The 62,325-nt window shown below is 54.1% G+C and overlaps 3 protein-coding genes across 12 annotated transcripts in view; all 3 read right to left on the bottom strand.

Annotated features, from left to right (window-relative positions):
- The window catches only part of CARD19 (caspase recruitment domain family member 19), an 18,301-nt gene extending 13,175 nt beyond the window's left edge, over window positions 1–5,126 (bottom strand). For 4 of the 6 annotated variants that reach the window (XR_004265487.1, XM_032268513.1, XM_032268514.1 and 1 more), the window contains exon 1: window positions 4,904–5,126. Coding sequence is in view for 3 of the 6 variants with exons in the window: in XM_032268513.1 (XP_032124404.1) it covers window positions 4,904–4,910 (7 nt within the window). In the remaining 3 variants the exon portion in view is untranslated. The remainder of the gene's footprint in view (window positions 1–4,903) is intronic. The other 2 variants (XR_004265488.1, XR_004265489.1) reach the window with 2 other exon arrangements.
- A 10,319-nt stretch (window positions 5,127–15,445) lies between these two features.
- Window positions 15,446–40,140, bottom strand: SUSD3 (sushi domain containing 3). 2 transcript variants are annotated; one of them, XM_032268484.1, is made up of 5 exons: window positions 39,996–40,140; window positions 24,196–24,384; window positions 22,165–22,312; window positions 20,891–21,022; window positions 15,446–16,033 (listed from the first exon to the last, which is right to left on the bottom strand). In XM_032268484.1, exons 1-5 carry the CDS (start codon window positions 40,081–40,083, stop codon window positions 15,823–15,825), a joined length of 768 nt encoding a protein of 255 aa, XP_032124375.1. In that variant the 5' UTR covers window positions 40,084–40,140; the 3' UTR covers window positions 15,446–15,822. The 2 variants fall into 2 exon arrangements, with proteins under 2 accessions (XP_032124375.1, XP_032124376.1); XM_032268485.1 differs by lacking the exon at window positions 24,196–24,384 and having other exon boundaries at window positions 39,996–40,133.
- Window positions 40,141–59,177: 19,037 nt separating this feature from the next.
- The window catches only part of FGD3 (FYVE, RhoGEF and PH domain containing 3), a 70,244-nt gene continuing 67,096 nt past the window's right edge, over window positions 59,178–62,325 (bottom strand). For 3 of the 4 annotated variants that reach the window (XM_032268510.1, XM_032268509.1, XM_032268512.1), the window contains 2 exons: window positions 60,720–60,860; window positions 59,178–60,062 (listed from right to left, as the gene is read on the bottom strand). In XM_032268510.1, coding sequence (XP_032124401.1) covers window positions 59,811–60,062; window positions 60,720–60,860 — 393 coding nt within the window. In that variant the 3' untranslated portion in view covers window positions 59,178–59,810. The remainder of the gene's footprint in view (window positions 60,063–60,719; window positions 60,861–62,325) is intronic. The other variant, XM_032268511.1, reaches the window with a different exon arrangement.

The raw sequence follows: 62,325 nt of genomic DNA, 5'->3' as shown, positions 1-62,325 counted from the left end.
GAGGTGGAGGTTGCAGTGAGCCGAGATCAGGCCACTGCATTCCAGCCTGGGTGGTAGAGCGAGACTCCGTCTAAATAAATAAATAAAATAAAATAAAAATACAAAAAACTAGCCAGGTGTGGTGGCACTCGCCTGTGATGCCAGCTACTGGGGAGGCTGAGGCATGCGAATCACTTGAATCCGGGAGGCAGGGGTTGCAGTGAGCCAGCATCACACCACTGCACTCCAGCCTGGGCAACAAAGTGAGACTGTGTCATAAATAAATAAATAAATGCAGGAACTCAGTGAATGCTTGCACACTGGTTTTCATAGCAGCATTATTCAAAATAGCCAAAAGATGGAAATAGTGCAAATGTTCACCAAAAAGATGAAATTATCAAAATGTAGTATATATATGCACAATGGAATATTATTCAGCCCTGAAAAGAAAGGAAATTCTGATACATGGATGTTACAACATGGATGAATAAACAAGGCACAAAAGGACAGATATTATATGATTCCACTTATATGAAGTACTTAGAGCAGTCAAATTCATAGAGACAGGAAATAGAATAGAGATTATCAGAAGGTGTGGGCAGAAGGAGAAAGGGGAGTTATTGTTTAATGGGTACAAAATTTCTGTTTGGGATGGTAAAGAAGCTCTGGCGGATGAGTATATTTAAATCACTGAAGTGTACACTGAAAAATGGATAAGAAGGTAAATTTTATGTTTCTGTATATTTTCTCACAAAAAAATGTAAATGGAAAAGAAACTCTGGTTTGTCCATACAACGAATATTATTCAGTGCTAAAAAGAAATGAAGGCTGAGGCCGGGCACAGTGGTTTACGCCTGTAATCCCAACACTTTGGGAGGCCAAGGCCGGTAGATCACTTGAGGTCGGGAGTTCGAGACCAGCTAGACTAACATGGAGAAATCCCATCTCTACAAAAAATACAAAATTAGCCAGGCGTGGTGGCACATGCCTGTAATCCCAGCTACTTGGGAGGCTGAGGCAGGAGAATCGCTTGAACCCGGGAGGCAGAGGTTGCAGTGAGCCAAGATCATGCCATTGCATTCTAGCCGGGGCAACGAGCAAAACTCTGTGTCAACAAAGAAAAAAGAAAGAAAGAAAAAAGAAATGAAGGCTGGGCACAGTGGCTCACGCCTGTAATCCCAGCACTTTGGGAGGCCGAGGCAGGAGAATCGTTTAACCTGGGAGTTGGAGGTTGCAGTGAGCCGAGAGTGTGCCACTGCACTCCAGCCCAGGCGACAGAGTGAGACTGTCTCAAAACAAAAACAGTCATCATGTTGGACATAGTGGGGCCCCTCTTGGGTTTCCTCCTTGAGGCACAGACTCAAGAGACTGTTTTACTTCCTCATGTCTCTTTCCAGTTGCCACTGCCTCCTGTCTGGTCTTTCTGCACCACAGAACATGGATCTGCCCCAAAAGCAGCCATGCTCCATGGTGCCCTGTGCAGACCCCGCAGACCGAGGCCCAGGTGAGAACAGCCCATCTTAGCATGCCTGCCCTGCACCAGGTTCAGGACCATGGTGATGGGCAGATCCGTCCACATCCTCCAGGGGCTCACAGGGTATGGGTGCGGGCTGGCATTCACCAAGCAACCCCACAAACATGTCCTTACCCCACAGATACCTGCCCTCAAGAGAGTAACAGGGGGGCCATCCTGGTTCACAGTGGCTACCCCCAACGATGCCCACTTGAGGCCATCAGCCACCCCATCATCTGGCTGAAGCCACTCGCCATGGGCCGCACAGGGAGGCAGTGTCTGGGGCTGGGTAGTCTGGCTCAGCCCTCACCTGCACTGAGTCCCCCAGCAGCCTATGCAGATTCGCCAGCAGCCCCATCATGGTGAGGAAGCCAAGCACAGGGATGCCAAGTGACCTGCCAAGGCCACATGGACAGGCTCCAGCACCTGCAGCCCTCTAGTTCAAGAACTAAAATGAATTAGCCAAAATCCACAGAACAATCCCATATGTCTGGCATTCTGTGAGTCCTACATCTACCTACAAACTTCATCCTTCCAACAGCTCTGCAACATAAAGATGACCACAAGCCCCATTTTCAGACAGGGAAACTAAGGCACAGTGAGAAGATAAGGCACCTGCCCGAGACTGCAGCCAGATATGAAGTGACTGATCAAGATCCGGGCCTAGGCATAGCCGTGTTGAGGACCACCTGTTGACATCCAGACATTCCGCAACTCTGAGGAACATGCGAATTCACTGTCATCAGCTACAGCAGTCTACTCCCTGCCAGACCAAGAGCAGGCCCAAGGCTGTCCTCTCCAGCGCTGCCCACGTGGCTGGGCACACAGTTGGTGCTCACTAAAGAGTTCTGCAATGAATGGTCCAAGGCCCAAGGGCAAGGGCTGTAGGTGGACCATGGCCAGCATCCCGTAGAGGCCTCCTCCTGCTCTGCAAGCCGCTAGCCAGGCGGAGCCTCCGCGGCTGCAGAGCCATGAGTCACCGTGAGCCATGAGTCAGCTGGCATAGGCAGCACGGTCCAGGTTCCGAATCCGGGCTCTGCGGCTTGGGCGCTCTGTGCTTCCTGTGGTTGCCTGTGAGCTGTGCATGCAAACTACACACAGGCAGCACTTGGAAGCCAGAAAAGGCACAAGAAAGGAAACCGTCTCGGTGCCAGCTCCCCATAAACAAGTCTCTGAACTGTTTACAGGACAAAGGAAGATGGCTCGCTCTGGCACACACCCGCCAAGGCTTCACCACACCCACATCCCACATCCCCTGCCTTCTTGCCAAGCTGGCACCAGAACCATGGACCCACACTCTATCACCCCAACATGAACCTTCTTACCAGCCCAGACTGATGCCCTCAGCCTGGCATTTGAGGCCCTGTGGGAGCTGGCCCCACCTACGCTCACCCAGCCCTCTAGGCCCATGAGACTTTCCTGCCTGGCAGCCCCCAACAGCACCATTCCGTCTGCGACCCCCACCCTGGGCTGAGAATACCTATTCCTTAGGTTTCTACCTGGTTAACTCATGTTCAGCTTCCTGTCCTACCTATAAGAGACCTTCCTGAGTTCCTCCAGCCCCGAACCAATTGGAGTCTAGACACTTGGGCATCGACCTCCCCTCCTGAATTTCTTCTAGAAGTCCCCTTGTTCCAGTGCTCAGCCCAACTAAGACTGCTCACTCCCCGGCACAGCCCAGGAGGTAACTTGTCAAGCACCTGCCCCACGCAGACGCCTCCTCAGTGTTCTGCAGCCACTGGCTCACATGCGATACTCATAGAGAGGGCTGGCACGAGGTAGGCCCCCAGTTGGTGCACAGAGGCAATGAGACTGGGATTACAGGTCTGCAGCCTCAGATGGCTGTCCATATGACCCTCCCAGAGCTGTGCTCCATGGGCCTTGGTTCCCCATCCCAAAAACTAAGGGTGGTAAGGGAATGTCTCCAGGCCCAGAGGGTAGACACAGGAGGTGGGAAACGTACACAGTTCCCACTCTCTCGAAAAGGTGAAGCTGACAGTCAGAGCCTTCGGGAACCCCTGCCTGATGTGCTCTCCCAGCTCCATGGTCCCTTTGTGCAAGAAGGCTTCTCTGACGGACAGCAAGGGACAGGGTCCCTTTGTGCAAGAAGGCTCCTCAATGGACAGCAAGGCCTCAGGCTCTGCCAACACCCAGTCCCTGGGGCAGGCCTCCTTGAAGACCAACACAGCTCTGAATTGTGCCCCACACATTTTGATGAACTCGCTAAGGGAGCTAGGGAATCCCACCCTGGGCAGGGCACAGTTTAAGACTTTGTTTCCCATCTGTACACAGACAAGATATTCCACGTGTCCCCATCTGATCATTTTGGACAGGAATCACCCAACATAAGGTCCAGTGCACAGTAAGTGCTCAGAAATGGTAGTCACAAATAAGAAGGGGTCTCTTCTGGCCTGGTGTCCTGGAAGTCATCGGTTTCCAGCCCATGAGATCCTATTTGTGTGCAGGGCCTAGGCTGAGACTCAAGTGAGGAAGCACGGAGAGAGAGGACTAGGGACTTCTGGGGCCACCCTGACCCCTGAGCCAATTCTGCTCCATGAAGCAGAACATTGAGAATCAAGTGTGGCTTCTGGGAACCCCCATATTCCCTGACCGGGCTACCATGGGGTTCTTTAACAGCTTATCACCCTCATGGGGCTTCTCCAACAGGGGAGAAGGGTCCACAGAGCAGGGTCATCTTGTTTGTCTGAGACCAGGAGGACGGTGGGCAGGTCCTCAGACCAGAGAGGCCCTGGGGAGGATGGCTGGGCTGGGGCCACCAGCGTGGAGCACAACAACTTTGGAGGGTCCACTTGCTGTTCCCGATTCCCTTAGGCCTAAACAGGGGCAAGGGGGTCGTGGACCCTCGAGGGAGTCTGGGAGGCTGCACAGAGTCCCACAGAAACCACACGCCTCCGAGGAACGCATCTCCAGTCCCGCCACCTCGTTTGGGTGGTGGCAAGGATGGAGCGTTGTTTCCATGGCCAGAATCACAGCAGGACCCTTGTGAATGCTCCCTGGTGTCATTTCTATCACCGCCTACTATTTCAGGCCAAACTCCCCACCGCGGGACACCTCCCAACACAGATTTGCAGTGGCCGAACCCAGATCTTGGCCGTGCAGCCCCACCCCGGAGCTGCCCTGTAACCTCCGCCCTCTTCGGCCCCGCGCCTGGCCACCGCCCATCGCCGGGCACCGCCTCGGCAGACATGGCCCCGCCGGGCAGAAGCCCCGGGACACCCACCACCTCTCAAGGGTGCACCCGCGCACCACCGCCAGCTGATGGGCCAAGGTCACTCGGCCCCTGCAGCCCAGGCGCGGCCTGCAAGGCGACTCACAAAGCAGCCGGACCCTTGGGCCGGGCCACCCATCCAGGGCGCCCGCACCCCTGCGCCCAGCCAGCCCCGCGCCCACCTGTCATGGCGATGGACACGGCGCCGCCTGCAGTCCCCAGACGTCTGCCGCGCCGTGCGTCCGCCCCTCGGTCGGCCGCCCGGTCCACTCGCTCCGGTGACTGCCGCCAGCGGGCCGTGATCTCCCGCCCCTTTTCACTAGGCCCGTCCCCGGCTGCTGCACCGTAGCCTCGGGGAGTCTAAACCCCGCCCCCGATGAGCCCCTCCCCATTCCGGTAGATCCCGCCCCTGCCGCGCCCTCCACGGCGCATCCAGGGCTCTAAACTCCACCCCTCACTCGAGTTCCGCCCCCTTGCCGTCCTGGGTTAGGCCGCTGCGAGGATCCTTGATCCCTGCCTCTCACTCGAGCCCCGCCCCCTCCGGCGGTGGCTTCCGCGCCTCCGGGAGTCCCGAGCCCCGCCCCCTCGCGAGCCCCGCCCCCTCCTTCGGCTTCCGCGCCTCCTGGAGCCCTGGGCCCCGCCCCTCACTCGAACCCCGCCCCTTCGGCGTCGGCCTCCGCGCCTCCAGAGACCCTGAGCCCCGCCCCTTCCTGCTCGACCCTGCCGCGGCGTACGTGGGCGGGCACCACCGGGCTCCCGCCTCTCCCAGCGTCCGTTAAGACGCCGTGAGGGGCCCAGAGTCCCTCCCCTCGCCGGGCGCGGGTCCCGCGGGCGTTGACCAGGGGCCTTAAGCCCCGCCTCTCACTCGAGCCCTGCCCGCATTCAAGTCCCGCCCTCGGCGCGGCCTCACCTACTGCGGCCGCGCGCCTCCCTGGCTCCGCCCGCTCCTGCCGGGGGCCCCGTCCGTCTTGGGCCTGCCCTTCCGGGCCCTGCCGCGCTGGGTGGCGGAGTCGGGACCCAGGTGGCACGGGCGGTGGCCCACTCCGTCCGCCGCCCGCCCTCGGCCTCGCGCCCCACCCCTGGCATGAGGAAACTGAGACTCTGAGAGGGGACGTGACTGATCCAAGGTCATGCAGGAAGTCAGGCCCTTGGTGGTACAGGGCCAGGCCTGGGGCAAGAGGCCGGTGGGCGTCCAGGACCGCACAGGGACCAGCCGAAGCAGGCAGTGCCCAGATCCAGGGGAGAAGTTGGACTCAACGGTGTGACCTCGCCGGGGGTGGGCATCGCCTTCTTGGGGGACCCCCGTCCCCCACCTTCAAAAGAAGACGCTAGCTTGGCAGTGTGACCCTAACTATGGAGGTCACTTAACCTGCCCGAGCCTCAGTTTCTTGGACTGTAAAATGAGTGACCTCGGGCAAACTCCCCACCTTCCCGTCCGCTTTCCCGCTTCCCGTAGGCCTGGCCTTTCCAGCTCCTGCGCCCACCGCAAGAATCCCCAGCCCCACTTGATGCGATTGGGCCCCAGCCAGGAAATGGGAGACCCGAGAAGGAAGAGCAGCGCCCTCCCAGCCAGCAGCAGCAGCTTCCCTTCCCGTTTCCCTCTCTGCCTGTGTTGGCCGTTCCTCCATAGCAGCTCTAATTTGAGATGCCGGAGCCTGACCCGGAATGGGGGTGCCCAACGCAGTGTTCACTTCTGGGACAGCACAGTGGTCCCTGCAGTCCATGTGCTGTCTGTCGCTGTGCCTCAGTTCTCCACTGTGCCATGACCTGCCATCAGGGCCTGCATCCAAGGCATCTGGAGAATGGGTGCAGTTGTCACCTGGTAACCTCAAAACTCTTGGGGCCCAGTCATGGTCATTGCACAGCAGCCACCGTTGTCCCCAAACACGGAAGGTGAGCCCCTGCCCGGGTTCCCCGGGAGGCCAGGCTGCCATCAGATCCAACCTGCCCCAGGCCCATGGACAGGACCAGCCCCAGGGCAGGAGGGCAGTGGCCCAGCCTGTGGATCCCTCCAGGCCTTTCATCTGCATGTGTGCCTGAGTGAGTCCAGGCTGGCTCTGGGTTCCAGGTGCTCCCTGGGGGGATCTGGAGGGGGATTCCCCAGATGGCCTCTTGTGTCCCAGTGGGATGCAGCCTGACCCCAATTCTTCTGCATCCATCACACTGTTATGGTGTCTAGTACTTAACTTTCTGGGTTTATTTTGCACATACTCTTGCCACTGAGATTTCAGAGCCATAAGGGTGGGGACTGAGTGGAAGGGGGACACAGTGGGGACCTCAGGGGCTTCAGGCACTGCCCACCTTCAGGGAGCCCCCACCCCAGCCCCTTCAGGATTGCCCCTGGCCATGTGACGGACAGGGAACCTGAGGCTTGGAGCATGAAGCCCCTTGCCCAAAGTCTAGCAGCCAGACATGGCCTCCCAGGTACAGGTCACTGCTCCTTGTCCACCCAAGGGTTTGAAGAGGATTTACTTCAAGGAACCCAAGTTTACATGCAGGGCCTCAAAGCCCTGTGCCCTCTGGGATATGCCCTCCAAGCCTATGGGATGGAAGGCCTTGGCCGAAAGCAGGACAGCTGCTGGTGCAGCCAGGGGTCTACAGCCAGGATGCCCCTGCAGGAGCTGCAAGCAGGCACAGGCACCCCACAGTCAAAGGGCAGGTCCTGGGTGTTCCCCTGCACACGCATCCTCCCTCCTGGCCAGCCCTGGCTGCCTGGACCCCAAATGGAAAGTGAGGTACTAGGAAGGTGGGGGACCCTTAGAAAGTGTGAACCAAGGCGAAGCATGAACAGGAAGCCCTGCCCTTGGTTAGTCAAAAACCAGAGCTGGACTGTGGTTATAGATGTAGAAACACATTTTATTCAGGACTCTTGTGATAGGAGAAGAGAGATGTCAGAAGAGAACTGGGCTCAACTCCAAATACAGCAAGGACAAGTGGGACAGGAGGGGGCTCCGAGGATGGAAAATAGGAAGAGGAAACATTGGGGTGAGGGGGATTCCGGCTGACAGAATTCTTGCAAAGATAGGCTGGACTGACGAGACCTCACCCAGGGATGGTGGGGCGAGGACCCTGATTGGGTATCGGGGTGATCAGGTATCCAGGGTGGGGAGTTCTTGCTAAACTCACTAGGAGGGCTTTTTGTTGAAACTGGATTTTTACAAGGAAGTTCATGGATGGGCCAAGGAGAAAGTTGAGGGTCCTGACTAAAGTTTGGTCAAGGAAAGAATCTTTGTTGATGTCACAGATGCCCTGGCCCTGACACCCACTCCTCTGAACGGCCCCCACCTTGCTATTGGCTTCTCTCAGATTTTCTTGCCATCACATGCTTGATCTCATGAGAAAGCAAGCACAATTTTACACGCAGACAAAGCTCATTTCCACGGGAGTTCTTTGCACTGGGTGGGGTGGAGGCAGTTCCCCCTGGTTTTCATAGGGCTAGCCTTTCCTCACTCAGGCCTCTGCTCACCTGCACCCTGTCCTCGTGAGCTGTCTCTTCCAAGCCCAGCCCTGCTCCCACTTCGGTGGCCACCATCCCTGTTATCTCTTGCCTGGAAGGTGGCAGCTGCCTTCTCACGTCTTACTGGTTCCCTGCCCCATCCTTGACTCCACAGCCCAGAAACCACATGGTGGCCACAGGGGCCATAACACTGAATCTGACCATCCTCCTCCCCCACCCCAGGCTCATAGCTTTCCTATTCCTCCAGCAGCCAGCTCTGCCATTTACAAATCTTCATGTGTGCTGTGACCTCCACCCAGAATGCTCTTCCCAGCTCCCTACCTAGCATCCTTGCCCACCTTGGACTCTGGCCCTTCCAGACCACATCACTCACCACCACACCCCACTGTGCCCAATGACGGTTTCCCTGCTGACCATCCTCTATGCTGCAGTGTTCATTTCATAAGGGCTGGCATGCAGGAGGCACTTAATAAATGCACATGGCTAGCTATGTTGACAATTAGGGTTAAGAATAGAAGGGTGAGGACAGATACTGTAAAAATGACAGGGTAGCCTCCCCGAGAGACTGAGGCTGAAGATGGGGTATTCCTAGGCCAGGGGTAGGAGGGATGCAACCCCCATGGGCTGTGGGAGACCTGCATGGCTGGAGCTGACTGTGACCAGGCCAAGAGGTGATGGTGGGTAATGAGGGGCCTGAACACTGAGGAGCGAGGACATTGTCCTCCCACATTCTCACATGGCCAGGGGCCATCATTTATCCTGTCACTCATTAATTCATCCAAAAAATGTCCCCTAAACATATGCCCAACCCAGAGCTAGATCACAGGGAAGACAGGAAGCTCTACTCACCATGGAGCTTCCCTGTTACCAGAGGACACAAATACACATTGGCATGTTGATCTGTTAAGAGCTAGGGAGGTGAGTCAGGCAAAGAAAGAGGTGGAAGATGCCTGTCAGGCTGCCAGCCTCCAAGGTGGCCCCAGCAATCCTCACATCCCAGGTCATGCCCTTGTGTAGTCTCCTCCCACAGTCAATCAGGCTGGTCTGTGTGGCCAGTGAAGAGTGGCAAGAGTGGCTGGGTCACAGAGGGCATCATGGTTTCAGCCTTGCATCTTCAGATAGCTTGTTCTGGGGCAAATCAGCCACCGTGTTGTAAGGCTGTCAGCCTGACCTGTAGAGAGCCCTGTGTGGGGAGGAACTAGGCCTCCAGTCAACAACCAGTACTGATTCACTGTGTGAGAGTGAATCATCTTGGAAGTGGAGCCCAAGCCCCAATAGAGCCTTCAGATGAGACTGCAACCCTGGTTGACATCTGACTGCAGTGGCATAAGAAACCCTGAGTCAGAACCACCCTGAAAAACCCCAATTTTTGCCACACCAAGTGAAAGAGAATAAATGATGATTGTGTCGGAGCTCCAGGTTTTGAGGTAATCAGTTCCACAGCAATAAATAACTGATGTATTAGACATCTGAGCAGAGGCCTGGCTGCACTAAGGAAGCTAGATGATAGCTGAAGACGTGCTCAGATGAAACAGGGCACGCAGGAGCCCTGAGGCAGAAATGAACTTGCTGTGCTTGAGGGACAGCCAATGCGATATTGTGGCTAGAGTGGAGTCAGGGGACCAATAACAGGGAGTGACTGGGCATATTAGGCAGAATCACACAGGTCAGGCAGTTGGGAACCCATGGTTTGGGGGCTGTAAGCTGGGGGAAGACCTTGCATGGTGATTTGCTCTGATTTATATATTTTAACAACCCTCTGTATACACAAAAGAACTGAAAGCAAGGTCTCAAAAGAGCTATCTGTACACTGATTCACAGTAGCCAAAAGGTGGATACAACCCACGTGTCTATCAAGACATAAATGGATAGGCTGGGTGTGGTGGCTCACCTCTGTAATCCCAGTACTTTGGGAGGTAGAGATGAGTGGATCACTTGAGGTCAGGAGTTCGAGACCAGCCTGGCCAACATGGTGAAACCTCATCTCTACTAAAAATACAAAAAGTAGCTGGGTGTGGTGGTGGGCGCCTGTAGCCCCAGCTACTCAGGAAGCTGAGGCAGGAGAATCACTTGAGCCCAGGAGGCAGAGGTTGCAGTGAGCTGAGGTTGTGCCATAGCACTCAAGCCTGGGTGATGGAGTGAGACTCTGTCCCACCCCCTCCCCCCAAAAAAAACAAAAAACAAAACAAAACAGGTGAATGGATAAACAAAATGTGGCCTTATTCAGCCTTGAAAAGGAAGGAAATTCTACAACAAGGGTGAACCTTGAGGCCATGATACAAAGTGAAATAATCCAGTTAGAAAAAGACAAATGCTGCGGGACTCCACCTATGTGAGGTATCTAAAGTAGTCAAATTCATAGAAACAGAAGACTGGATGGTGGCTGCCAGGCATTGTGGGGAGGGGAATGGAGAATTAGTGTCTCATGGGGACAGAGTTTCAGTCTGGGAAGATGAAAGAGTTCCAGCGATTAACGGTGGTGACAGTCGCACAGCAACGCGATGCACTTAATGCCTTGCGTCTGAACTGCCACTGAACTGTTTACCTGTAATGATTAAAATGGTAATCACACCTGTAATCTCAGCGCTGTGCAAGGCCGAAGCAGCAGGATCACTTGAGGCCAGGAGTTCAAGACCAGCCTGGGCAACATAGTGTGACCCTGTCTGTACAAAAAAAAGTTAAAATGTTAGCTGGGCGTGGGGCATGTATCTGTAGTCCTAGATACTTGGGAGGCTGAGGTGGGATCCCTTGAGCCACAGAGGTCGAGGTGGCAGTGAGCTATGATCATGCCACTGTACTCCAGCCTGAGTGACAGAGCAAGACTGTCTCAAAAAAAAAAAAAAAAGGTAAACCTTATGTGTATTTTGCCGTAATTTCCAAAACCAACCTGCTGGTAGCTGTGTGTAAGTTGACTCTGGTGGGGAGCTTGCCTGGACGCAGGGAGACCATGAGGCAGCTACTGTCATGGTCCAGGTGAGAGGCGGCCTGAACCGGGGTGGTGGCGCTTTTCGCTCCCACAGCGGTGAGGTGGGGAGAAGGGGTAGATTCTGGATGACGTCTGAGGATGCATCAAAGGATTGGCTGTGGGGCCTGAGAGAAAGGGAAGGGCTCTGGCCTGGGGGCGGGGAAGGAGGGAGGAAAACTGAGTTCTCTGTCCATCCTGAGCTTGGGGTGTCTGGAGGCATCCAAATCTGGGCTCTGGGACCGCCTGACCAATACAGCATCGTGCTAGGCCCGGGCCTTAAGGAGCTGGTAGCTCCCACTTGCTGTCTCTGCTTACTCTTGAAACCCAGTGAGTGAATCTGGGAGATTCTGCCCCGGCCACTGTCTGACTGCAGCCACACGTGAGGGGCACAAGCCACAACCACCTCGCTGAGCCCAGCAAGCTCACAGAACCAGGAGCAAGCAGGATAACATGGCGGCTGCTGCTGTGAGCCACTGAGTTTTGGAGTGATTCACTATACAGCAGGAGAGAAATGAAACACATAGGTAACCACGTTGTTGAGGAATTAGTTCAGGAGACATGATATTTTTTCCCCGATCACTTACATTCTGCTGAGTAAAGATGTCTCCTTTTGACACCTTAAGCCAATTCTCTAACTGTTCAGCCACTTCTGGTTATCAGAGTGGCACCATTCCTATATTTAAGACTGACTCATGCTTCTTTGATAACTTGGCTTTCATCTCAACTGAAAACCATCGGTCTCAGCAACAGTAAATCTGAAAGACAGCTGAACCAGGCCCCAGGGGTCCTGAGGTGACAAGAAGGACGACATGGCAGCCTGGACATTGCTCATGGCTGTTTCCCCACTCCTTTGCAGAGTGATCCCCTGGTGACTTTGTGGTGTGGCTTAGTCTGATCAACACATTATGAACAGAAGTGACGTGTGCTCCCTCCTACCCTTGTATCCTCTTCCCCTGCCACGAGACTGGACCCTCAAGCTGGAATGGGGGCTCCTCCATCAGCCGGGGTCCCTGGTGACTCTACTGAGCAGAGCCCGCCCCTGCCAATCCAGCCTGGACGCACAGTGCAAGCAGGAAATCAACTTGGTGGTTTGATCCCTGAGATTCAGCGGATTGCTCATTTTAGTAGCATAACCTCACCAGTCCTAATGGACACAGTAACGACAGAAGTTACTGTTTTTTTTTTTTTTTTTGAGATGGAGTCTCACTCTGTTGCCCAGGCTGGGGTGCAGTGGCACAATCTCGGCTCACTGCAACCTCCGCCTCCCAGGTTCAAGAGATTCTCCTGCCTCCGCCTCCCAAGTAGCTGGGAACTACAGGCGCGTGCCACCACGCCCAGCTATTTTTGTATTTTTAGTAGAGAAGGGGTTTCACCATGTTGGCCAGGATGGTCTCAATCTCCTGACCTCGTGATCCACCCGTCTCCGCCTCCCAAAGTGCTGGGATTACAGATGTGAGCCACCGCCCCCTGCCGTTACTGGTTTTTGAGCTGAGAAGGTGAGTATGGGAATGAGCCATGTGGCCAGCAAGGGCCAAGTGGTCCAGGCAGAGAGAACAGCGTGTGCCAAGGCCTTCAATGGGAGTGAGCTGGGTGTGTCCAAAAAAATCAGAGCGGTAGGTGGTCCCTTTTCTTTGTTCCCCATACTCGTGAGTATTGGGGCTCTAGGGTTTTTTGAGGAGATTTGGGGCCAGCTCCTTGCCTCGGGGGCAAGATGAAGGGGAAGTTGGCCCCAAATCTCCCCAGACAAACCCTAGAGGTCCCAGATAGCCGAGTCCTCCTACAGATTCTCAGACCATGCCTGTGGGAGGACTCGGCTCTCTGCTCCCCCGCTGTACCATCTCTCGGTCTAGCCGAGACCCCCAGGCCGTGGTGCAGACTTGGGGGGATCCAGCATGCTGCACTGTCAGGGGCTCATGCCCCACAGCTCTCCTGGGCAATGGCTTGGCCCTGCCATGCCTCATGTCATTTCCTCCCCTCTGGACCCTCTGCCCCCTCTGTCCAGTGCAGCCCCTCCATGGCCATCTGGACACCCATTTCTGTAACTGTCAGCTACTGGGAGCTGGAGCCCTTCACCCCGGTTCTCCTGTTTGCTGCTCCAGTAGCCCAGCATCAGCCACCTGGGTGCAAAACACTCATCTCCCTTTGCAGGCCCCTCGCCCCCTTAGCTCCAGCCACCCGGCCTGGCCTGTTCCGCATGGTGGTGATCTACAGCCTCCACCTACCTGGTCCCACCTCACAACGGGGTTAGCAGTGGAAAGGGCTGAATAGGGACGAGAACTCAGAACAGGAGAGCCCAGAGCCTTTTGTCAATGGCGCCAAACCTTGGCGCTGCTTAAGTCCCATAGGAACTAGAAGTTTCTGACCCTGATGTGACTCAATATCCCCTGGTATCCAGATCAGCGGTGGCAGGCTGGGCGTGTGGGCTGGCGTCCCACCACCAGGCCTGGACCCAGACTGACCGCTTAGCCCGTGGGTCCCCTGAGGCACGCAGCTGAGGGGCACCACTTCCCACTCCCATAAAAGCCAAGGAGAGCTCAGGAGTCCCAGCAGAAGAGAGCTGCACCGGCCTGGTGAGGGCTGGATCTGCCCCTCCCCTGCCTCAGTGTCCCCGTGTGCCCTGAGATGCTCCAGTGCTTGACAGGAAACCACCAGGCACACTCTGGCCTCACAATCCCACTCCAGGAATCTGCCCGAAGGAAACAGCATCCCAGTATCAAGGTGCCTAAAAATGTGATGGCCAGAAATGTGAAACCACCCAAGCATCCCTTGGCTGGGGATGTGTCGCATAAATCATGGGACACCTGTCAGATGGATGACGCTGTGTAGCGCGAATCAGGAAAGTATCTGGGCCTAAGGGACATGACACGTGTGGCTTCAGTCCACGAGGAGCCACGAAGAATAAGGGCTTCTTCCTCCTGACCTTCAGCTCCTCCTCCTCATGGCCCCAACGTGGCTGCTGAGCTCCAGGCAGGAAGCAGGGGAAGGTCAAAGGGCAAACCCAGTGGCTTTTCTCAATGGCCAGAGACAGGTCACACCCCAAATTATGGGAGGCTGAGGTATAGTTTTAATTGGCCCAGGACAAATGTGGGGTTCGGAGGTAAGAGAGAGGGTAGGACCAAGAGCTACCGAAAGAGCTCTGAGTTCATTTTAAGTAGAAGCAAACAAGAGGCGCAGCAGCAGGCAGAAACATCTAAAATTATGCCTGCAGCAGGTGTGGCTATGTACACACAGGCCTGCGGTACAGACTGTCCCTTCTGGGAGTGAAGCTGGGAGGGTAGGAAATTAGTCACCCTTTGTTCGTTTGTTTTTTTTTTTTGAAACGGAGTCTCGCTCTGTTGCCCAGGCTGGAGTGAGTACAGCGGTGTGACCTCGGCTCACTGCAACCTTCGACTCCTGTGTTCAAGCAATTCTCCTGCCTCAGTCTCCCGAGTAGCTGGGATGACAGGCGCCTGCCACCACGCCTGGCTATGTTTTTGTATTTTTGGTAGATACAGGGTTTCACCATTTTGACTAGGCTGGTTTTGAACTCCTGATTTCGTGATCTACCACCTCGGCCTTCCAAAGTGCTGGGATTACTGGCATGAACCACCACACCCAGTTGAAATCGGTCACCTTTTATAAAATTGCTTTGACAAGTGATTGGGTTAAAGGTGACTATGATGGTTGTAAATATGTCTGCCAGTTTTCTTCTCACCAGTCAGCACTCTGCCCTGCCTAGCAATGGAGTCCAACTCTCCTCCCTGTGTTAGAAGGCAGCCTTGACTCCCAACGGACCGACACAGCATGATTTCCAAGGCCAGGACCTGAAAGGCAAAATGGCCTCCACCTGGTACTCACATTGCAACTCTCACATTGGAAACCAAACGCCATGTTGCAAGGAAGCCCAGGCCACATGAGGCAGCCATGTGGAGGTGTCACGGCTGTGAAATAGAAATAAAACCTTACGCCCCACTGACTGACTGACTGAATGTTTGTCTTGGCCAAGGAGACCTGGCCGTGACAGGACAGGTGAGTCACACCTCAGTACACCCCTTCCTCACTAACCAATACCAGATTATTTTTCTTCAGAGTTAAACAGAAACTAGCCCTGAAAACAAACAAACAAAAAAACGGGAAGTCTCCTCTGCTGACTCTAACATCAGCCAACCACCGTTACCTTTGTATTTTTTGGTATTAGAAGTAATTATTTTGTTTTACTTAACACCCCTCATCTGCACTTTGACAGACAACAGCTGCAGACCTCTCCATGGGTCCCTGCTTGGAGCAGCACATCCTGTGGAGGAAGGTGCTGAGGTAGCCATCTGTAGGTGCTGAAAAGAAGTTTATTGCTATTTTCTTATTTTATGATACAAAATTAGATTTGCTTAAAACATCTACCAGTCTCTTTAAAGGAATGCTAGTTAGTGGGAGGCCACAGCCGGTATCTTACCCTCAGTAGTGGTTTCAAGTAAGCCATAACTATAAAAATCATTATGGCCAGGCCGTGTCGGAAAAGAACACTCCCCCTGCTGGGGTCCTCAGCCTTGGATGTCAGCTTGGCCCCCTGAGGGGTCCCTACACCTGGAAGCTGATTCCACTGAAGAGTCTCAAGCTGGGCGCACGTGGAGTTGCAGCTGACTGGCTGGTGGGGTCAGCCTGGCCTCCCGGTGTGGAGTGTGGGCATCGGCCTCACTCCTGGGTCACCCTAGTGCATATGCTGTGGGCTGTCGTTGCATCCCTGTGGTCAGACCAGAGGCAGGCAGGGGCTGCCTGCAGTTCGCCATATGCACCATCACCTGGGCTTGGGGTGAGCTGGAGGAGGCCCTGAGGCCCAGAGGCCTGGGGATCCCGGGGTCCTTGTCCACGCCGCAGGTCATGCTGGCCGGCTTGCTGGTGCTCTCGCCATAGTCTCTGTGGAGAGAAGAGGCGTGAGCTGGCAAAAGAGTGAGGATAGCGTTTAACCCCCAGCTCTACACCTTCCCAGGTACCCAGGCCCTGGGGCTTCAGTAGGCCTGGGGCAACTGCTGCTCTGAGCATTGGGGAGCCTGTTTCCTCTTGCCGGGAGCTGCCCTGCACCCTACGGTGCACAGAGGCCGCTCCATCTCCCTGCTGGGCCCTTCATCCATACAACCAAGGCATGGCCCAGGAGCCAGACACTTGTCCAGCTACGGTGTGGGAAGGGACTTCCTAGGGCTCAGACTATGCAAAAACTACTGGGAGCCCAGCTGCCTGGGCAGGGGCTGGGACATCCCAGGCAGAGAAGGGACGCTGGGGAGCAGGAGTGTCAAGGGGAGGACAACTTCTCTCCTGCTAGGGCTGTCCTCTTTGGCGGCCAGGAGCTAGATGGCCCACCTGCTCCACCCGCAGTACTCCTGTGGCTCTCCCACCCACGGCCGAGACAAACCAAGCCATTTCCCAGGCTGACCAGACCCTGGCCCTGCCCTGTCTCTGCCCTTCACACACATTAGCCTCGGCTCCAAGCGGGCTGCCTGGTGGCTCCCATCTCCAGCCCTTTGCATGTTATTTCCCCCCCTCAAAGGCTGTCTCTCTACCCTCCCAAAGCAAGCTCTCTTAGTCCTTTCACTTCTGGCATCACCTCTTCCAGGAAGCTTTCCTGGATTACTGTTCCTACCCACAGCTAATTCTCAGAAAAACTTTAGGAAGTAGTAGGAATTAAGAAATGATCTGCTGGTGCAATGAGTAAGTGAATGCATCAATCATTAGTGGAGAGGAAAGGCAGCTTCATGGAGCTGGGAGCCAGACCAACTTCACCTAGCCTGACTCTTACTGGTAGTGTGGGAGTCTACACAAGTTTCTTAACCTGCCTGGTTCTTCACCTGGAAAATGGAATAAAAGTAGTACCCACCTCCAGGTGAAAAGGGTTAATAGTTGAAAGAGTTCAGAACAGTGTCTGGCACACTGCAAGTGCTGAGAAGTATTTATGAAATAAAGACAAGGTCAAGAGGCAAACCCCACCTTGCCAAAGGCAATTTACCACCTGTGGAGGCAGCCTGGGCCCTGCCTGGGGGTGGGCAGTACCAGCACAGGCATATCCCAAGGACCCTGCTGGGAGCCCGGGGTCCAGGACTCAGGGAACTCTGCCTGCATTGGCTGGGTAGCCCTGGGCAGGACCAGCCTTCTCTGAGTCCCCACGAAGCTGGACTGAGTGCTTGATGTCCCCATGTATGACAGCTCCAGGAAGGGGCTCTGCCCTAAGGGTCCTCCCCCTCCCAATCAGCACTCAGCCTCACCACCACTTCCTGCCTCTTGAGCTGACTATCACAGTGGCCCCCAAGATGGCTCTCTCACTCCCTGGGGGAGGTAAGCACAGCTCCCTACACAGATCTGTGGCCGCCCTTGGATGGGGCACACACGTCTGACCACACACTGCAAGTCCCTGCAGTGTAAGAGCTGGTGTCTGTGGCGCTGGGACCAGGCAGACGTGTAGCCCCAGGCAGCACCCCTGGGAGCCCCTTGGCCTCATGCTCTGGCCAGCAAAGCCCCTGCAGCAGCAGCAGCAGCCATGGCCGCCCGCATCCTGGACACCATGTTGCCTTGAGAGGCAATTGTTCCTTCCCCCAGTCCATGGGCACTTTTCCCAGTTATGACACAGGACGATCTGGCCCCGGTGCTGTAACGGGGAGCAGGGATCACAGGCGGGGCAATGGAGGAGCTCTGAACCTGCCTTTGGATATCTTACTCCCCAGAAGGAAATGCATTAGCCACCAGGGCCCCAACAAAACTAAAATGAAAGGGAAAGGAGGCCGGGCATGGTGGCTCACACCTGTAGTCCCAGCACTTTGGGAGGCTGAGATGGGTGGACTGCTTGAGAGCAGGAGTTTGAGACCTGCCTGGCCAACATGGTGAAACCCCGTCTCCACTGAAAATACAAGATGAGCCAGGTGTGGTAGCGGGTGTCTGTAATGCCAACTACTCGGGAGGCTGAGGCGGGAAAATTGCTTGAACCCAGGAAGAGGAGGTTGCAGTGAGCTGAGACTGTGCTGTGGCACTCCACCCTGGGCAACATAGCAAGACTCGGTCTTAAAAATAAAAAAAGGAAAGAGCCCTGATAAACTTGTAGCCAATCAGCGATCCAGGTGCCCTCCCGTAACACATGAGTAAAACATTAGGAGGTAATTCAGCAGAGAAAACAGAAAATGAGCAATGCTAGCAATGCCACTGGTGAGCCAAGGCTGGAGGAAACATTCTTCCTCGACACTCATCAACGAAATGCTGACGGAAATTACCCGTGCAACTTACAGCCACTATAAGAATCATGATGAGCAAATGATCCGCACTCAGTGATGGTACAGTCCCCAGAAAACTATGGCCGAAGTCACTTATACCAGAGCTCCCAGAGAAAGGATCTGGTCGTAACACATTCAGAACGTCAGGCCTAAACAATGGATTCCCAGGATCGCCCCAAAGAGTGTGGTCTTGAAAAAGAAAAACAGCACTAAGCAAAAAGACGCTGACCATGCCTGACCGCTCAGCAGGCAGGGTCTCGCAGATGTTGGAAACTTTGGGACAACGGGCTACCATAAGGAATGACAGCCTGAAGGCCTCACACCACCGCGGTGACCTGGAACGTGCTACTAAGTGCAGAAGTCTCATGGCAGCATTTCTGCTGCATCCTTGGTGATGCAGTGCACACCTGAAGTGCCAGGAAAGGAGATGGAAAGGTGAATTCCCTCCCTGCAGGTGTTGGCCAGACCCAACACGATGTGTGCAACCCAGGGCCACACAGATCACCCCCCTCCCGTGCCTCAGTTTCCCCATCTGCATAAGGTCATAAGAGTGGCAATGACAGTATTCACCAAGCTCTCCCCCTGGGCCTGGCAAGAGAGGCACACACCTGGACTCAGGTAGCCTCAACAACCTGAGAATGTGAGCACCACTGCCATCGCACTTTACAGGGGAGAAAGCCGACGCGCTGTTACAGTCACCCAGTGAGGCCATGAGGGATGGGACCAAGCGCACTGCAGCCTCGAAAGGCTCCAGTGGGAGGGCCTGAAGAAAGGGAAGCCAAGCTCAATGATGTCGTCTCGGTGCCTGCCTGCACTGCAGTGGCCAACCCCAGGGCCGGGCACAGAAAGCTCAAGATGGGGCTGGAACATCTTGTGCAAGGCAGGAAGCACTCACAGACTGACGGCGAAGGATCAGAAGGACACAGGCCACAGCTTGGCGGAGCTCCCACTGCCAAGAACAACGGGAGCCCACAAAAAGTGTGCTTGAAAATAATGTGGGGGGCGGGCTCGAATGGGGTGGCCTGGCTGAGCTGGTGACCATGAGAATGGGAGGCGGGAGCAGGAGATCCAGGACAATATTTTACTTTTGTGCATTTCTGAACTTTTCCCAAAATAAATTTCAGGAAAGAATACTCACGAGTTCACCTGATGCTAAAAGAACAAAACAAAATTGAAAGAAAGAAAGGAAAGAAAAAACCAGCTTATCCTCATTCCTGATAGAAGGAACGTCAGAACTGCAACAGAATGAACAAAGTCACCATTCCGTAATGCCCAAGGCAAGAACGGATCTGGAGGATCGCCCTTCCATGCTGAGACCATGAGTAGGAGGCCGCTGAGGCAGCAGAGGGACCCTTAAGAGCCCCTCCCTCATGCTCTGACAGTGAAGGGACCTGGGGCGCTTTGCCTCAGCCAAGAGACCCCATTCCATGTGGCCTGTGGGGGCAGCCTGGCCCGTGGCTATGATCTGCGCACTCAGCCCTGCAGCAGGAATGCACAGCGGGGCCTGGTGATGCAGAAACACCGCACAGATCCAGACAGGAGCTCCGTATGCGAACACTGACCTGGAACCCTCAGAAGACTATGCCACAAAAAACTGAAGGCCCATTCCAGTTTAAGGAGCTCAGAGACCTGGCGGCTGAGCACCGCGTGTGATTATGGACCAAAGGGTGGGCACGCTCAACGCTGCTGCTCATCAGCTGAGATGTTCTCCACTCGACAGGCCACGTGCATCAATATTAGATTTCTGTTCAGGTTTTTTTGCTGTTGTTGTTGGTTTTCTTTTAGTTTTGTTTTTTTATGAGACGGAGTCTGGCTCTGTCACCCAGGCTGGAGTGCAGTGGTGCCATCTTGGCTCACTGCAACCTCCGCCTCCCGGGCTCAAGCGATTCTCCTGCCTCAGCCTCCCAGGTAGCTGGGATGACAGGTGTCTGCCGCCACGCCAGGCTAATTTTTTGTTTGGGTGAAACCCCGTTGGGTTTTCACCATGTAGGCCAGGCTGATCTCAAACTCCTGACCTCAGGTGATCCTCCCACCTCAGCCCACAAACTGCTGGGATTAAGGCATGAGCTATCGCACCTGGCCAATCAATATTAGATTTCTGGACTCAGAAAAAGAATGTCTTTCTATTGGTTCAGGGCAAAAAAAATGTATGTGTATATTAAGAGAGAAAGAGAAAGGAGAGGGAGAGGGGACAGGAGGGAGAACAAGTGATTGCGGCTCAGTGCAGAGCCCTGCTGGGTGTGGGTGGAGCGAACACGGGTGTGTGGAAGCTTCAGCCTCCCTGGAGGATGGATCTTCTAGATGAAAACACTGCTGGGGGCAGCTCTGAGTCCTAGAATGTCACAGTCAGGAAGAGTACTACAAAGACCACCAGCCTCTTGTTTTAGAGACGAGAGTGAAGGTTCTGGGTGAGCCAGGTGTGCCCCGGCTCTCAGCATGTGGGAGCAGCAGGTGCCCCAGGGCCTGACCAAGCTGGACCCCTTGTCCCCCAGCATGCCCCCCCACCCAGACCCAGGCTCACGTGGTGAAGCTGTGGTTGTCGTGTGCCTGGCTGGGCCCGCTCATGGGTTTGTTGAAGTGCTTGAGGCCCAGGTATGCGGCCTGCACGGTCTCCAAGTCCTCATCTCTCAGCTGGGACCACAGCTGGGCTGACCTGGAGGAGAGTTTGGGAGGAAGGACTCTGAGCATGCACACGTGACCCTGATAGCAGCGGAAATGGGCTCCATGTAGGCCCAGGGCACCCTGTGCAGTACCAGGGCAGGCTGGCAAACCTCTCAAAGAGTGGATGTTGTAGGTGCGGTGAGGCACACGATTTCTCCCACAGCTAAACTCTGCCACTGCAGCCCAAAAGCAGCCACACACCAGTAGACAATGAACGTGGCTGTGTTCCAATAAAACTTTACTTACAAATACGGGTGGTGCAAAGTCCTAGGGCTGGATGGTGCTGATGGCTGCACTACATCGTGAACATACTTAATGCCACTGAACCGTAGACATTAAAAAGGTAGGTTTTATGTATTGGTATTTTACCACAATAAAAAATAAAAACAATAAATACGTAAATAAATAAATTACCATGGGGAAAATCCTGACAGAAAGCCAGACTTAGCTGGTGGGCTGTAGTTGAGCAGCCCTCTGTCTGCAGTGACAGTCACACCCCCTCAAGGTTTAAGGGGCGTGTGTGGCAGCCCTGCAGTCCATTAACACAGCAGAGTGCTGGGCGCAGTGGCTCACGCCTGTAATCCCAGCACTTTGGGAGGACAAGGTGGGCAGATCACCTGAGGTCACGAGTTCAAGACCAGCCTGGCCAATACGGTGAGACCCCATCTTCACTAAAAATACAAAAAATCTGTCAGGTGTGGTGGTACCTGCCTGTAATGCCAGCTTCTAGGGAGGCTGAGGCAGGAGAACTGATTGAACCTTGGAGGTGGAGGTTGTAGTGAGCTGAGATGACACCCCTGCACTCCAGCCTAGGCAACAAAGCGAGACCCCATCTCAAAAAAAAAAAAAAAAAAAAAAAAAGAATAAAACAATCCCACGTGAACCCATGGCCTGGCCTAAAAGCAGGGCCTTGGGGGCCCATGTGTCCCCCAGCTGTGATGCTGCCCGTGGCCGCTGTGTGGGCCAGAAGCAGCACTTGGTATGATGGTGAGACGCAGGCCCAGAGCAGTGGTGGCAGGAATGGGTGCCCTGAGGGCAGTGCCGGGGTTCCTATGAAACACTCTGCCCACTCCTCCTCTGATGGTGCCAAGAGGTGCCTCCTGGAAGGACCCCGAGACCACGAGGCCACCGTACCTGTTGGAACGCCGTTGCTCACCCTTCTTCATGCACTTGAGGAGGCAGCAGGTGAGGAAGGCCATGGACATGAGCAGGATGATGGCGCAGCTCACGATGGAGGCGACCACGGCCACCTTGAAGCCAAAGGTCTCATGCGGTGGCACCACTGTGTGGAGACAGCCGCCAGCTCCTGGGCAAGGTTCGTCCAGGTCTGCCTGGCCCCAGGTTCGCCCAGATCTGCCTGGCCCCAGGTTCGCCCAGGTCTGCCTGGCCCCAGGTTCGCCCAGATCTGCCTGGCCCCAGGTTCGCCCAGGTCTGCCTGGCCCAAGGGCTGGGGGCCTCAGAGGTGGTAGGGGCAGGTCCTGGGTGTGGACAGGGCCTGGCTGACCCTCAGTGAGCTGTGATGCATGGTAAGGGGGCAGTAAGGTGTTGTGGGCTGAGGCAAAGATCTGTGCAAACTGTATCTGGAGGTGGCGCTATCAGAGAAGACTCTCCCCAAGAAATAGATATTTGAGCAGGGTGTGCAGGAGTATGCAGAGTGGCTAATTGAAGGGGTTACTTGAGCTGGTTTTTGTAGGGTGTGTAGGAGTTTGCAGAGTGACTTGGACATTGGAGAAGCTCTGGCAGGGAGTTCAGAATGAGGGCCTCCCTGGCTCCTACCCACTGGGGTCCTGCTTGAGGAATGGAGGAAGGGCAAGGCACAGAGAGGAGGTGACAACAGTGCTGAGGAGGCCTTGCCCAGCCCATGTGAGTTTTCACAATGTTGCCCCAAGCTGGCAACATTCTTCAGGGGCTTACATGTCTTCTCAGGTCACTTTCCAGGAAGTCCCAAAATACTATGTATCTGCCGTGTGACCTCAGCTATGCTCCAAAAACTAGTTCCATCAGATTCTACAGATGTTCTGAGGAAAAAAGGCCCTGGAATCCTAATTTGAGCAACACCATGTACTCCCCTGTAGGGGACATGGCCCTGTCTCCTGGTCCCCATTTCTTATGCTCCCTAGTAGACGCTGACCACCCAGAATGGAGACTACATTTCCCAGTGGTCACAGGGCCATGTTCTGGCCAATGGAGGATAAGAAGTGATGTGGAGAAACTACCAAGCACCTTTCCTGAGACACTGGGGCCTGCCCTTTGGCCCTGAGGCCTCTTACCCCATAACAGCTGCCTGGAACACAGCTGCTGCCACCTTGGATCATGACGCTGAGGCCGTGTCCAGCAGAGCCATGACAGGGAAGGGGCCTGGCTCCCTCCACCTGGAGCCCACACAGGCCTGCCTGCCCACCCTGAAGGTTGGGCTCCATCATGGCTGATCATAGTATTTTGGGTTTTCTGCCTCTCAGAATCTAATCCTAACACTTGCATTCTCAATCAATCACCTATCCAGTGAACATTTTAAAGGCTCTGAGAAGTCCTGCAGCATAAAAGCCCAGAGTCTGCCAAACTATTTTGACTCTGAGCCCTTTTAATGCATAAAACACATTAACATAACACACGGCTTCATTTTGGAAATGTCATGCTGGGCATTGAAAAGGGACTATCTTGTGGACCCTTCAACGCCTGTACAACAAATACAACCAGAAAACCAGCTCCTCCCACAGACTGGGAGCTCCAGGGCCAGGCAGGTCATGGCCTTCTAGGTGGCCAGTACTTAGGATTCTTGATACATGCAATATCCTATTAAAGTTCGCCATATGCACATGTATGTGAATGAATGAATGAATGGTTTCCTGCTTAACAGAGAAAAAGTGCTGGCTCAGAGAGCATGAGCAGCCTCTTGGCAGTGAGGGGCTAAGTTGGTAGCAGAGCCAGGATTGGAGGCCCACTGCGAGGCTTTGGGTCCACACTGCTGATGTGGCACTCGGAGGGCTGAGGGCTGACAGCCGGCTGCTGACTTGTAAGCAAGCTGTCAGTGTTGGGAATGGGACCCTACTGGCCTAGCTGCTTGTGAGTGGACACCCACGCCATCCCCACCCACACCATCCTCCTGACAGGATTTGGGACCATCCCCCACCCCCAGAGCCATCAAGCTGACAGAATGGTCCTTACGTTTGCACACTGGGGACCCTGAAGACCACTCAGCGATGCTCCCCTTCCAGGTGCAGGTGAGGAGCCCAGACCCCACCATCTGGTGGTTGGAGGGGCAACGGAACATGAGCACGGTCCCCACGGAAGCACCATCACCACGAAGGACTTGGAAGGTGGCTTGCGGGGACAGCTGCAGCTGAGCGCAGGTGCCTGGGGAGAGAGGTAGGTGTGAGGCATGGGGGCTGGGCATGCAGGGCAGGGTGGGACCCTGGACGGTGAAGCCGGCACAGCATTGGGGAGCAAAGGGGCGGGGTGTAGCTCCGAAGGCCACCGGATACTCTGGAGGTCACAGGGGCCATCCAGACCCTGGGACAAAGCAGCTGGATCCCTCCATGAAGTAAACTCTAGATGTTGAGGATTGGAGTGTTAAAAAAAGAAGAAAGTATCAGAAGACAATAAAAGCAAATATTGAGGCATGCCCTCTGATTATGATCTAAGCACAGCTCCAAAGGCAGAAATCAGTGGGAAAAAAAAGAGAGGGAGAGAGATCAACAGATTTGACTGCATACAAAGCAGAAAGCAAAAGCTTCTGCAGCTCCCTAATAATGGAAAACAACCAACTCGGGTGAAAAATTGGGGAAAAGATATTTGGAAAACACAGGACAAAGGTTGGTTCAATAGCCTTCATTTATGAAGAGGTCTTACACATCAATAAAAATGGAATATTCCGTTAAAAAAACCCAACAAGTTCTAATTGTGAACAAGCAATTCACAAGGACACCAATGGCCCACAGACATGAAAAATATAGACTCACAGCAATTAAGGAAATGCTGATTCAAGGAAGAGCTCATTTTTCCTACGTCAATGAGGTGAAGGCGCAAAGAAAATAGACAATGTACAAATTGGCAGGGCCTGGGAAGCCCTGTTCCTGAGTTGGGGTACAGATCCAACTTTTCTGCAGAGCGTTTGGTAAATGCAGTAAGGGCCCTATGTTGCATATGCACCTTTAGCCACAGGAAATAAGGATGTGCTGCCAAGATTTCTCTATGGGAAGCCCACCTCAGAGCCATACAGAATAGTGAAAGGCTGAAACAACCCACGTCTCCAGCAGGAGGGAATGATTCCCTCACCCAAGTCCATCCAGACAGTAAAACACTAGAGAGCAGTTACAGCGATGTTCTTAAGTAAGGACACAGAGATGCTTTGGATACAGCAGCAATCAAGAATTTTTATAAAATTATAGCAATGACAACAGCTGGGGCTGAGAAGCTCACTGTGGCTGGACACCGTAGCACCTGCCTTGCATGTGCTATCATCTATCGGCACAGCAGCCTAGCCATGGAGAACCGTCATTAACCCCATCGACAGATGAGCAAACTGGGCAGAGGATCTTACAACACCTTCTGCAGTTACACAGCTCTTATGCTGCAGGGAAGACTCAGAACCAGACAAGGAGGCTCTGGTCTAACTTCACACACATTCATACACACAGACACACACACACAATGCACATGAGTCATCATGCTCTGCATGTGTCAGCAGCTGGTTACTTTTCACAGCAGTGAAGTGTTCCATTGTGCGGATGGGCCTCAGTGTGTGTCCCTGTTCCCTGGATCTGAGTTGCCTCTGGGGTTTAGGACGTTCAGTGAAGCTGCTAAGGACATCCTCGGTCAGGTCTCCTAGTGTCCAAGTGCAAGAGGCTCTTACTCCTGTGTATCTAGTATTTCCCGATTTTGGGGCATTGAGAGTGGACTGCTGGTGCATCACAGGCAAAGAACAGGGAGAGCTGTTCTTTGAGAGAACAGGCCGGGCTGGTGCATGGTGTGTGCAGAGGCAGAGACTGGCTGGAGTCAGCAGCAGTGAAGGGGCACGTGAGCATCTCCGTGCCTGTCTCCCTCTGCACCGGCAGGGACCAACACCCAGAGATTGGGGTGATGGTGGGGACAAAAACTGAAGCATGTAGAGTCTGATGGACCCCATTACTCCACACTGACCTGCTACGACCTTCTTCTGTCCTCTGTGCACTGTATTGGGGACCATGCCCTGGGTGCTAGGCATGGAAGTCCTACTACCCACTGAGCCTGACGATGTGACCTAGCCAAGCTTCTGAGCTCCCCCAACCTGCTGACCATGTGGCTTCTCCTATTATAACTTTAATTTAAATCAGCAGTCCCGCCATCCTTCAGTTGCTTGGGCCCCAAACCTTGAAACCTACTTTCTCAATTTATAACCAATTCGCCAGCAAACTTTGTGGACGCTAATTTAAAATGTTTACCAAAGACATACCATCCCCCAGATTTGTTCATGTCTGCCCAGGAGCAGTCATATGGGCTGGCTGTATGCCCAGGCAAGGTCTTCATCTCTGGGATGTTATCACTCTATTTCGTTTTTTTTTTTTTTTTTTTTTTGACATGGGGTCTCGCTTTGTCACCAGGCTGGAGTGCAGTGGCATGATCTCAGCTCACTGCAACCTCCAACTCCCTGGTTCAAGTCATCCTCCTGCCTCAGCCTCCTGAGTAGCTGGGATTACAGGTACGCACCACCACACCCAGCTAATTTTTGTATTTTTAGTAGATACGGGGTTTCACCATGTTGGGCAGGATGGTCTCGATCTCCTGACCTCGTGATCCACCCGCCTCGGCCTCCCAAAGTGTTAGGATTACAGGCGTGAGCCACTGCGTCCGGCCATCACTCCTTTTCTTACCCCACATCTGAATTCACAAGCCCATCTAGGATGGAAATTGAAGGTGGTAGGGATGGAATGGGGACTCAGCACGCTGTGTCAGGAGCCCCACAAGCCCAGCGGAGAGAATCTGCCCCATGTCAGCTCATCCTGGGCAGCCTCAACTCTAATCCCCACCCCTGGCTGCTGTTGCCTCTAGTATCCCTTTCTCCCCACTCCAGAGTTGCAGCTGGAAATGTGATCACCAACGAAAACTACATTTCCCAACCTGCCTGGCACCTGGGAGCAGTTGTGTGACTGAACCTGGCCAATGGGGCGTGAGCACAGATGCTGTGCCACTTCTGCATTGGGGAGTGTGATGGTTAATATTGAGTGTTAACTTGATTGGACGGAAGGATGCAAAGTATAGTCCCTGGGTGTGTCTGTAAGGGTGTTGCCAAAGGAGATTAACATTTGATTTGGTGGACTGGGAGAAGCAGGCCCACCCTAAATCTGATGGGCACCATCTAATCAGCTGCCAGTGAGGCTAGAATAAAAGCAGTTAGAGGAACATGGAAGGACTAGTCTGGCTGAGTCTTCTGGTCTCCATCTTTCTCCCGTGCTAGATGCTTCCTGCCCTTGAACATCAGACTCCAATTCTTCAGCTATTGGATTCTTGGACTTACATCAGTGGTTTGCCAAGCGCTCGTGGGCCTTTAGCCACAGACTGAAGGCTGCACTGTCTTCCCTACTTTTGAGGTTTGGGGACTTGGACTGGCTTCCTCGCTCCTCAGCTTGCAGACAACCTATTGTGGGACTTCACCTTGTGATCGTGTGAGTCGATCTTCCTTAATAAACTCCACTTTATATATACATCTGTCCTATTAGTCCTGTCCCTCTAGAGAATCCTGACTAACACAGGGAGCAAAGATGGTAGACGTGTGAAAGGGCAGGCCAACCTCTCAGATCCTAAGAAGAGACAGAAATAAACTCCAGCTGGAATTAGGCCACTGTTTTTTTATGGATTTGTTAAGTGGACTGGCTCAAATCTGATACAAAACTTCAGTCAAACACATCTCAGCCCAGTGTGCTATTTAGTGCTTGGGATTCTTCCCAGGGCCGAAAGGTGACAATAACCAAAGCAGAAATATCAGCAACAATAATAATAGAGGAAGAAAAATGCCCAGGCCCTACTCTGTGCTGAGCGCTGCAGCAGCTGCTGGGCAACAGCACAGAAATGAACGCATGGGCTCAAGCCTGCAGAGCGCCCAGTCCACCTCTGCCACGCACATTTGGAGACCCAGGGAAGGGAGCCTGCCCTGGCCTCAACGTCAGCACAGCTATTGTGCCCACCTTGGACTGGTGTACAGAGGAAACATGTGCAATGCCAAGGCATCTGGAAGGTGGCTATGCCTGGTACACACAAGGACAGGAGCCATGGTGTCCTTGGAAGAACGGCTTCCCCCATTCTGCAGCTCCAGAAACCATGGCTCAGGGACACTGAGGTCACACAGCCAGTTTGTGGTTCTGCCAAGGTCAACCATGGCCACCTGGGTCTTCATCCCCAGGCTGCCTCCATCCTTTCTGTCCCTTCAGTACCTGGGGAAGACCGGCCTCTGGCCTGGGCAGGGCCATTCTGACTGTTCCCTGTCTGTGGATCCTCAGCATCTGCACGGTTACTAACAATAACAGTGCATGTCTGCTTGGAACATTCTGTTCAAGAGCACCCCATTTTCCTTACCTGTATGATTACAGATAGGGCTCAGAGAAGTGGGCTCACCTGCCCAGATGTCCACTGATAGCAGGGAGGGAGCCGCCCCCCAGCTAAGAGTCTTATGCTTGTAACATACATGGAATAGGGGATTCATATCTTCTCTACATAAACAGCACTTATATATTAATAAGCCAATGACGAAAATCACAACAAAATGGGTAAATTAGAAAAGAAAAACAAATGGCTTGGCCAGGAGAGGTGGCTCATGCCTATAATCCCAGCAATTTCGGAGGCCGAGGCAGGTGGATCACTTAAAGTCAGGAGTTCAAGACCAGCCTGGCCAACACAGTGAAACACTGTCTCTACTAAAATACAAAAATTAACCCGGTGTGGGTGCCACATGTCTGTTACTCCCAGCTATGTGGGAGGCTGAGGCATGAGAATTGCCTGATCCCAGGAAGCAGTGGTTGCAGTGAGCCAAAATCGCACCACTGTACTCCAGCCTGGGTGACAAAGCAAGACACCATCTTGAAAAAAAAAAAAAAAGAAGAAGTAAAACTATCTCCATTAGATGTCATGATTTCATATGTATGTAGAAAAGCCTCAGAAATCCACTAAAAACTATTATAAATGGAAATGAGTTCAGCAAGGTTGTAGAACACGAAGTCAACATACAAAAGTTGATGGGATTTCTGTACAGTAGCAGCAAATTGAAAATTAAGAAAAAATTTTATACAATAGCATCAAAAAGAATGTTATAAATTTAATAGCAGAAGTGCAAAACATATACTGTGAAAACTACAAAATGTTGTTGAAAGAAATTAAAGACCTAAATAAATGGGAAGACATCCCATGTTCATGGATCAGAAAACTGAAGACTGTTAGGATGGCAATATGTTATAGTAGCCCCTCCTTATCCTTGTTTTCACTTTCCATGGTTTCAGTTACTGGTGGTTCCACAATCAGAAAATAGTATGTCACAACAGTTGTGCTTTGGGGCCATTAAGTAAAATGAGAGTTGCTTAAACACAAGCACTGTGGTATTGGGATCTGACAACCGAGAGGGCTGCTAAGTGACTTACAGCAATCCCAGGCAGGGTGCAGCGGGATGGGTGAGATTTCATCACACTACTCAGAGTGGCTCATGGTGTCAAACTTATGAATTATTTCAGGCATTTCCCTTTACTTCACAAGACCTATGTTTTTTACCTCAATTCGTCTCATCACATAGGCATTTTATCATCTCATGTCATCGCAGGAAGGGTAAGTACTGTTTAATAAGATATTTAGAGAGAGACCACATACATACAACTCTCATTACAATATATTGTTATAATTGGTATAACTTATTACTAGTTATTGTTAATCTTTCACTGTGTTTAATTTATAAATTAAACTTTACCATAGGTATGTGCGTTTAGGAAAAAAACAACATATATAAATATCTGAAGTTTCATGCACTTGGGGGGAGATGGTCCTGGAATGCATCCCCCTCAGATACGTTGTATCTACTATATTCATTGAATCTACTGTATTCCCCAAACTGATATACAGATTCAACACAATCTCTATCACAATCCAGCTGCCTTCTTTCCAGAAATCAACAAGCTAATCCTAAAATTCATATGGATATGCGAAAGACCTAGAATAGCCAAAACACTCTTGAAAAAGAACAAAGTTAGAGGGTTCACGCTTGCCAATTTCAAAACCTATTACAAACCTAGAGTAATCAAAACAATGTGGTACTATCATAAGGACAGACATAAAGATCAACAGAATAGAACTGAGTCCAGAAGTAAACCATTGCATTTACAGACAAATGCTTTTCAACAAGGGTACCAAGACAATTCAACGGGAAAAATAATAGTTTTTCAACAAATTGAGGCTGGGACAACTGAAGCTGGACCCCTAGCTCATACCACATACTAAAATTAACTTAAAGTGAATCAAAGACGTAAGAGTAAAAGCTAAGGCTATGAAACTCTTAGAAGAAAACATAGGGGAAAATCTTTGTGACCTTAAGCAATGGTTTCTTAGATACAACACCAAAGACAAATACCAACAGAAAAAAGAAAAAAACAGGACATTATCAAAATGAAAAATGTTTGTGCTTCAAAGGACACATTCAGTAAAGTGAAAAGACGACTTAGAAATAAGAGAGAAAGTACTTGGAAATCATGTATCTGATAAGAGGCATGTGTCTAGAACATATAAAGCATTATCACAATTCAATTATAATAAGACAACAACATTTTTAAATGCTCAAAGGATCCGAACAGACATTTCTTTGAAAAAGATAAATTAGCAGCCAATAAGCACAAGAAGATTCTCAAAATTATTAACTTTCAGGGAAATACAAATCAAAACCACAAAGACGCCTGTCAAAAAGACAAGCAATACCAAGCACTGGCTGGGTGTGGTGGCTCACCCCTGTAATCCCAGCCCTTTGGGAGGCCAAGGTGGGTGGATCACCTGAGGTCGGGAGTTCAAGACTAGCCTGGCCAACATGGTAAAACCCCGTCTCTACTAAAAATACAAATATCAGCAGGGCATGGTGGTGGGTTCCTGTAATCCCACCTACTCGGGAAGCTGAGGCAGGAGGACCACTTGAACTTGGGAGAAGGAGGTTGTAGTGAGCTGAGATCATGCCACTGCACTCTAGCCTGGGTGACAGAGTGAGACTCCGTCTCAAAAAAATAAAATAAAATACAGACAGACAACATCAAGCATCAGGAAGAATGTGGAGAAATTGGCACCTCAGATCCTACTGGTTCGGGAACAAAATGGTGCAGCAGCTTTGGAAAACTGTCTGGTGGTTTCTCAAAGAGTTAAGCACAGAATTACCACATGATCCAGTAATTCCACTCCTAGGTAATCAGCCAAAAGAAATGAAAATACCTGTCTATACAAAAACGGGTACACGAATGTTCACAGCAGCATTATTCGTAATGGCCAGAAAGTTGAAACACCTAAATGTCTGTCAACCAGTAAGTGAATTAACAAAACGCGGTTTATCCACACCACCAGGCACTGTTAAATCATCAAAAGGCATGAAGTGCTGATCCATGCTGCAACATGGATAAACCTTGAAAACACTGTCAAGTGAAAGAAGTCAGACACAAAAGGTCATATGTCACATGATGACATTCATACGAAATGTCCAGAATAGGCAAATCCAGAGACAGAAAGCAGGTTAGTGGCTGTCAGAAGCTGGGGGAAAGGGAAAACTGGGAGATGACCGCTAAGGGCTATGGGATCTTCTTTTGGGGTGATTAAAAACATTCTAAAATTGACTGGAGTGGCCGGGCACAGTGGCTCACACCTGTAATCCCAGCGCTTTGGGAGGCCGAGGAGGTCAGATCACCTGAGGTCAAGGGTTCAAGACCAGCCTGGCCAACATGGTGAAACCCCATCTCTATAAAAAATACAAAAATTTGGGCTGGCACGGTGGCTCACACCTGTAATCCCAGAACTTTGGGAGGCCGAGGAGGGTGGATCACGAGGTCAAGAGATCGAGACCATCCTGGCCAGCATAGTGAAACTCCGTCTCTACTAAAATACAAAAACTAGCTGGGCGTGGTGGTGCACACCTGTAATCCAGCTACTCGTGAGGCTGAGGCAGGGAAATCGCTTGAGCCCGGGAGGCAGAGGTTACAGCGAGCTGAGATCATGCCACTACACTCTAACCTGGGCAACAGAGTGACTCCATCTCAAAACAAAAAAAAAATTGACTGGAGTGACAGTAGCACATATCTGTGAATGTGCTAAAAGCTACCGAGTTCTATAATTTAAATAAGCAAATTGTATGGTATGTAAATTATAGACCCTTAAAGGTGTTTAAAAAATATGAGGGAAAATACGTCAATTAAAGAAATGCATATTTAAAACTGAAGACACTCGATTAGGTTCGGTGGCTTACGCCTGTAATCCCAGGACTTTTGGAGGCTGAGGTGGGTGGATCATGAGGTCAGGAGTTCGAGATCAGCCTGGCCAATATGGTGACACCCCGTCTCTACTAAAAATACAAAAAGATTAGCCAGGTGTGATGGCAGGCACCTTGTAATCCCAGCTACTCTGGAGGCTGAGGCAGGAGAATCACTTGAACCTGGGAGGTAGAAGTTGCAGTGAGCCAAGATTGTGCCACTGCATTCCAGCCTGGGCGACAGAATGAAACTGTCTCAAAAAAACCAACCAAACAAACAAAAAAGAAGATACTCTTTTTTTGCTTCTTATCTCCGTCAGGGTTAAAAAGACCAGCCCTTCAGATTGGGGAGGCTGCAGGGGAGAGGTGCACAATTTCTAGGGGCGGCACACAGAGTGGGGAGGGCCTGAGCAGCTGACCTGCCCTTCAGTGGGATTGAGGGGACAATGGCCAGGGCTGAGAGCAGCAGGAGGCAGAGCCTCCTAGGGATGCTGGACTGATGACGGTTGACACAGAGCATACCTGTGTGTCAGGAACAGCTCTCACCCCTGGCCTGGGCTATTTCCTATAACCCTCAGCTGACTCTTGCCGGCCTTGGGTCACCTAGCTCCCAGTGGTACAGCTAGGATTTGATTCTGTCTCCAGTGTTTTGGCTTTTCATCGAATACCATGCTCCATAAGTGCAGACATCAGTGCAGGAATGAGTAAGTGAATGAATGCATGAACAAATGAATGGAGGACTGGCAGCCCGACCTCACAGATAAGAGTCATGACCAGCACTCCCAAAGGGCCTGGAAACGCTTTGCTTCTTCAGAATCTTGGGATCTGGATATGCACTGTCCTTCTGGCCAAGGAGGTGGCCATGGGATTTTGGAGCCCTGGCAGACACAGCAGGGCAGCCACAGGCCGACCACGTGCCCCCTTCCCCAGGCCTGCCAGGCTACCAACACTTCCCAGTCCTTAATTTAGAGCTGCGACTTCTGCATTCCTCTGTGGCTTCCCAGCCCACTGTGGCCCTTGCAGAGAGGAGGCCCCACCAGCCAGAGGTCTGGGAGCAGCCGTTGGAGGGAGGGAGGGGAGGCTGGTGAGGGTAAGTGTGTCCAGCACCCACAACAGCGCCTGGCTGAGTGTCTGCCCAGTGAGAGGATGAATGGATGAAGGCAAATTCATTCTTTAAAAATAAAACTAGAACTTCATTAGAATAATGAGATGCCTGGAGGGGTGGACCAAGGGATGGAGGCAAATGTGAGAAAGTAGGCACAGTGAAATCCAAAGGGTGGAATCGAGCTGGCTCAGCCTGCTTGTGCAGGCGTAAAATGATTTCAACTCTGCTGCACGTCGGAAACAAAAATGCTGGGGGAAGACCCCAAGCATTCCCACTGCTGACATGTAACTGACCCCCTAGGCACCTCCCCTTCCCACCCAGCAGGGTCCCAGGGAAGGGGTGGCAATCCCACTCCCCATCCAAGACCCAGATACTAACCACTGTTGAGCCGTCTGGACATGGGGCTGTTCCTGGGACTTATTCTACCAAGACTGTGTGTCACCAAGGAACATAGCTTCCTCTCAAACAAGACAGGTGTGACTGCCAGGGCCTCCTGTGCACCCAAGGCAGCCAGGCCCAGCTCTGGAGCCAGAGGGCCAGGGTTTGGGGGTCATCCCAGCCTTACAGGAGACCCTGGTCACTTCACCTTGGGTCTGTATCTCCACCTACGAATACCACAACAGGCAGAAGAAGAGAGGACTGGATGACATATTGATTGTCCTAGCACCTCCACAGCTGGCTTCCTCTATGTGCGTCTTAGAAGGGGCAGCCCCTCCCCCTGCCCGCCCATGTGTTGGGCTGAGCCGGGTGGGGAGCTCACACCTAACCACGTCTGAGGTTGACCAGTCGGCTCTCGCCTAGCCATGTCTGAGGTCGACCAAGGTCCTGTCTTGGTTCACACTTCATCTGTCAAAAGCCACATCCTGTGTTCTCAGCCGCCAGGTTCTGCTATAGTGAGGGCTCTTGTCTTCAGCAGGTGGTGGATTATATGTCACAGTGAAAGGCATCAACAAGGGGGCAAGCTCGGCCCCTCCACACATCCCCAGAGCCTGTCCTGTCTGCATCATTGAGCCTCACAAACGTGGGGGATAAAGGGTGAAGTCACCACCCACAACCAAAGAAAGGGGAGCAGCCAGCACATAACACTGACCCACAAGAAGCCCAGATGTGCCGTCAAATTAAAAACTCAAAGGTATAAAACGATTTGGAGTACAAGCCTGGTAAAATTGATGCCGGCCCCCTAACTGTCCACGAGCAGAGAAGGATGGTGCCTGGTGGGGCTGGGGGCCCTTATATGCAATCCTGACATCCGACCTTGCATTTCTTTCCTTCTGTTTTTTTTTTGAGACGGCGCCTCACTCTTTCGCCAGGCCAGAGTGCAGTGGTGCGATGTGGGCTGACTGCAATCTCCGCCTCCTGGGTTCAAGTGATTCTCCTGCCTCAGCCTTCCAAGTAGCTGGGACTACAGGTGTGCACCACCATACCCGGCTAGTTTTTGTATTTTTAGTAGAGATGGGTTTTCACCATGTTGGCCAGGATGGTCTCAATCTCTTGACCTCATGATCCACCCACCTCAGCCTCCCAAAGTGCTGGGATTACAGGTGTGAGCCATTGCGCCTGGCCCAGACCCTGCATTTCTAGCCAGCTGACCAGGAGGATCTCATGCTCAGGTCCTAACGTTAATGCGCTGCTGGAATGGCGTTCCTTTACAGGTCAAGCAGAGTGTCTGGGGAAAGTAACTGGTAGGAGGGAGAGTAGGCTGAGTCCTCGCTCAAGGCTCACAGCCCTGACCTGCCTCTTTGGAGCAGCCAGGAGGTCCAACCTCCTCTAAACCCTCAGCCAAGAGGGCACAGGGAGGCAAAGTCATGTTTCTCTGGCCTCTCCTGCTGCAGAGGCCACAGATAGAGAAGCCACCAACCGGGAATGTCCCCTTTAGACCCCAGTTGAGTGGGCAGACTTCCTGGAGGGCTAACCAGTAGGTTCCCGGGGTCTGATCCTGACAAGACCCTTCCCAGCAGCAGGTCCTGGATCTGGATTTCTCACCCGTCTCAGCCTCAACTTCTCCATCTACAAAACTGGTGACTTGCCCTCCTGCGGTAATAAGCCACATCCTAAGCAGCCCAGGACATGAGCCCTACTGGGGGCCTGGGCCTCAATCCTCAAGGCCCATGGAATCCAGGGAAACTTCAGCCCTTAGCCCCTGATCCCCAAGTTCCAAAGCATGCAGGGGACCTCCAACCCTTCAGGCCCCAGTGGGGTCTCCTGAATTCCTATCCTGAGTCTGGGAGGCCAGGAAACACTTTCTCTGGGCTGGCTCCATTTTCCAGATGAGGAAACTGAGGCCCACAAACCTGCCCAAGACCCCTGGTTGCACAATGGCTGTTCCAAGCGTAGGAGCCTAGGCTCCTGTCCCTTCGGGGTAGCCCTTTCCATAGGATTCACAGTGAACTGGCAGCTAGGAGAGGGCAGGCAGCACAGTGCCAGGAGCTATGGTCTATGAAGTCTCTATCTGCACCCACCCACCTCCCAGGGACATTCCAAGAAATCACCAAGGCATGGGGATGGAGCTGGTAGATCACCCTTGTCTCTAACCGCCGCAGAGCCAAATCCTGCTCACACAGAGACGCCCAGACTCCCAGGGGACCCAGGGCCACCCCTCACTGCCTCCTGAGCCCCTACCCATGCCTAGTGCCTGAGAGGCAGATCCCACCTGTCCCCTCCCCTGCTTCAAACGCTCGTAAACTCCCAGCTGCCTGCAGATGGCCGTCCTGCGCCTGGCCCCTGCAGGGGACCCCCCACCCCAGCTGTCCCTGAGGAGCCGTCCCCTAAAGCTAGAGGCAGAGGCCTTACCTCCCTGGACCTGCCCTGCCCTCCAGCCCCACCCTACCTGCCTACTATACCCCGGCCCTTGGTTTTGGTTGCCCTTGGTCTGCTGGCCCAGCGCTGGGACATTTCTTACGTGGTACCCTTCAGACCGCTTTTCACTGCATGCATGTAAATCTTAAAGGAGAGGGAAAAACGGCAGAAAACGGACTTGATGCAAACAAGATACAAAATGAAAACATGAGGTCTTGCCTGGCCCTACTACGGCTCAGGAGCAGGTGGTGAGGACCAATGGGTACCTGAGGGCCACACCTGTGGGATGCCCCAGCGGCCCTCAGCCCACGTGCTACACCTGCTGCCGCAGCTGCGCTTCCTTCCTCCGTCCCTGGCCTTATCGGAGGGTGCAGGCCTAACCAAGGTAGGTCCTCATCCTCCCAGCCCATGAGGCCAGCTGGGCGTCTGAGAATAATGGTGCTTGTTAATCTTTTATCTGGAACCTTAGACCCCAGGCCGGCCCTTCTGTCCTCCCTCCTGGCATTTGCCACACAGCCCCCATACCCTGACCTCACTTGCTGTGGGACCAGGCAACTATGATCCCTTTTATGCTGGCCGAGGTCATGGGAGAGAGGGTACCCAAGTGACAGAGGCATGCTGACGGACCCAGTCTCACCTGGACTCGATTCCCACCTGCCAGTGAGTCCTTGTGTGACCTCAATCTGGGTCTCAGTTCCCCCAAATGTGAAATGGGAACCCTCAGGAGGAATTTCTGTTTAAAGGGGGTGACTTGTGTACACAAAGGCGCTTTGAGAACAGGATCCCCAAGACCCTGGCAGTAGGGACGGGGCCTGGCCCCAACACTACATGTGGGTGGCCCATAGGCCTGGCTGTGTGTCTTCAGGTAAGTCACCTGCCCTCTCTGAGCCCATCTCCACAGGGAGGGTGGGCACAGGCTTCAGAGCCACTGTGGCCTTGCATCTCCAGGCCGAGCAGCAGGGGGGCCTCCGGGTGTGGAAAGCACACTCTCCTCCGGCACAGAACTGGGCCAATTCTAAATGAGGAACGTGTACCCTCACATCCCTGGTGGAAAACCAAGGGTCTGGGAACCTGTGCCTCTTACCAGCAGCTCTGTCAATGCCAATGGGCAGTAGAAGACCACAGCCAGGCATCATGGGGCGTGTCCACCTTGCTTTGATTTATACAGGTGCACATGGGGTCTCGGTTTCTCCTCTATAAAATGGACACAGCCCAGTCCTGGGACAGGAGTTCAGGGGTGAAGCCAAGATGGCACCTGCAGAGCACGCCTCCTGCTGCCCCTTCTCCAGGCATTTCCAGGGATGCCAGGGGGTTACCTCCAGCCACTGGAACCCTGCGTTCCTGGACAATCTCTCAGATCAGGGAGTGCTGGAACTGCCCTGGGAGCAGAGCCAGGGGCTGGCCGTGCAACAAACATGATAACTCCCGCTCTCTCCCCCGTGCCCTGCTCTTCTCCCCCGGCGCTCACAGAAGAACAGGGAAGACCCCTGCCTCTCAGGAAGACAAGTCTGTCCGCACTACTGTGCTCTTCATATCTACTCTAGGACAACCAGTGGTAATGGCGCATTTTAAAGATGTCGGGAAAAACACACACCCCCGTATTACATTTTTGGTTTTTGTTTTGTTTTGAGACAGAATCTTGCTCTGTTGCCCAGGATGGAGTGCAGTGGGATGATCACAGCTCATTGTAGCCTTGAACTCTGGGCTAAATCAATTTTTCCACCTTTCAGACTCCGGAATAGCGGGATTACGGGCACATGCCACCATGCTTGGCTAACTTATTTGCATTTTTTGTAGATATGGGGTTTCGCTATGTAACCCGGGTTAGTTTCGAGTTCCTGGGCTCATGTCATCCACCCACCTCAGCCTCCCAAAGTGTTGGGATTAGAGGTGTCAGCCACCGCCCCTGGCCATTGCTATTTTAGTGTCAAATCCTCTCCAAAGGGTACCAGCCCCCCAGCCTCTCACTTCATAGCGCATTTCACAGAGCGAGAGACTAAGCTTCCATGGCAGGGGAGTGATGGAGTCCAGACGATGGCATTACCCCTGAAGCCGCTCCCTGGGTGCCACTGGACCTGTCCATAAACTTGGGGGCAGGTATACAGTGGGGAAACTGAGGCACAGAGGTGCAGCGACTCACCCCAGGTCACAGAGGGGATTCTAACCCAAAACTCCAAGGAGCCAGTGCTTGGGAAGTGCTCATGTCTGAGAGGAGGCTGAGCAGGTGGTCAGAGGAAGAGCCAGGGGCAGGCAGGGTGAACAAGAGCACCGGGTGCTGGACTAAGCTCCATTCCCAGCACAAATTCTGAGGCAAAAAGCCTTTGGTCTGCAGACAGAGCCTCCAGATACTCCCTGGCCTTGGGCTGACCTTGGGCAAGTCAAGGCTATCCAAAGGGCACTGGCTACCCACTCCCCCAGGCTGTTGTGCCAATAGAAGTGGCTCCTCAGGCAGCACCAGGCCCTGGGCATACCTTCCTCAAACAGCAGCAAAGTGCTCATCACCCCAACACCAAATTAGGGAACTCTGGACATTAGGCTGCCAGAGTGTCAAACTAAATAAACCAAACCCACCAGCACCAGGAACACGTCTCAGCGCCCACTTTGCTGAGCTGCACACCTCTGCTTGGTGAATTAACTCCCTGGGCCGCAGTTTCCCCATCTGTGAGAGGAAGCCAGCCTCCTGCCACCCTCCTGCCAGTTCCCTGGGGCTGCAGGCTGACAGTGTGACTGGGGCCAGCCCACCGCACTCCGGGCCTCAGCTTCCTCCTGTGCAGAACCTAAGCCCGACAACGCCTGAGACACCCAGGACCCTCAGGCCTAACCCTCAGAGGCAGTGGCCACGGGAAGTGAGCTTTTGGGGTATCTGAGACCCAGAATTCCAGTTTGGTTCCTTTTCTAAAAGGGTTACACTTGAGAATCATTCGCGGGGCAAGGCCAGCATTGGAAACAGGAGGCTTGGGCACAGGAGGTGAAAGCTCTTCAAGCACATTCTTGAAATCAAACACTTAAAAGTAAAATAAAAAGCAGCCTCTCTTCCTTCCGGAGGCCTCTGAGCCTCGGAGACAGCCCCCCGATCGCAAGCCTGGCTACAGGGTGACCTCGGACAGCCACTCCCCTCTCTCAGGCTCAGTTTCTCCATCTGAAAAGTGGAGCTCCGGTGGTCACCAAGGAACTGTCAAGATGACACCTACCTCAGGCGCAGAGAGGGCGCCCGGCTCGCCCCGCGCCGCCCGCCAGCCCGCCCGCCAGGTGAGGCCGGTTTCGACTTCCCCCGGAGGGGCGCGGAGGGGCCCGGAGCCCGCGGCGTGGAGAGGCGTGGCCGGCTGCAGTACCCGCGGGCGCCCGGGACCAAACACAAGGACCAAGGCGCGGCGGCCAGTCGGGAAGGGGCGCGCGGACCGCTGCGTGCAGCCGCCTGGTTTGGAACCGCTAGCTACCAGGCTTCGGCTCCACTAGGGCGTTCGCCGGGCGGGCGGAGGGTCGGGGAGGTTCATCCTCAGGGCGGATCGTGGCTGGGACCCCCACCCACGGCTGGGCGGCCCCGCAACCCCTCCCCTCGGCTTTCCCATCTGTGAAATGGGCGCAGAGCCCCGCACGCAGCCACGTGGCCTCAGCCCTCACCTGTGCGGTTCCCTGGGGCAGACGTGGTGACCCCGGCCCGCCCCCGGGGCCTCGCCTTGCCACGGAGGGTGGCGGCCACCCCGCGCATCCTGGGCGCTCCGCGGCGCTCGGCGGGGCCTCCCCTGGCAGTGAGCCCGGCTTGACGGGGCGGGGCCTGGGCCGGGGAGGGGCGGAGCACACCAGGCCCCGCCCTCCCGCCCTCCCAGGGGCGGTACCATGCCTCTTGCAGGCCACGCCCACACTTTGGACTGGAGCCGAGGTCCTGACGCGAGCGGGGGCGGGGGCCCAGGGGAGCTCAAACTCCCAGCCGCGTAGCTGTCGGGGCGAAAGTGTCACTCCTCCGGGGCGTTGCACGCGCGGCTGCCTCTGCCCAATACCCTTCCCTCCTCCTGCCTGTTCTCACCTTCGCTCCTAATGTGGTTTTTCCATGTGCTTCTGTGTTTTATTTTTTGAGCAGGATTTTGCCTTCCCAAGGGCCTGATTTGGCAGGTACCAAAGGCAAAGAGCAAAACCCCTCCCCGGCCCGCCCCTCCCACACCCCACTCACCCCCAGTGTCCTATGTGGACCCATCCTTCTTTCCCTGTCTCTCGCTGGGCCAGGCCTTCTGAGGCACTGTGAGGTGGGTGCCCTTGTTGTCTTCTGTTTTCACTGAGGGGCCCCCCGGTGGGGGAAACAGGATTCAAAGTCCTGGGGTCTGGCTGCAGGGCCCCCACACTCGTGGTGGCCTCCCTTTTGGCTTCCCCTTCCTACACAGCTCCAGCTTTCTCTCCCTCTGACCCCACCCAACCCAGGCTTAGCCCACTGCCCGGCCAGCCACCAAAGGGCGGGGGTATATTCAGGCCTCAGACACCCTGGATCTTGGGCTGCCTGAGGGAGGCCTCCTGAGCCGTGCCCATCCCTGTGGAGCCGGCAAAGGCATTCGTGGCAGAGGGAATAGCAGGTGCAAAGGCCCTGGCTTGGCAATGTCTGACAGCAGAAGCCCAGGGCAGCTGGCTGACGTGTGCCTCCAGAAGTGCGGAGGGTGACCCAGATTGCTGGGCAGGCTGCAGAGGGCCTGGCGAGTAACCCTGAAGAGTGTGGATGTTCAGGCGCACCATGAAGTGGGGTTCCAGTAGGGCAGCCCCTCCCCACCTCTCCTTTCTGAGCCCTCCAAAGCCGACGTTCAGTGTGAGACGTGAGGGGCCCCACCCCTTTCTCCATCAGGGTTGGCTTCACCCCTGATACCTTGTTCCCACTTGGACTCGTGGGTCACACACGATGGCTTTCTTCAGTCTCCTTTATTCAAAATCAAGCATGTGTGTTCCTTCTGTCATGTCAGGATGGGCAGGACCACCAGCAGTGTCCACTCCAGACCACACTCTGGGACCCCAGAATTCCTTGCCAAATGGCCCCTAACCCACCTCTCAGGCCTGTGTGGCCCCCACTCTGAGTTTGTCCACCATGTACCACTGGGCAGAGGGCCACTGCCTATAGGTGTATGGACAGGGCTGGGAGGGAGGTCTGAGGCAGCCCTCCAATGGCTGGGTGGGGATGGAAAACAGCAGGCTGCCTGCAGCTCCCTAAGCCACCTCACTGTGACCCAGGCCTTCAGGAGTCCCCAAATGCGAAACACACGGCCATTTAGGAAGTGTGTTTTCTAGAGCTGTGTATCATAGTACCACAGACTGGGTGCCTGGGAACAACAGAAATTTATTGTCTTAAGGTTCAAGAGGCCAGAAGTCTGAGATCAGGGTGTCGGCAGGGCTGCAGTCCCTCCAAAAACTCCAGGAGAACAGCCTTCCTTTTGTCTTCAAGCTTCTGGCAGCTCCTTGGCCGGTGGCAGCTTAACTCCTGTCTACACACGATGATCTCCGTGTATCTCTGTTCCAATCTGTCTTATAAGGACATCAGCCATATTAGATTAGCGCCCACTCTAACGTCCTCATCTTAAGACCCTATAAAGCGTCTGTAAAGACCTATAAAGACCTCGTCTCCAAATTAGGTCACATTTGGAAGTACTGAGGGTTACGACATAAACATATAGATTTTGGGGGACACAGTTCAGCCCCTGACAGGGGGGGAATCAAGGAGGACAGCGTGTGTTTTTCTGTGCAGTCTGTCACTTGGTTGGGTTGTGGACATTCAGGCTTCTGGCACTGGGCCTCCATTTGCACTGTTAGGGGATCTGGAGGTGGCCCAAGGACCTCAGTCGTGTTGTCCCCACAGGGAACTGTACACCTTGCTGTGGCTCAGAACACCCATTTGCTACCAAAAGGCCATCTTCAGGAACTATGGGAGGGATCTGAGTCTGATTCTGCAGGTGGGCCTGTCACCTGTTTGAGCCCTGATCAGAACCATCTTGTCTACCTTTTCCCAGGCCCCTGGAATGGTTTGCTCCTGAAAAGCCCAGCAATTCTAGCCATATGCATGGGGGAAACTGAGGCATGTGGAAGGAATGGCACTGGCCCACCAGGGACAACTGCCTGGGGTGCCCCCTTCCATGGTGGGAACCATGGCTCTCTGACAGGCTTCCCTGATCCCTGGGGCAGGGGTGGGCACCCTTGCACTGAGTCTTAGTGTTCTCATCTGAGGGGCAGACATGGTCCTGCCACCCTCCCAAGGCAAGTGAGAGATCATGATGTGCTGAGGACAGAGCAGTGGCCTCTGAGCTGGACTGCCAAGGGCCCGTCAGCATTTGAGCTTGGCCCGCCCACCCAGCTCTCCCAGTTACCTGGTTTTCCAGACTCTCCAAGTCTAGGTCCAAACTGGGAGCAGTGCCTGGGCTTCGCCTGCCTGGGTGAGGAAGGCAAACTTCCTCAGCCTCCTCCTCCAAGGAGCCTCCCTGATGGCACTCCCTGGCAGAGCCATTCAAGGCCTGTTTAGCCTGTGTCATGTCTGTGAAATGAAGAGGACATGTGGCCAGGTGTGGTGGCTCATGCCTGTAATCCCAGCACTTTGGGAGAACGAGGCAAGAGGATCACTTGAGGTCAGACATGCCTGTAATCCCAGCTACTCGGGAGGCCGAGGCATGAGAATTGCCTGAACCTAGGAGGCAGAAGTTGCAATGAGCTGAGATTGCGCCATTGCACTCTAGCCTGGGTGACAGCAGGAGGCTCTGTCTCAAACAAAACAAAACAAAAAACATATGGCTGCCCTGACCTGAAGGAGGCTGGGGGCGCTAGGAGGAACAGATGGGCTGCGGGCGAGGCAGGCCAGGAGAAGGAAGCAGAGTCAGGCCCAGCCTGAGGAACTGGCCAAAGCTGCAGCCTCTTCCCTGCTCCATTTGCAGCTGGGAGCACACAGTGCACTGTCAGTGGACGCTTGGTAGATGGTTGAACTGGCAGGGAAGGAACCTGGGAGGCGGGAGAGGCCTACCGACTTGGGGCTCAGTGTTAACACTGTAACAGGGGGTCTCGTGCACTGCCAGAGGTTTCCAGGGGAAGGTGAGGGTCTGGCTTGGGAGTTTCCTCTTCCCTCGGAGCTTAGCTGAGGTATTGCCTCCCCCAGGAAGCCTTCCTCAACCCCTGATCTGCCTGACCCAGGATCCATGGGCCATGGTGACCTGGGAGGTGACCCATGCATAAGTCTGGTGATAGTGGCAGAATTCTTGGCTTGGCGAGTTTCTCTAAAACTGGATAATAATTGTGGAAATCTAAAACATTTTTGTTTTACTTTATTCTTTTTTTTTAGACAACGTCTCCCTCTGTCACCCAGGCTGGATTGCAGTGGCATGATCTCAGCTCACTGCAACCTCCACCTCCTGGTTTCATGGAATTCTCCTGCCTCAGCCTCCTGAGTAGCTGGGATTACAGGCATGCACCACCGTGCCTAGTTAATTTTTGTATTTTAGTAGAGACAGGGTTTCACCATGTTGGTCAGGCTGGTCTCTGATTTCAGGTGAGCCACCCTCCTCAGCTTCCCAAAGTGCTGGGATTATAGGTGTGAGCCACTGGGCCTGGCCTGTGTTGCTTTATTCTTGATTTTAGTTTTTACTCAACAGAAAAATGAGATTTTTGTTCTGAAGACCTCTCACAATGGACCAAGTCCAGAAAGTTCCATTGCAAAATGATAAGAGTCAGGAAAGAGCTGGTGGCCTCATGGGGGTCCTCTCTTTTTAAAACTGTATTACCTTTTAAAAAATAAAAGGAATTTCAAAAAAGGTAACCTGAGCTTGCAGCTTTAACAGGCCAGATGTTTGGGGAGAAAATAGTTTTCCCAAAAATGTTTTCTGCTGGGCCATCTGGGGCCCTCAACGCACACCGCTCATCCTCCTAAAGCAAGGCAAGAACCCTGTCCCCACTGTGCAGAGCGACAAAGGCCCCTCCCCAGGGGTACTCCCCTGCTGGGGCCTGAGCTCTGACCATCAGGCTGTCCTGCCTGGCTGCATCCTGCACAAGCAGATGAGTCAGCCCGGGTGACATGACATCGAGCCGCCGCCCTCAGGTTCAGAAATGATGACTCAGAGACACCAAGCAAGGTGCCCAGAGGATAGAAAGAATGACAGGCTTATGGAACCAAGCGCCCACTGCGTTCCAGGCCAGTTCAGAAGCTGGGACACAGCTGGGCCTAGGAGGGACTGGGTCTGGGCGGGGGCTGCCCCTCATCCTCATCCTGCACACCGAGGCCCTGACCTGGCCACCACTCGGCTGGCGGACAGTGGGACAGCTTTTTTCCCACCCCTCGACTCTTTTTGTACTTCCTGAATTTTCTACAATGAGCGTGTATCTATTATCTAATAAGAAACAAGGATTTTAAATGCTTTGTAAATGTAAACTGTTGCAAAATTTCCCATGACCATTCTGAGGTTCACTTGTTGGGAAAGATGTGGTCTGACCTGGGTCCCCAGCTGTTAGGATTACACTGCATTACCATGCTCTAAGGAATTACAACCAAGCATAGGATTTCAGGTGGGAGTTTATGCTTTCATTGGCCCAGAGCTGCCCCCGGCTAAGCCGGCAGGTCACGGGGTGCACAGGTGGGTCAAGGGCAGCCCAAGGCTTAATTAATGCTCAAGGGCCAGTTAAGCTTCTTTGATGCCCGGCACCTGCGCGGCGAGCAGTGAGGGCCCCCAGGTGCCTGGTCACTGGAGAAGCATGGGAGGCTTGCCTCCTTCTTCCCCACAGGCTTCCTGCCAGCTTCCCCCCAGCCCCCGACAGACCAGTGGCTCCTCAGCCCTCACCAGTCCCCGGTCTCAGCGTGTTTCAGTCCTGCCTCTTCACCAGCCCTCTGGTGGCCTCAGGTGAGCCCATACTCCTCCCTGGGGTCCAGTGTCTTTCCCTGCCTCCCCTTAAAAGGGCTGACCAGGAGGGTCCTGATAGCCTGGGGTGGGTGCAGTGTATCTGGCAGCCATGCCGCTGAAGCTGAGTCTCTGCTCCAGCCGTTCAGGTTCCCTGGCCTAGCACCTGGCTTATACCTTTGAAGGAGGCATTCCTGGCTGCCCCCACCAAGGGGCAGGAGTTACATTTGGATATGACCCCTGGGGGGCCTCTCAGTGGCCTGTAAGGCTGGCTGAGGCTCATCCGTACAGAGACATCAGAGAGATTCGGCCTTGGGAAGCTGCTTGGAAGCCTCCTGTTTTACAGATGGGGAGACTGAGGCCTGCAGTGAGGTGGAGTCTCCCTGCAAATGAGGCTTTGGAGACTGTCTGGGGTCAGCCTGTGGGACCTGGGCATGTTACTTGGGCTTTCTGTGCCTCAGTTTCCTCTCAGTCCCCACACAGACTGGGCATGCTAGGACTCCTGTCCTTGATAGATGGGGCTTTGCTGCCATCTCTGGAGGGAAGTGGAGAGGGGGGCGCTGCTGGTGGCTCCATGTCTACACCCGCCTCCCTCTGCTCGCGCTGGCAGCTCCAGTTTTCTTTTTTTTTTTTTTCCTGAGATGGATGGAGTCCTGCTCTGTCGCCCAGGCTGCAGTGGCACAATCTTGGTTCGCTGCAACCTCCACCTACCAGGTTCAAGTGATTCTTCTGCCTCAGCCTCCCTAGCAGCTGGGACTACAGGCATGTACCACCACGCCCAGCTAAGTTTTGTATTTTTAGTAGAAACAGGGTTTCGTGGTGTTAGCCAGGATGGTCTTGATCTCCCGACCTCATGACCCACCCACCTCGACCTCCCAAAGTGCTGGGGTTACAGGTGTGAGCCACCACACCCGGCCACAGCTCCAGTTTTCTAATAATCACCCAGCTACCACTGATGAGGGCTTCGCCATCCCCATTTTACAGATGGGAAACTGAGGCTTAGGCCTGTGAGTCACATATTTGCTAAGTGGCTGCCTTAGTCGGTTGCAAGGGACAAAGACCTTTAAACTTAAACCCACTGGATGAATAAGCAGCCATGTTGTGGTTGATGGGGAAAGGCGTCTGCAGGGCTCCGTCCATCTCTCCGTCGCTCAGCATGCTTTCCTCTGTCTGTCGGCTTCATTCCACTGTACCACCGATGCTGCAGCTTCAGGGTTCTGAGCAAACACCTTGCCCCTTGCAGTCCTAGAGGCAGGGCAAGGCTCTCTCTCAGGATCCTAACATATCATCTCAGGATGGATCACCCTCATCACTGTGGCCAGACAGAGGCACTTGGATGGGAAAGGGTTCCAGTATCTCTGTACCTGTCACTGGATAACCACAGATACTTCTGAGAATGGCAATAATCCTTTCCTGTGCTCATGAACCTGCAATTTAGCATCTGGTCCCTGCCCCGTGGGGAGGTTCAACTGGAGCAGCAGGTCCATTCCCAGCCGGCTCATCACAGGCTGGCACGTGGGTGCAGGCTGTTGACTGTTCTCCCCAGGGCAGCTGGAGCTTTCTCACAGCATGCTGGCTGCTTTCCAGGCACAATCATTCCAGAGGCCAGAAAGTGGAAGCTGCTAGTTTCTCAAGGCCTCAGCCCAGAAACGACACTTCTGCTCTATGATTTTCATGAAGCATAGAGCTCGGATTCAAGGCTTTCAAGAAACAAAGACCTCACTTTTAATGGGAGTGTCAACAAATTGAAAGGCCATCAGAAGGGTAAAGTCCTGTGCTTTGGACACGAGCACCAGGCCAGGTCGTTCCTGACCACTTCTTGAGTATCTGCTGTGCATCTGAGCTCCAGGAGCCTGCTCCACATTAGAACACCAAGATCAGGCTGAGACCTGAAATGTATGCATGATCCCATGACTTTTTTTTGTTTGTTTTTTTTGAGACGGAGTCTTACTTTGTTGCCAGGCTGGAGTGCAGTGGCGCAATCTCGGCTCACTGCAATCTCTGCCTCCCAGTTCAAACGATTCTCCTGCCTCAGCCTCCCGAGTAGCTGGGGTTACAGGCATGTGCCATGACGCCAGGCTAACTTTTTGTATTTTAGTAGAGATGGGATTTCACTATGTTGGCCAGGCTGGTCTCAATCTCCCAACCTCGTGATCTGCCCTCCTCGGCCTTCCAAAGTGCTGGGATTACAGGCCTGAGCCAACGCGTCCAGCGGACTTTTTTTTTTTTCCCATTGTTTTGTGATAAAACACAGGCACACAAATATACAGAAGGCGGCCAGAGAGTGCTAAGTGTGATCACGCCTTTCAGGTGCAAATCCTGTGAGTCCTCTCCGGGACTCACACTCGGGGCTGCCAACTCCTGTACTCCTCACCCCGGGGCAGGTACCAGACAATCAGCGAGAGCCTCTGTGCCCCAGCGCCCACTGAAATGGTTCACGCCAGCCAGTCCTCAGCCTGCTTAGCCTGCCTTGCCCACGCCTTTCTCCAAAACCCCCATAAAGCCGTCGGCCCCAGTTCCCCCATCCCCCCTCCTCCTGACCAACCCTGGTGCTTCCCTGTGTGGCCCTGCCAGGGTGGAAGCCCCTTCCCCTGGGGAGCTGTGATACCAAGCCGTATTCTCAATGCTAGTTGTCCACTGATCTGTTGGCCTCACCATACCTGAATAATAATAAAGCTGGAATCATTTTCAAACAGGTCTAAAACCCCTCTGCTCATGCAGGATAGGCCAGAAGTGAGGGGGAATGAATGAATGGTTTCAAGAACGGCCCTCAGCCAGTGTCTCTCAGTGTCTCCCAGGCGTTGAAGGGTAAATGTCTGGCTGGATGATACCAGGGTGACTGTCTACACTGTGAGAAGCCAGAATTGAGCCAGGATTCACAGCTCCTGTTGAACATAAACAATCTCACAGGGCATCAGTATCAGACAAGGCCACTTTAACATCTTGTTGTGGCACAGAATAAACAAAGTCACCGGCCAAGTGTGGTGGCTCATGCCTATAATCCCAGCACTTTGGGAGGCCAGTGCAGGTGGATCAACTTGAGCCCAGGAGTTTGAGACCAGCTTGGCCAACATGCCGAAACCCTGTCTCTACTCAAAAATACAAAAATTAGGCTGGGTGCAGTGGCTCACGCCTATAATCCCAGCACTTTGGGAGGCCGAGGTGGGCAGATCACAAGGTCAGGAGATTGAGGCCATCCTGGCCAACACGGTGAAACCCCGTCTCTACTAAAAATACAAAAAAATTAGCTGGGCATGGTGGCACATGCCTGTAGTCCCAGCTACTTGGGAGTTCGAGGCAGGAGAATTGCTTGAACACAAGAGGCAGAGATTGCAGTGAGCCGAGATCACACCACTGCACTCCAGCGTGGGCGACAGTGCAAGACTCCCTCTCAAAAAAGAAAAAAAAAATACAAAAATTAGCTGGCATGGTGGTGGGGACCTGTACTCCCAGCTACTCCAGAGGCTGAGGCAGGAGAATTGTTTGAACCTGGGAGGCAGAGGTTGCAGTGAACCGAGATTGTGCCATTGCATTCCATCTGGGCCACAGAGCGAGACTCCGTCTCAAAAAAAAAAAAAAAGAAAGAAAGAAAAGGCAAGACAATACCAATATCCTGGGCGATACAAGTGGCTGCAGTTTCATACCAATTGCAGCTTGAGCCTCATTTCATTCCTCCACTTTCTGATGAAATGTATTAAGATATCTAAGCACAGAATTGCTCCTACTTCCTAACAGCATCCAGTGCAGACGGGCTTCCTTAAACCCCCTTCAAAACCTCTAACACAGCCCAAGTCCTCCTCTACGTCCTCCCTAACAGCATCCCACTGCACACCCTGGGCTTTCCCATGGCAGGTGCCCACTCATTGCTGCAAGTCTGCAAACCCAGCTTTGCTCATCTGCAGTGTTCCAGGGGTCTTCAACTGGAGGGATGGAGTAGCAGCTACCAGACTCCCCTGCAGACTAAGTTCCTTGCTTCCAGACCTAGCTGCTTAATTACACACCCTGTGTGTTAGTGTCCTAGGGTCACTGCAACAAAGTACCACAAATCGGGGCCTCAAAACAAAGGACTTCTTGGCACTCCTTGGCGTGTGGCTGTGCCACTCCAATCTCTACCTCCAACACTGCAATAAGAAGAATTAGTGTCTTCTTATCGGGACGCTAGTTATTGGTTTTATGGCCCATCCTAGTCCAGTATGACTTCTATATCTAACTATATCTGCAAAGATTATATTTCCAAATAAGGTCACATTCTGATGTTCCAGGCAGACATAAATTTGGGGGTACACTATTCAGCCCACTACACTCTGAACCCCCCAAGGTCTCTGTGGTCCCATGTTCAAAATATATTCGCACCATCCCAATATCTTCCAAAGTCCGAGCTCATTCCAAAAGGGAGAAAAGGGAAGAAATGAAAGGGTGACTTGGTCCTAAGCGAGTCTGAGACCCAGCAGGCAAGTTCCATTAGGTTTCATGGTCTGAACATAATCCACGGTGGCTCAGTGTTCTGTCCTCTGGCCCGCGGTGTTGGCCCTGCACTCTGTGGCCTTGGCAGCAGCAGTAGCCACGCCCCCACCCCCACCCTACCCTTAGCCTGTCTCTGCATCCATGTCTGTCCTCCAAGGCATTCTTCCTTCATTTCATCCCATCCCTATGCCTTTCAATCCAGGCTGGCAGTGTTTCTGCTGGTGTAACATTCTCAGAAATCTTGTTGGTCTCCCATGTAGTTCACAGGGACCCATGCTGTCAGACAAGAAGGCTTTATCCACAGATCATTCCTGGATAACCTCATTTCTATACATCAGTTCCACTGAGAGGGTCGATTGCATCCATGAGTCACATTTGTAATGTCTCCAGCAAAATGTCCAGCAGCATCCTTGGTGTTCTCCTTACACTTTCTCAATAGTGAATTTGCTAATTTTAGCCATCTGGGCAGTCTAAGGGCTTCCCAGATTACGAAGTACGGTTCCTTTTTGCTTAACAGTTCCTTTCTCAACTTACCTGTTTTCTCTCAAAAGAGATAAACTGTTCCAAGCAGCAATTTACCTGGTTTGTCTAAGCAAGTCTGGTTCCTTTTTGTTTAGCAGTTCCTTCCTCAATTTCTCTCTTTTCTCTCAAGAGATAAATTGATACAGGCAGGAGGGACAAACCAGGCTATGCCTTCCACACCATTTGGAAATCTCCTTGGCTAAATATCCAAATACATTACTTTCAAGTTCCACTTTCTACCCAACACTAGAATGTAGCTCAGCCAAGTTCTCTGCCACTCTATAACAAAGATCACTTTTCCTCCTGTTTCCAATAACATGTTCCTTACTCTCTTCTAAGGCCTCACCAGAAGCACCTGTGATGCTCTATTTCTACCAGCATTCTGTTCTTGATGACATATATGTATTCTTTAAGACAGTAGATTTCTCTACATGTTTTTCTTTGATTTCTAAGCCTCATGAGGAGCACCTTAAATAAATGTCCGCTTTTCTACCAACAAGGACTTCAAGGCCATCTAGGCTTTTTCTTTTTCTTTTTTTTGGCACAGTGTCTCACTCTATCGCCAGGCTGGAGTGCAGTGGTGCGATCCCAGCTCATTGCAATTTCTGTTTTCCGGATTCAAGCAATTCTCCTGCCTCAGCCTCTCGAGTAGCTGGGACTACAGGCATGTACCACCACGCCTCGCGAATATTTTTTGTATTTTTTTAGTAGAGACAGGGTTTCACCATGTTGGTCAGGATGGTCTCGATCTCTTGACCTCGTGATCTGCCTGCCTCAACCTCCCAAAGTGCTGGGATTCCAGGTGTGAGCCACGGTGCCCGGCCCCCATCTAGGCTTTTCCTATTGAGCACCTCAAAACTCTTCCAGCTTCTACCAATTACTCAACTCCAACGCTACTTTTGCATTTTCAAAAATTTATCACAACAGCACCTGACTTTCTGGTACAAAATCTGTATTAGTTTTTTAGGGCTACTGTACAAATTAATTCTCTCACGGTTCTGGAGGCCGGGAGTCTTGTTGGCAGGGCCACGACCCCTCTGAAAGCTCTAGGGGAGGAGGATCCTTCCTTGCCTCTTCCTAGTTTCTGGTGACTTCCAGAAATCCTTGATATTCTTTGGCTTGTAGAGGCATCACTCCAACCTCTGCCTCTGCTGTCCCATGGCCTTCCTCCCCACGTGTATCTCTCCCCTTATCGTTATTATTTTTTGAGATGGAGTCTTGCTCTATCGCCCAGGCTGGAGTGCAGTGGTGTTTTCTTGGCTCACTGCAACCTCCATCTCCTGGGTTGAAGTGATTCTCCCGCCTCACCCTCCCAAGTAGCTGGGTCTACAGGCACCTGCCACCACCACGCCTAGCTAATATTTGTATTTTTAGTAGAGACAGGGTTTCACATGTTGGCCAGGCTGGTCTTGAACTCCTGATCTCACGTGATCTACCTGCCTTGCCCTCACAAAGTGCTACGAATACAGGCATGAGCCACTGAGACTGGCTCTCTCCTCTTTTTTTTTTTTGAGGTGGCGTCTTGGTGTGTCGCCCAGGCTGGACTGCAGTGGTATGATCTCGGCTCACTGCAACCTCCACCTCCTGGGTTCAAGTGATTCTCCTGCCATAGCCTCCCGAGTGGGATTACAGGCATGTGGCACCACACTCAGCTAATTTTTTGTATTTTTAGTAGAGCTGGGGTTTCACCGTGATACCCAGGATGGTCTCAATCTCCTAACCGTGTGATCCGCCTGCCTTGGCCTCCCAAAGTGTTGGGATTACAGGTGTGAGCCATTGAGCCTGGCTGTGGTCTTCTTATAGGGGCAAAATTCATTGGATTTAGGGCCTGTTGTAATCCAACGTGGCTGTTACAGCTCTCGTTCATATTAATGTTGCCTCAACATCCGCCTCGTCCTGTCCTTGGCTTGTCACACCCGACCTACATATTGTGACGCAGTCTCCACGCAGTTCCTGTTTTTGCATTTTGGGTAGATAAGGTCTCATACTCTGAACTGCAGGATCACCTTACTTCTGCTTAAGTCTGGTGAACTTGACAATTAGCCAAGTTGCAGTGCTTAGCCTCATGCTGCCTTTAAATTAACCAGTCAGGCCCTGTCTCAGGAAACCCACGTAGGTAACATCTGGACCCCAGTAAAGGCTTTGGCCCCAGATCCTCCCCCGCTTGCTTCTTACCTGCTGTTGAGCACCTGTGTCCCAGACGTCCCCTCCCCTTCCCCTGGGCCTTGTAAGCATGCTGCCCTCTGCTCTTTAGGCTCTGTGAGTCAGAAGCTCCGTCTTTTGCCTCTCTGGTCTGAGGTCCCCCACTGACTACACCAAACCTAACTTAGATACCTCACTGAAGTCACAGACAGTGACCTCATCTTAATTTAACAAATCACATCTTATTTCCAAATCAGCCCACGTGCTGTGGTTCTGGATGGACATGAATTTGAAGAGGACATTATCCAACACGCTGTACTTTGTATTGGCTTTCAGCCTTTCTCTTCCTCAATCTCCACTCCCCTACTCAGTTTCCAAGATCACTTCCCGAATAAACTCCTTGCATCGAAATCCAGATCACAGGGCCTGTTACTGGGAGAACACACCTAAGGCACGGCTGAGCCACATGGTCCTTCTCTCCACACAGGTGAGGGCAGTAGCCCCTTCCTCTAAGGTTTTGTTGAGGGCAGAGGAGAGAATCCTGTTGTCTCACAGAGCAAAATATTCACTTCATGACTCTGAGAAGAGGGGTGCTTTGCAACTAGACCCCAATATGATTTTTCTTAAATGTGGATGGGCTGTTCAGGTGTCAGCAGTTTTCCAGTGCCTCTTTGGGACAGATGTTGTTGGAAGGGAGGTGTTGTTTTTTTGAGACGGAGTCTTGCTCTGTTGCCTAGGCTGGAGTGCAGTGGCTCAATCTCGGCTCACTGCAACCTCTGCCTCCTGGCTTCAAGCATTCCTCCTGAGTGGCTGGGGTTACAGGTATCCATCACCTCCTGAGTAGCTGAGATTACAGGTGTCCACCACCACGCCCAGCTGATTTTTTTTTTGTATTTTTAGTGGAGATGGAGTTTTACCACATTGGCTAGGCTGGTCTTGAACTCCTGACCTCAGGTGGTCCACCTGCCTTGGCCTCCCAAAGTGCTAGGAAAGCCTCCCAAAGCCACCGTGCCTGCCTGGGTGTCGATAATTTACTTGAGTTTTGAAAAGGCAAAGGGAAAGCCAAGCTTCCTTTCTGGGATGGAGATTTATGAGGAAATTGTATGTAACATTTATTGTGGGCAGCACTGGGGCACTGACGACTGAGCTTTCCCAGGGGACCAGGCCTGGCCCCTCCAGGAAGGAGGAAGAGATGTCATGAGCCAGGATCCTGGGTAGGGGAAATATGGGCAAGGCAGGACATTTTGGAGAGCAGAGGCTGATCCCTGCAAAACAGTGGTGCTGGGTGCAGAAGAACAGTAGTTAGCAGAAAACCCGATTCCATGTGAAATTTATTGACTCACATAACTTATTCTAGATGAAACCAAAGATATGACTTCCTCCCACCACTGTTTGGGCCTCACTGGGAGGCTCTTCAAGATGGCTGCCCAAGTTCAGCGGCCAGGCTCCCTCCTGCCATCGGGTGGAGAGGCCATCTTGGGCCATGTGACCACAGGAACCAATCACTGTGGCCAAGGGAATGGGGATGTTGACTGGCCTGGGTGGAGTCACAGGACCCCAAGAGATGGAGTCTGCTTTCTGAAACACCTTGACTTTCCAGAAATTCAGGGCTCAGCTGACACACACCCAGCCTCCAGCTCTTCTTCCCTTAGGTGATACCCATTGCTGTCCCCAAGCCTCCAGGGCACAGCCCTGTGTTTGACCCACCCTGGCTAGACAGGGAGGGCTGAGTCCAGCCTGGGGCCAGTGCTGGGCATCCGTCAATAAGGGTGGGAGGAGGCCCCAAGGGAACAAGAACAGAAGAGTGGAAGTGGGCAGGCAATTGCCGTCAGAGACCCCGGAACGCTCATGTCCAAGGCAGCACTAGGACCTGCACCTCCTGTGGCCCAGCTAGCAGGGGCATCAGTGCGCAAGGGTTTCAGGGGCCATGGAGCCCAGACAGCTGGGAGATGGCATGTGGCTGCTGTCCGACCGCACAGCTGTCACCCTGGCTAAGCTGCAGCCTTCGTGGGCTTGCAGGAGCCTCTGTCAGAGCTTCCCACCTAGGAGCAGGGGCCAAGCCCAGAAATCCACCAAGGCAGCGTGAGGGGAGCGGGGTAGCTCCTGGGGCCGGGCGGCTTTTCAGGATAGAATGCGGTGTGCAGACGTGGCTGCCCCCGACGGCCTGTCCTGCCTCCCTTTTTGACCCACCCAGACCTCCAGCTTGATCTCACACCCTTGGAACTGAGGGAGGAGCCCTGGGGTAGACGGAGCCTGTGCCTTCCAATGAGTCCCTTTCCCCGATGTCAGTCTTCTCCTCGGTAAATAGAGAGGAATCCTCTACCCAGGGTAACCATCAGTGTGAATGATGTTGTGGGCAGGGGCAGCCTGGCCTCTTGTCTCAGCCAGCTGCTGCAGGGACCACCGGCTGCCCCTCGGGAATCATGACTGCTTCATCCTGGGGCGAGATGGAGGTCCTGAGGGGGATGGTGGAGGGGCCTGGACCATACCTGCCCAGTGCCTGGCGCTGCCTGCATGGACGTAGTATTGTAGCTTCAGAGCCAACCACCGCCGGCCCTGCCTCCACCCAGAAAGCAAGGTGTTTTGGGGTGGGCATCTGAAGGCATGGGCTGTGGGGTCATGCTGGAGCTGCCCCCGGGCACCAGCTGGGCCCAAAGTTCTCCCTGGATGTCCTTGGAGGGATCGTCCAGAGGGAGTCTGTCGGCAGAAACAGAGCATGCAACCCCAAGGGGAGGTGAGCCCCCCTCCTTCCTGCACGCCCAGTGCCAGAACTAGCTGCTCAGAGTGGCTTGGATTCTGGGACGTGGGAGATGCTCCTGGGGCAGCCGATGATAAGACAGAGTTCTGGAGGCCCCCACGGCTGCAGGGAGGGCAGGGCTGGAGCCATCTGAAGGCCTGGGCTCTGGCCTCTGGGGTAAGCCGGCCTCTTAGGCTGGGGAATTGAGGGGGCCAGTGGCTTTTTCAGAGGTCCTGTCCTGCTGCCGATCCTGCTGCCTCTGTGGGATGGTGGGAGGCAGGCACAGCGGGAATTGGACTGACCCGCGTCCCAGTCTCCCTCTACCCATGTCCTGGGGGCCTGGAAGCTTGTCTGGGTCTTAGTGTGACCGCCTCTACAACAGGACCAACCATCTGAGAAGGAGCTGACTCTGATGTCCCTGAGACCCAGGACTGTGGGTGAGGCAGGAGCGCGTTGCGCCTTTATGACCTCAGGCAGCCCCCACTTTCCTGTCTATAAAATGAGGATCCCAGACCCAAAGTGCTTAGGGCCCCTGTGGCAAGGCAGGAGTCACTGAGCCTTTCCAAGGCTATGGGCAGGTATTCACTGAGCACCTACTGTGGGCCAGGCACTGCTGGAGGGGCTGCTTCCTGCCCTCTTGGAACTTCTATTCCATGTGGGAAAAGAGAGGTTAAACAAGAGAGCAAATGGCTGAACAAAAAAGTGGAGAGACTGGAGGGCTTTCTGCGGAGGCGGCGTCTGAGCACAGCACGTGCCGAGGAGGTGGTGGCAGCAAGCCCTGCAGGAAGAGCCCCCAGGCCCAGGGAACAGCATGTGCCAAGGCCCTGATGGGTGCAGTGGGGAAAGAGACTGGCGGTTCTGAAGGCCGGGTAGCTGCAGCCTGGTGATGGAGCTGAAAGTGTGACAGTGCCTGGGGCTACAGGTGGTGTTTGGTCCCGTCTCAGAAATCCAAGTGATGCTCAGTGCACTTGCTTCCCTATGGGACGGGCACTCAAGAGGCTGGCCTTACCTTGTGGTGACCCAGGCTGAGCCCCCACAGAGTCTGCTAGCAGTACCTCGTGCATGAGCAAATGGAAGACGAGTAAATCAGGGGCCAGGCGCAGTGGCTCATACTCATAATCCCAGCACTGTGGGAGGCTGAGGCGGGTAGATCACCGAGGTCAGAAGTTCAAGACCAGCCTGGCCAACATGATGAAACCCTGTTTCTACTAAAAATACAAAAAGTAGCCAGGCGTGCCAGGCGTGGTGGTGCACACCAGTAATCCCAGTTACTTGGGAGGCTGAAGCGGAGGTTGCAGTGAGCTGAGATTGCACCACTGCTCTCCAAGCCTAGGTGACAGAGTGAGACTCTGTCTCAAAAAAAAATGTGAGGCCGGTCGTGGTGGCTCACGCCTGTGATCCCAGCACTTTAGGATGCCAAGGCAGGTGTTCACGAGGTCAGAAGACTGAGACCATCCTGGCCAACATGGTGAAACCTGTCTCTACTAAAATATAAAAAATTAGCTGGGCGCAGTGGTGCGGGCCTGTAGTCCCAGCTACTCAGTAGGCTGAGGCAGGTGAATCGTTTGAAAACCCGGGTGGCGAAGGATGCTGTGAGCCAAGATCGTGCCACTGCACTACAGCTGGGTGACAGGGCAAGACCATCCCTCCAAAAAAACAAAAAAAAAAAAGTGAATGAGGGAATCCTGGCCAGCCCCTAACTCACTGTGTGACCTTGGAAAAGTGCACTTCCCTCTCTGGGGTCTCCGTTTCACTACTGCCAAGATGTCTCCTGAGTCACAGTTCTCCTCTCAGGCAGCAGGGGAGCACTGGGCTCATAGCAGGCCCTCCTGGAGGCTCATTCGTCTTCCCCAGGACAGGCAGGCTGCAGCCACACCCAGCTCTGGGCTTGACGGGGAACCTGCGCGTGGCAGAAGTACACTCCTTCCCCTCCACCTTGGTGTGCTTTCTTCCCCTTCTCTTGCACCTGTGAAAGTGTTTCTGCTTTCTGCGGAAGTCCACTGTGCTCCAACCTCAGCCCCTGAGCTGGTACCAGAAGCCCCCATCCTGCAGGCTGGAGTGCAGGGCAGCCTTGGAAGGGCCTCCAGCCCAGTCTGACTCCTGTGGTGATGGACTTCCCAGACTCTGTGCTGCCCCATTCAACGTCCTTCAGGCCCGAGATCCCAGGAGCCACCTCCCACTCAGCCGTAGGCGTCCCTTCTCCCCACCCAGGAGGTGGTCTCCTGTGCCTCTGGAAGCGGGTGGCCTTGGGGAGAAAGGGGAGGGAAGACGGTAAAGAGGCCAAAAGCCAGCATGCGTCCAGCGTGTGTCCAGGCTCCATGGAGCCACAGATGGGCAGTGGGGTGTGCCCAGGCCCTGGGTTGTGGGGTGGGAGGGCCAGGGAGTGGTGGGGCAATGTGTGGCGAGAGGCCAGGCCCAGGCAGCACCGACACGCTGGCGTGGAGCCCCGAAGCAGCCTGCTCCTCAGTAGGCTGGCTGTCCCACAGGAGAGGTCTCTGGGGACAGACCTTAGGAAGGCCAGCTCCGTAAGGGCGCAGCATACAGGCTCTGCATGCTGGGGCCCCTCACTGCTCCTGTGTGTCTCAGCTTCCTCGTTTGGAAAAAGTGGAACAACAGCCTACAGCCACCAGTATGACAGCAAACAAGCTCCCATCAGGACTGGCCTTGCAGTGGGCGGCAGAGTCTGGGGGCATGCCCCACTCTGGGGCTGCGGTGATGCACCTTGTCCCTGCCTCCCGGAGGACAAGCCAGGCTGGTGGGTGCGAGAGAGGACTTGAGGCTAGGGGACTTCGCCGTAGGACCCCACAGCACAGTCTTTGGCTCCGATAGACCCTGACCTGCAGCAATCACCATGCCTGGCAGGCCAGGTGCCTGCGCAGCTCCGGAGCTGTGGGGCTCACAGGGGTGTCCTCTCTATGGCTCAGTTTCCTCAGCTGTCAAGTGGGGACGTCCTGAGGTGGTGAGATGGCAGAAATGGAACTATGGGAACAGGCAGAGGACAGAGTCCTAACCCTTCAAAGGGCCTCATGAGGGCTGCAGCGGGTGCTCAGCAGACGTGTGCAAGGGAGTGGCTCTGGCACTTCTCTGCAGGGGACAAATGTGGGTCAGAGCTCAGCTCTGCAGGGGAGAAGGCAGGGTCAGTGGGCTGAGGTCTCCTTGAGGCCTCCTTCACCCCTTTCCTTGCCCCAGCCCGAGCTGGGTGAGGGGCTTTGCTGCTTCCTTGGGCAGCAGCTGGAGCCGGGCCAGGCATGTCTGTGCAGCTGGAAGGGTCTGATTCCATCTCGCCCTGGTGGGCACTGTCTAACGTGGAAGATGCACGGTGTTTAGCATCCCTGAGCCTCCGTTTCCTCAGTGTGAAGTGGGACCAGACATCCAACATGGAGAGCTGCGGCAGAGGCTCAGGTAGCTAGCAGGGGCTCCCTGCCCAACAGCTGTGGCGGCACCCCAAGCATGGCCCAGCTAGAGCTCACGGGAGCTCACCCGTGCTTTATCTCAGCTCTGCCTCCTCACCTTTGCCCCCATCTCAGCTGTCCCCCACTCACCTGTGCCCCCATCTCAGCTGTCTCCCACTCACCTGTGCCCCCATCTCAGGTGTCCCACTCACCTGTGCCCCCCATCTCAGCCGTCTCTCTCGCATCAACTGTGTCCCCCCTACCAGTTTGCCCCCCAACCTGTGACCAGTCTCCTATCTCTGGCTCCCACTCCTGCCCTCTCACCCCCCCAGGTAGGTGCCCCACGTCTTCCCAGGTGTCTCCACAGGGATATTAGAGGGGTGGGGGTCGTGCAGTGAGCACCCCCATCACTGGTCCCTAAATTCCCCCACTCTCTCCCAGTGCAAACAGCACCCCCGCCCCAGTGGCCTTTGCAAGGTCCCCACTGGCACCATGCTGAGTGCCCTGCACCCGCCCTCCCCATCTCTGCGCCTGACCATCTTCACCTGCCACCCACCCATCTCCTGGCAGGACAAGGGAAGCAGAACTGCTCTCCAGGTGAGGTGTGTGCCCAGTGCGATTCCATCACCCTTGTCCCCAGCCCTTTATCAGCCGGCCCACGTTGCAGGCGGATCCCGCTGAGTGGCTGAGGAGAGAGCACCAAGGCTGCGCCCACTGCTGGCGGCCAGCGTTTATTTATGCAGATAAGCACTGTGTGCCACCAGCATCAGGAACAGCTATACATCTCACGCGCCTGCCACCCAGTGGCTGGGGCAAGTCCCAGCAGTTTCTGAGCTTGATTATTCAGGAACCATGAGTCCAGCCAGGACAGGGCAGGCCCACCTCCCGGGGGCTGCAGGCAGAACCTCAGGAGAGCGCAGAGAAGGGAGGTGGGAAGCGAGTCACGATTCAGCTCACACGGTGTAGACAGGCTGGGCAGAGCTAGGGATGGACCCCACTGCACACCAGCAGGGTGTGCGGTCCCTGGCAGTGCCCGTACTGCCGCCTTCTGCCTTCGGGGCCAGCATCACCACATGGCCCATTATTTGGCAGTCATCCCCTGCTCTGGGCCACACTGCTAGGGCTGGAGGCCAGGCTCTTAGCCAAGACTTCCTGGGTGATCCTTGGCCAGTGGCTGCCCCTCTCTGGGCCTCAGTTTCCTTCCCTCCAAAGCCAAGTGTCCTGAGCTCTGGGCTGTTGCCCACCCTCAGCAGTCCAGGGTGCTCTTCATGTGGCCTCCATTGCCACTCCCAGGACAGCGCAGGCCCCATGTGGTGGTGCGCAGGGCAGTGGGAGGCTCAGCTTATGGAGCAGCTGTGCCCATAGGGACCTGAGGCTGCAGGGCCCCCGGGCTGTCCTGGGCCACATCCCCATGGGCAGCAGTGCTCAGCGTCTCCAGCCACTGCTGCTGCAGCTCTGCAGAGGGGGCACTCAGGTACCAGGATTGCTTGGCCCGCTGCAGCTTCCACACATGCCCCAAGTCCAGCCACTTCTCAGGGTCCAGAACACTCAGTTTGCAGCCGGGGAGAGGGATGGTGAGGGGCAGCTGGCCGTCCTGCAGCAGAGAAGCAGGCAGTCAGCGGGGCCTCAGCTTCCTGGCCTCGGGCTCACCCCAGTGACTCAGGCCCCTCCCAGGAAGCCACTCCCAGACCTTTGCAGTGCAAGGCAGGTGCTGAGCCCGAGGGCCTGCTGGCTGTGCCTGCCCTGCCCTTTGTTAACAGGAGGATGGTTGGTGGGGGGCCCATTGGTTCTTCCCGAGGGAGGATATGGGGAGGGGGGTGCCTTGCCTGCCTCACCAGACCCCCAGACCCCATGAGCTCCTTGGGCTGTCTGGCCCCTGGGGAGGTGAGGCAGGACAGGCCAGCCCCTGCGACAGAGCAGCAACTGGGGCTCCCAGGGGCCAGGCCAGGGCTGTGTGGGTTCCTGAGTCTCACTTGACAGGTTCTGTGGCTCCTGGCCACCCTCTGTGCCCCCCTGGCCTGCCCCTCCTTGCACCCTGGCTGGCTCTGGGGTCCACCCAAGTGTCAGTAGGCTCTGTCTCCTGTGATTGGAAAGCAGAGAGGTCCCTGGGATGCTGGGGAAACTGAGGCCCCAGGTAACACTGCCCAAGCAGGTAGGCCCCAGCTGGTGGTGCAGGCCTGCTGGCTGTGGGTACCTCAGGCCTGAGGCTCTGGGCTGCTGGCCTGAGGGCCTAGGGGATGGGGACACGTACCTGGCTGCCTCCCTGCAGGTGCAGCACCTGGGGACTGGATGCGGGGATGGCGGCCCACACCTCACTCCAGGCCTCACCACTCTCTGACAGCCGCAGGGGGCCGCAGAGCAGGCTGGGCTGGGGGTCTGCAGTGGGCGTCTTCTGGGGACACAGAGACACAGGTTAGACACAGTCCGGCCTGCAGTGGTCACGCCCTGCTCTGAGGAGGCTGGGGCAGGGCCAGGACCACTGCTTGGGAGGAGCTGGCTGTGGAGAAACGGCTGAGACCTGCATGGGGACTGGGACCAGCCTTGCTCGGCTTCCAAGGGTCACAAAGCCTGTGGGACATAGGTGTGTGTGGTCAGGTGGGGTTTGCAGGCTGGGCCCTCTACGGGAGGGCCTTCATATGCTGGGTCAGGACACCATCAAAACCACAGGAAAACCCAACAGCAAGGACCTGAGGGTGACAAGGACTTCAAGCATTTCAGTCTACACACACCATATACGTGGACGTGCATACACACCCCACACACACATCACACACACACACCACACACTCCCCACACATACCACACACACACACCCCACACATACCCCCTACACACACACACACCACACACACACCCCCAATCACACACACCCCACACACAACACACCCTCCCACACACACACCACACATACCACACACACACACCCCACACACACCCCCCTATACACACACCACACACACAGCCCCCACATCACACACACCCCCCACACACCCCCCACCACACACACCCACACCACACACACACACACACCACACATCACACACACACACTACACACACACCCCACACCACACACGCGGGCCCTTCCTTTCTCGTGCCGCTATTGCGCAGCTGAGGCTCCTGAACCATTTGGAAGTGGCTTTGACACCCCCTGCCGGAGCTGGACCCCTCAGACCTGGGCCCCTTCGAGGCCAGAGTCCACCTTGCCCGGCTCTGGAGGCACGTGCAGCAAGGACCTGGGGCTCTCAGAACACACCTCGGTATTTACATTTCAGGCATGAGGGAGCCCCGTGGCAGTGCAAGGTCCTTCCTCTTCATCGAGATCATTCAGCGGTCAATTGTAATTGACTTACATCCTTGACTTCTTAGAACAAGGACCCAGGTCAGGGCTCCAACCACAGCTGTGAGTCAGAGCAGCTGGGACCCTGAAAACACACTGACTCCCCTATCACCCCCACTGAGCCTCTAGGCGGGAAATCAACAGTAGACGCTGGCTCTGGGAACCGCAAGGTGGAGAGAAAGGGTGATGTGCTTTTCTGGAAACTCCCATTTTCTTTTTCAGTTTTCCTGCAACCCGCCAAAATAGACTGTGTTCTTGAGGAAGGAAGGCAGGCAGAAAAGGCAGCAGCAACCCTCAGAAAGAGGAGTGGAGGAGGAAAAGAAGAGAAGGGGGAGGAGGAGGGAGGAGAAGGAGGAGAAGGAAGGGGATGAGGAAAAAATGGGGAGGGGAAGGAGAAGGAGCAAGAGGGGGAACAGGGAGGAGGGGGAGAAGGGGAGGAGGGGGAGAAGGAGGAGGGGGAGAAGAGGAGGAGGGGGAGAAGGGGAGAGGGGGAGAAGGGGAGGAGGGGGAGAAGGGGG

Source organism: Sapajus apella, unplaced genomic scaffold (genome assembly GCF_009761245.1).
Source record: "Sapajus apella isolate SASKATOON/1434 unplaced genomic scaffold, GSC_monkey_1.0 scaffold182, whole genome shotgun sequence".
NCBI classification, from domain to species: Eukaryota; Metazoa; Chordata; class Mammalia; order Primates; family Cebidae; genus Sapajus; species Sapajus apella.
This window is presented reverse-complemented; position numbering and strand designations above follow the sequence as displayed.

Coding starts and splice junctions, on each gene's coding strand:
- SUSD3 (XM_032268484.1), bottom strand. CDS start 40,083: ATGCGCGGGGTGGCCGCCACCCTCCGTGGCAAGGCGAGGCCCCGGGGG. Junction 24,385..39,995: donor TGCCCCAGGGAACCGCACAG/GTGAGGGCTGAG, acceptor CTCTCTCCCCAG/GCACCTGCGCTCAGCTGCAG. Junction 16,034..20,890: donor GACAACCACAGCTTCACCAC/GTGAGCCTGGGT, acceptor TTCTCTCCACAG/AGACTATGGCGAGAGCACCA.